This window comes from Pinus tabuliformis, chromosome 2_1 (genome assembly GCF_031772625.1).
Source record: "Pinus tabuliformis cultivar Carrire ecotype Pingquan chromosome 2_1, CPIR1, whole genome shotgun sequence".
NCBI lineage: Eukaryota > Viridiplantae > Streptophyta > Pinopsida > Pinales > Pinaceae > Pinus > Pinus tabuliformis.
In genome coordinates this window covers 502,629,534-502,701,622 of record NC_142299.1, presented here as the reverse complement: position 1 = coordinate 502,701,622, position 72,089 = coordinate 502,629,534, and positions in this window count along the sequence as shown.

Sequence of the window (72,089 nt, the reverse complement as noted above, 5' to 3'; positions counted from 1 at the left end):
ACAGTGAACAAAGGCATAAGAACTCCAAATAATTTATACATACTCAAGGGAGGATAGCAACAATGCTATCTAAGAAAAAATGATAAACACTGGATATGGCACAAAAGATTGGGGCATCTAATTTTCCCTCAAATAAGGAAAGAATGCAAATATCAGGTTGTTCGCGATGTTCCCGACATGAGAATTCCAGACAATACAATATGCAAATCATGTCAGTTTGGTAAGAAAACCAAAACACATTTCCCTGAGAAGGAAGGATTAAGGAAATTGAACTTGTGCATACTGATTTATGTGGTCCATCAGGGAAAAATTCACCCTATGGAGAATAATACTTTATATTGTTCATTGACGACTTTTACAGGATGTGTTGGATAGGACTTCTGAAGCATAAAGACGAAGCTTTCAAAAAGTTCAAAGCTTTCAAAGCCTTGGTTGAAAATGAATCAGATCGCAAAATCAAATGCCTCAGGTTTGATGGAGGAGGAGAATTTACCTCGGATGAATTTTTTTACTTTTGTGAATAACATGGAATAAGAAGGGAATTCTCTACTGCAATGACTCCTCAGCAAAATGGAGTGGTAGAAAGGATGAGTAGAATGGTTCAACGGATGGCTCGTGCTATGCTTGATGAGTATGGAACTCGTGCAACTTTCTAGGGTGAAGCTACATTTGCTACTGTTACTATTCTCAACAAAACAAACGTCTGGGTAAACAACACTCAAGCTCCTCATGAACTTTGGTATGTTAAGACTCCTACTGTAAAATACTTCAAAGTTTTTGGAAGCAAATGTTACATCAAAAAGACTGATGAAAAGCTTGGGAAGTTTGAACCTAGAGTGGATGAAGACATTCTCCTTGGTTACTCTTCCCGAAGTAAAGGATATAAGTGTTACAATAAAAGACTTGGAAAATTTATTGAAAGTATTGATGTGGTGGTTGATGAAGCAGGCAACCATCCAATGGAGGTAAAATCTAAATATTTTGAAGATGATGAGGACTATCCTTCAAATTAGATTAATGATGAAGAGGAAACCTATGAGGCACCAAAAGAATAGATAAGGGTAGTGTTGGCATTATGATTCTGGTATGGCTCTATGTTACAGGTGTTGTACTTGATGACAACTCTCTTAAGTGGCAATGCTCTGTTCAGGCTCTCAAAATGTTGGAAAAGAAGAGGTACGCAGGTACACTGTACAAAAGCTGCGGACCCGCAGGAATATCATAGAATAAGTGTGTACATACCCGCAGGTTACTCGTTCATGAGGTGCGGACCCCCAGTTCACTCACTTCAAGGCAGAAAAGCGCTCTCACGTGGGGTTTCTTATGTTTGGCCCGTGGTATTTAGCCCGCCGTTCTTGATTCTATGGTTTTGGCCCGTGGTATAGGATCTAATTTAGCCCCGGTTTGAGTCCCTTGTATTGGTTATTAATGGTTTTGCCCCATGGTGTGAATAAGGGCTTGACTATAAATAGGGAAGGAGATCACTTGGCTAATGCATCTTTTGCAAATTGTATATCTTAAGATCTGAAATATTGGGTTATCGGTTTAAAAGCTTGATCTATATAAAAGTGAAGTTGAAAGTGAATCTATGAAGTGTGATCTCTCGGGCACATGATCAGATCTGGGCATCTGACTATCTGTGGCACACTGGTGGACTGCCAATTCGGCCCTAATCAGAGGTTCGCAGGTGATTAACAGTGCAAGTGCGTGGGTACGCACAGTACAAGAAGGCGCAGTGCATGGGTACGCAGAGCAGAAGAAGGCGCAGTGCGTGGGTACGCAGCGCAACAGAGGTTCAGGTGCGGAGGCACAGTGAAAGTACGCAACGCTACAGAAGTCGCAGGTGCGTAGATACGCGGCGCGATAGCATCTGAGAGTGCGTGGCCACAGTAGTAGTACGCGGCGCGATAGAAGCAGTGGCTGCATGGGCACAGTGAAGATACGCGGCGCATTTAAAGGAATGGTGCGTGGATACGCAGTGCAGTTCAAGGCTCTCTGCGGGGATACGCAGAGATGTAGAAGGTGAAGTGCGTAGCAACGCATGCCAGATAAAGAAAAATTTCTTATCTGTCTTAAGGCATTTATTTGACTGACTTTTCTCTGTTGATAAGGTGTTCTAGGTTTAGTTTACTATTACTATTGATCTGGTTACTGCAGTTGACTGGGTGACTTTCTTGTACTTGATGATCATTTGATGTTCATGGACCCAGTTTGAAAATTTATGAAAAGTGGTCCTTGAAAGAAAATAAGTAAGGGGTTGTAGCTCCCTTCCAGGAGAGACTGGAAAACTAGAGAGAGTTGTAGCTCTCTGCAGGTTGCAGCCTGCGTATTGGTAAAGGACTGCACCGGTACAAAATTATTTTAAAAGGAGTTTCTAATTTGAAAAGGATAGAGACATATTGCAGCAGGTGGTTTTCACCCACATTGGGTTTCCACCTTATATCTGGTGTTCTTTGGTGTGACTATTTGTTTTTCTTGTTCATGCTCATTATTTTATGGTACTGACATACAAAAATAATTCGAAGTATAAATAAGGAAGATTTGTTAAAAGAACTTGATAATACTGATTCACCCCCCCTCTCAGTATTATTTCCAACAATTGGGATCAGAGCAGGTCCTTCAGAGAAGCTTGATCGCTTGAAGGAAGATCATTCATCATGAGCAACTATGAGAGGGAAGCATAAATCAGGGCACCAATTTTTGATGGGACAAACTTCAATTATTGGAAGGTAAGAGTTACTGCCTATCTTCAATCTCTTGGTACAGAAGTTTGGGATATCATAGATATAGCCTACACTTTTCCTTTAGCTACTCCTACAGATTCGGCCGAAAAGAAGAAATATGAAACAAATGCTAAAGCAGTCAATACTCTGCTGGGATGCTTATCTCAAACAGAATTCGTGAAGGTTATGCAATATAAATCCGCAAAAGAAATATGGGACAAGATTGTCTTGAGCTACGAAGGAGATGAACAGGTAAAGCGTGCTAAACTTCAAACCCTTAGGATTCAGTATGAGAATCTGAGAATGTATAATGATGAAAGTGTGGCTAACTATTTCCTTCGGGTAGACGAGATTGTTAATTGCATGAAAAACTTGGGTGAAGAAATAAAAGAGGCTATTGTGGTTGAAAAAGTTCTAAGATCATTGTACCCCAAGTTTGAATCTAAAGTGTCTGCAATAGAAGAAAAGGAAAATCTACGAACTCTTACTATATCTCAGCTACACGGAATTCTAACTGCTTATGAAATGAGAAAGGGAGGTCCATCAGACAGAAGAGAAGATGCTTTCAAGGCTTTAGGCAAAGGAGACTACTATGAAGCAAGTCACGTGCCAGAAGAAGAAGAAGAATCAAATTTTGTCAGAAATCTTCAACGGGGTACTAGAAGGTTCAGAGGTAAGTTACCTTTTAAATGTTTTTCTTGTGGAAGAGTAGGTCATTATGCTGCGAAATGTCCTCATAAGGATAAGATTGATAAAGGAAAGGAACCTGCTAAATGGAACAAGAAACAGAATGCAAATAAGAAAAGCTACTACACTCATGAAGATAGTGATGGTCTATCAAATAGTGATGAAGATGAACGAGGTAATGACTATAAACTTTTAATGGCATTTGAAGATGATGATTACATGGATGCTATAGATGTGGATAGCTTTTATGAAGAAATTTCTAGACTCAAGACATGTATAGAAGAAAAGAATAGGATCATTGATGCCCTACAACTTCAAATTGATGAAAAAGAAAAATATCTTGAAAAGTTAGAAGGTGAAATTGTTGGTCTTAGAAAAGAGATTGAGAAAACAAAGGCTATTAATCTTAAGTTTGTCAAAGGATCTGAAACTCTGGATGAGATCATCAATGTACAGCGTTCTCCTCTAAACAAGACAGGTCTGGGTTATAATGGAGAAACTTCTCAAGCATCCACCTCAAGAAGTTATCTTGATGCAGCAAGAAGGAATGAGCAAAAGCACAATGGAGATCACCAGGTAAAGCAGGGACGAATTGCAAACAAAGACTATCAGGGGCAATCTGTCTTAAGGGTGAACAAAAGCTACAACCAGCCACAGGTAAAATCTTCTCAATTTGGTTCAAGAATGGATGACAATATAAATTACAATCATTTGGTCGGTAGATTTGATAACCGCAAAAGTTTCTTCAATGGACAATGTTTCTCTTGCCATAACATTGGTCACAAAGCAGCTCAATGTGTTGCATATAAAACAATCATGACTAGAGAAGCTCAAAAACAAAGAAGTATGATCGGGATTACAAAAAGGACCTATAACAACTTTTCAGCTCTTGAAAATGAAGTTGAATGTTATATTTGCAATAACTTTGGTCATGAAGATTCTGAATGCAGGAGCAGGTTTCAGCAGACAAAGGAACAAGCCTCAAGCACCAAAACATGGAGAATAAAGGAACCACAAACAGAAAGATGTGGGATAGCATTTTATGCAGAGGGACAGGAAAATCTATGGTACATTGACAGTGGATGTTCAAAGCATATGACAGGTGATAAAGAAAAACTTGAATCATATTTTGCTTTAGAAAAGGGAAAGAAAGTTTCTTTTGGAAATGATACTCCTGCAGCTATAAAAGGAAAAGGCATTGCTTAGTTAAAAGAAAAGGTCAAAGTTGGAAATGTTTTGTATGTTGATGGATTGAAGCATAATCTTCTGAGTGTCAGCCAGATGTGTGATCAAGGAACCAAGGTGATATTTAGATCAAATGGATGTCTTGTTCGTGATCTTGATACAGTTAAAACAGTGATCAAAGGTGAAAGAACTCCAAATAATCTATACATATTTGAAGAAGGACAACAACAATGCTATCTAAGCAAGGATGATGAACACTGGTTATGGCACCGAAGGTTGGGGCATCTAAGCTTTTCACAAATAAGGAAAGCATGCAAGTATCAGGCAGTTCGTGGTCTTCCATATATCAAAATTCCAGACAACACCATATGCAAATCGTGTTAGTTTGGAAAGCAAACTAGAACTAACTTTCTGGAGAAGGAAGGATCAGCTAGCATGCCTCTTGAGCTAGTACATACAGATGTATGTGGTCCATTCAGGAAAAGGACACCTCGAGGAGAAGAATACTTGATATTATTCATTGACGATTTCTCTAGGTTTTTCTGGTTAGGACTTATGAAGCACAAAGATGAAGCATTCGAAAAATTCAAATCCTTTAAAGCCTTGGTTGAAAATGAATCAGGATACAAAATTAAGTGCCTCAGATCCGACAGAGGTGGGGAGTTTACCTCAAATGAATTTTTCGATTTCTGTGAAGAACATGGGATAAGAAGAGAATTCTCTACAGCTGGAACTCCTCAACAAAATGGAGTGGTGGAAAGAATGAATAGAACAGTCCAACAAATGGCTCGTGCTATGCTTGATGAGTCCGAAACTCCCACAACTTTCTGGGGTGAAGCTGCATATGCTGCGGTTGTTATTCTCAACAAAACAAATGTCCGGGTGAAGAGCACTCAAACCCCTCATGAGCTCTGGTATGGTGAGACTCCTTCGGTAAAGCACTTCAAAATCTTTGGAAGCAAATGCTATATTAAGAATACTGATGAGCAACTTGGCAAACTTGAACCTAGAGCAGATGAAGGCATTCTTCTTGGTTATTCTCCACACAGCAAAGCATACAAGTGCTACAATAAAAGACTCAGAAGAATTGTTGACAGCATTGATGTAGTGGTTGATGAAAAGGGATACATTCCTAGGCAAGTAAATCATGAAGATATTGAAGAAGATGAATACTACCCTCAAAGACAGAATGATGAAGAAGAAGAACCTCAAGATGAACTAGAGGAGCAGATAAGGATAGAAGAGAAGACTCCATCCAGATATGTTCAGAAGAATCATCCAGAAACTCAGATTTTGGGGCAGAAAGAAGCAGGTGTACAAACAAGAAGAACAATTGCAGAAGCTTCAAGCTATTTGGAATTACTCTCTTCCACTGAACCACAAAATGTGAAAGAGGCATGCAAAGATGAATGTTGGGTCAAAGAAATGGATGAAGAACTTGAGCAGATCGAAAAGAACAACACTTGGGAGTTGGTTCCTAGACCAAAGGATAAGAATGTTATAGTGACAAAATGGGTCTTCAAAAATAAATTGAATGAAAATGGAGAAGTAATTAGAAACAAGGCCAGACTTGTTTGTAAAGGGTATGTGCAGCAAGAAGGAATAGATTTTGAAGAAACTTTTGCTCCTGTTGCAAGACTTGAGGCCATCCAAATGTTCCTTGCTCTCTCAAGCTTTCAAAACTTCAAAGTATTTCAAATGGACGTGAAATCAGCCTTTCTGAATGGAGACTTGGAAGAAGAAGTATACATTGAGCAGCCAGATGGTTTCATTCTTGGAAATGATCCAAATCTTGTATGCAGATTGAAAAAGGCTCTCTATGGTCTCAAACAACCTCCAAGGGCTTGGTACTATCGTTTGGACAAATATCTTCATCAACAAGGTTTTTCAAAAGGATCAGCAGATAGCAATCTTTATATAAAAGTTGAAAACGACAAATTGCTAATACTTGTTGTGTATGTAGATGACATTATCTTTGGCAGCAATGAAGAAGCTATGAGTCAAAGCTTTGCCTTGGTAATGCAGAAAGAATTCGAAATGTCCTTGCTGGGAGAACTGACATATTTCTTGGTTTGCAAATCCAACAAAAAGAAGGAGGGATCTTTTTGTCTCAAACCAAGTATCTCAAGCAGATTTTGAAGAAATATGGCATGGAAGATGCAAAACCAGTATGTACACCCATGGTCACAGGATGTAGCCTCAGTGCAAATGATGAATCAGCAGCAGTGCATCAACCAACCTACAGATCTATGATTGGAAGTCTACTTTATTTGACAGGTACCCGACCAGACATAATGGATGTAGTAGGAATAGTTGGAAGATTTCAGGCAAATCCAAAGGAAGCTCATCTTCAGGCAATAAAGAGAATCTTCAAATATCTTCAAGGAACTCAAAACTATGGCTTATGGTATCCTAGAGATACAGATCTCACACTTCATGCTTATACAGATGCAGATTGGGCTGGAAGCATGGATGACAGGAAGAGCACAAGTGGTGGTGCATTCTTTATGGGTTCCAGATTAGTATCTTGGTTCAGCAAGAAACAGAGTTCGATTGCCTTGTCTACAGCTAAAGCGGAATATGTTGCTGCTGCATCTTGCTGCACTCAACTCCTTTGGATGATGCAGACCTTGCAGGATTTTCAAATCACTTGCATACCACCCATCTCCATCTTATGTTATAATACAAGTGAAATCAGCATTTCAAAGAACCCAGTCATGCATTCAAAGACCAAGCACATACCGATCAAGTATCATTTTCTCTGGGAACAAGTACTTGAACAAAAGGTCAAGTTGGAGTATGTTCCTTCTAAGGAACAAGTTGCTGATATACTCACCAAACCATTGCCCAGGGAGACCATTGAATACCTCAGGCAAAAGCTGGGAGTTGTTGATGCATCATCTTGTTGTTGAATCTCTTCTGATGGTCGGTTGTATGCAAGGCTCATCTGGGGTATATGCGTACATGTGATGGGTTGCGGATTGGTCGAAGATCGAATGGCACAGGTTCAAGGGGAGCATATAATGCATTGTTGGCATTATGGAGGAAGTACAGAAGGAGATCATGGATGTTGTTCTGAATATTGCTGCAATATGTCTCTATCTCTTTCATGGTCATTTATGGTGTTTGGTGGATTATGGTTCTTCTTTGCAGATCTGGTTTATAGTTAGGGGAAGCATGTTCTTAGGGGGAGCATAACCCTTTGCCCTTGATGTCAAAGGGGGAGAATGACGTTGAAGATCTTGAGGTTGCCATCAAGTCCAAAGGGGGAGATTGTTGGCATTATGATTCTGGTATGGCTCTATGTTACAGGTGTTGTACTTGATGGCAACTCTCTTAAGTGGCAATGCTCTGTTCAGGCTCTCAAAATGTTGGAAAATAAGAGGTACGCAGGTACACCGTACAAAAGCTGCGGACCCGCAGGAATATCATAGAATAAGTGCGTACATACCCGCAGGTTACCCGTTCATGAGGTGCAGACCCCCAGTTCACTCACTTCAAGGCAGAAAAGCGCGCTCACGTGGGGTTTCTTATGTTTGGCCCGTGGTATTTAGCCCGTCGTTCTTGATTCTATGGTTTTGGCCCGTGGTATAGGATCTAATTTAGCCCCAGTTTGGGTCCCTTGTATTGGTTATTGATGGTTTTGCCCCATGGTGTGAATAAGGGCTTGACTATAAATAGGGAAGGAGATCACTTGGCTAATGCATCTTTTGCAAATTGTATATCTTAAGATTTGAAATATTGGGTTATCGGTTTAAAAGCTTGATCTATATAAAAGTGAAGTTGAAAGTGAATCTATGAAGTGTGATCTCTCGAGCGCATGATCAGATCTGGGCATCTGACTATCTGTGGCACACTGGTGGACTGCCAATTCGGCCCTAATCAGAGGTTCGTAGGTGATTAACAGTGCAAGTGCGTGGGTACGCATAGCAGAAGAAGGCGTAGTGCATGGGTACGCAGAGCAGAAGAAGGCATAGTGCTTGGGTATGCAGCGCAACAGAGGTTCAGGTGCGGTGGCACAGTGAAAGTACGCGGCGCTACAAAAGCCGCAGGTGCATAGATACACTGCGCGATAGCATTTGAGAGTGCGTGGCCACAGTAGTAGTACGCGGCGCGATAGAAGCAGTGGGTGCGTTGGCACAGTGAAGATACGCGGCGCGTTTAAAGGAACGGTGCGTGGATATGCAGTGCAGTTCAAGGCTCTCTGCGGGGATACGCAGAGATGCAGAAGGTGAAGTGCGTAGCAACGCATGCCAGATAAAGAAAAATTGTGTATCTGTCTTAAGGCATTTATTTGACTGACTTTTCTCTGTTGATAAGGTGTTCTGGGTTTAGTTTACTGTTACTATTGATCTGGTTACTGCAGTTGACTGGGTGACTTTCTTGTACTTGATGATCATTTGATGTTCATGGATCCAGTTTGAAAATTTATGAAAAGTGATCCTTGAAAGAAAAGAAGTAAGGGGTTGTAGCTCCCTTCCAGGAGAGACTGGAAAACTAGAGAGAGTTGTAGCTCTCTGCAGGTTGCAGCCTGCGTACTGGTAAAGGACTGCACCAGTACAAAATTATTGTAAAAGGAGTTTCTAATTTGAAAAGGATAGAGACATATTGCAGCAGGTGGTTTTCACCCACATTGGGTTTCCACCTTATATCTGGTTTTCTTTGGTGTGACTATCTGTTTTTCTTGTTCATGCTCATTATTTTATGGTACTGACATACAAAAATAATTCGAAGTATAAATAAGGAAGATTTATTAAAAGAACTTGATAATACTGATTCACCCCCCCTCTCAGTATTATTTCCAACAGGTAGAAGAAAAGAATCCATCTAGGTATGTCCAGAAGAATCATCCAGAGACTCAAATTCTGGGGCAGAAAGAGGCAGGTGTACAAACAAGAAGAAGTATTACAAAAGCTTCAAGCTATCTAGCATTGCTCTCCTCCGTCAAACCATGAAATGTAAATGAAACATGCAAAGATGAACGCTAGGTCCAGGCCATGAATGAAGAACTTGAACAGATTGAAAAGAATAACACTTGGGAATTGGTTCCTAGACCTAATGATAAAAATGTCATACAGACCAAATGGATATTCAAAAACAAGATGAATGAAAACGTAGATGTTATTAAAAACAAGGCCAGACTTGTTTTTAAAGGGTATGCTCAACAAGAAGGTATAGACTTTGAAGAAACTTTTGCACCGGTTCCTAGACTTGAAGCCATAAGAATGTTCCTTGCTCTTTCTAGCTTTCAGAAGTTCAAAGTATATCAAATGGATCTGAAATCTACCTTTCTCAATGGAGACTTAGAAGAAGAAGTGTATATTGAGAAAACAGATGGATTTATCCTTGGAAATGATCCAAAACTTGTATGCAGATTCATAAAGGCTCTCTATGGCCTTAAACAAGCTCCAAGGGCTTGGTCTTATCATTTGGACAAATACCTCCATCAACAAGGTTTTTCAAAAGGATCAATAGATAGCAATCTATATATAAAAATTGACAAAGATAAATTTCTAATACTTGTTGTGTATTTTGATGATATCATCTTTGGTAGCAATGAAGAAGCCATGAGTCAAAACTTTGCTTTGGTGATGTAGGAAGAATTTGAAATGTCCCTGCTTGGTGAGCTCACATAGTTTCTTGGATTACAAGTCCAACAAAACGAAGATGGTATCTTTCTATCTCGAACCAAGTACCTCAAGCAAATCCTGAAGAGATATGGCATGGAAGATTTGGGCAGGAAGCATGCATGATAGAAAAAGCACTAGTGGTGGTGCATTCTTTATGGGTTCCAGATTAGTATCTTGGTTTAGCAAGAAACAAATTTCAATTGCATTATCTACAGCTGAAGCAGAATATGTGGCTGTTGTGTCTTGCTGCACACAACTCCTTTGGATGATGCAAACATTGCAAGACATTCAAATCACTTATACTCCACCTATCTCCATTGTGTGTGATAACACAAGTGCAATAAATATTTCAAAGAATCCTGTCATGCATCGAAAGACCAAGCACATACCTATCAAATATCATTTTCTCCGGGAACAAGTGCTTGAACAACAGGTCAAATTGGAGTGTGTTCCCTCCAAGGAACAGGTTGTTGATATATTCACCAAACCATTGCCTAGGGAGACATTTGAATACCTTAGACAGAAGCTGGGAGTAGTTGATGCCTCATCTTACTGTTGACACTTATCTGTTTTAGAAGAATATTGGTCGTACGTGAGTTTCATGAAGTGTATATACGTACATACATTGGTTTTTGTGGATACAGTCGGGTATATGTTGGTTGAATATTATCAGTGGGCCAGACTCAGGATGAAAAGAGTCTGATGTGGGTTTGATCATCCAGAACAGGTTTAGGGGGAGCATATACTTATAATAATGCATTGTTGGAATTACCTTAGAAGATCTTGTTACAATTTCATAGTCGTTTTTGATTCAGGTGGAACAGGTGCAGAGGGAGATCATGGTTGCTAGTTTGGATGGTGATTGACAGATGCTACTGATGATAGTTACTAATGACTATCATAGTCTTGTCTAGATATTTGGTCTCTATGTCATGTATTTCTTCTATTATCAAGGTCATGTAACGACCTATTTTGTTTCCCCACTTTGCCTGGGATGGATGATGTAATATTCATGTTCTATCATGTATAAATTTTGGTATATCCCCACTTGGTTGGGTGGATGAGACAATATTGGTATATCCCCACTTCGTTGGGAGATGGATGTATGTATGAGTCTTTGGTGATAGGAAGGTCATTTATGATGTATAGAGTCATGTTCTTTCGTGAAGAACATATTTTTGCAGACCTTGCCTACAATCAGGGGGAGCATAACCCTTTGCCCTTGATGACAAAGGGGGAGAATGAATTTGAGTATGTTGGGGTTGCCATCAAGTCTAAAGGGGGAGATTGTTGGCATTATGACACAGGTTTGGCACTATGGCACAAGTTTTGTCCTTGATGGCAACTCACTCGGCAATTCTTTATTTGACAGTTCAGGCTCTTAGGCTCTCAGAAGAAAGGAAAAGGAGCTATATGCAGGTTCCTATTGCCCAAGCTATGTATAGAAGCAGATTCATAGAAAAAAGGCGTGTATGCATATACACGCACTTTCATGCATAGAAAAGCGTGTACAGTTGGAAAACTTGGTTTTTGGTCCTTGGTATTTGGACCTATGGTTTTGGACCATGGTATCTCGTCTGAAGTGTTGAACCTAGGTATTTGGACCCAGGTATTGGTTCTAAGTGGTTTTGAACCATGGTATTGAGTAAGGCCTAACACTATAAAAGGGGAAGGAGATCATTAGGCAAAGGCACTCATGGATTGAATATCTTATGAAGAGCAAGATCTAGAATACTGGTCATTGGGTTACAATGCATAGTTGGAATTGGATCAAGGAGGAACCTGAGCACTAGAAGAAGGATAAGTTCTATTGATGGGTCAAGATCTTAAGGCTTGAAGAGAAGTATCTTTATGTGATTTTGATCTCATATATTTGGCACATTACTTGATCTATAAATATGATGATCTGGGTATAATTGATGTCTGAATAGTTGAAAAGGCTAAATTATCTTTTACAGATCTGTATGCAGGTTCAACATAGCAAAGGCGTGTATGCAAGCTTGTTCGGTAATTCAGAACTGTGTATACATAGGTCTACCTTAATATAACAGTGTATGCACGCAGATTCTTCATATTGAAGTAGCTTATGTCTCATAAAATATGTTTTAGCTACTTCTATTTATTGTTGTTGTGTTCTGGGTTCAGGATTGGTTTCTGCCTACCGCTACTGTACTTCGGTTGCAGCATTCAGAGAAGTGAGTGTTTGATTTAGTTTTTGGTTGGTGGAAAGGATATAGGTTGATGCAGATATATTTAATGGTTGATTGATGTTATTGACGGATCCAGTCTGAAAATTTATGAAACATGGTCCCTGGAAGAAAAGAGAATGTCGTAGCTTTTTGTAGGTCAGAACGTACGTACTAGTACATCAGCTAGTACAAGAGAAAAAGGGGTTGTAGCTCACTTCCACGTGAAGCTGGAGAATGAGAGAAGGTGGTAGCCTTCTGCAGGTAGAAGCCTTCATACTAGTGTAAGACTGCACCGGTACAGAAATATTGTAAAAAGAAATTTCTTATTAAAAGAAGATAGAGACGAATTGTAGCAAGTGGTTTTCACCCACAATGGGTTTCCACCTTATATCTTGTGTTCATGTGTGTGATTATTTGTACTGTTTACTGCACTTGATTACTGTTTTATGGTTCTGATACAAAGATTAAGATCAACTAACTAAATTAGAATTCTGCAGGATATACGTGGTTTTCTCTAAACACAGTTGCATATATACGCAAGTTTAATTAACAGAAGTAGCATATATCAATTTGTTTATGGAAATGAAAAATGGTTAAACTGATAATACTGATTCACCCACCCCCCCCTCAGTATTATTTCCAACAGAAAATAGAATAAAGCTTGAGGCAAAATCAAAGAAATGTACCTTTATTGGATATGGTGTTAATGATTTTGGTTATCGCTTTTATGATTATGAAAAACACAAAATCATTAGGAGAAGATATGTTATATTCAATGAAAAGGTTTTGTATAAGGATCAGTTGCATGAAAAGAAACAGGAGAAGGAAAACAAAGAATACACAGTGCTTGACAATATCATAGGAAAAGTGATGGTGCCTAAAAATCATAACGATCAACAACCAGAACAACAACCACAACAACAACAAGCACTTCAAACACCTGAAAGTGGTGTTAGAAGATCTACTAGGAAAAGTAGACCCCATGAATGATACTCTCCTTCATTATATTATGTATTGTTGATTGATTTTGGTGAACCAGAATGTTATGAAGAAGCAGTGCAGGTAGAAACCAGGACGAACTGGGAGCAAGCCATGAAAGAAGAGATGGGCTCCTTAGCACATAACTAGACTTGGGAGTTAGTTAGGTTTCCTGTAGGTAAAACAACATTGCAGAATAAAAGTGTTTACAAGTTGAAGGAAGAAGATGGAGGTAGAAAAGGGTACAAAACTAGACTTGTGGTGAAAGGGTTTGCACAAAATGAAGGTATTGATTTTGATGAAATATTTTCCCCTGTTGTTAAAATGACTTCAATTAGAACTATTTTAAGTCTAGTAGCAGCTGAAGGTTTGCATCTTGAGAAGTTAGATGTAAAGATATCCTTTCTCCATGGGGATTTGGAGGAAGAGATATATATGCAGTAGCCACAAGGATATGTTGTAAAAGGGAAGGAAAAACTAGTGTGTAGGTTGAAGAAGAGCTTGTATGGCTTAAAACAGGTTCCAAGGCAGTGGTATCTAAAATTTGATAGGTTTATGTCTGAACAAGGTTATACTAGATGTCACTCTGATCATTATGTTTATATGAAAAAGCAAAATGATGGCAGCTATATTATATTGTTATTGTATGTAGATGACATGCTTGTTGCAGGGTCTAACATGCAGGAAATAAGTGTGCTCAAAAGAAAATTGGAAAATTAATTTTCAATGAAGGATTTGGGAGCTGCAAAACAAATTCTTGGTACGAGAATAACTAGAGACAGAAAAATCACAAATTAACATTGTCTCAGAATGAGTACATATAAAAGGTGTTGAAAAGGTTTAATATGCAGAATGCAAAACCAGTTAGTATACCTTTGGCTAGACATTTCAAATTAAGTAAGGAGGAGTGTCCCAAGATTCAGGAAGAAATGGCTAATATGTCTAAAGTTCCATATGCATCAACAGTTGGATGCTTAATCTATGCAATGGTCTGCATAAGGCCTGATATTGCACATGTAGTGGGAGTTGTAAGCTGGTACATGAACAATCCAGAAAAACAACATTGGATGGTGGTGAAGTGGATTCTAAAGTATTTGATAGGTACCAGAAATCAAGCATTATGCTTTGGTGGTTCAAACATTTCTCTATAGGGATATGTTGATGCAGATATGGCGGGTGATAGAGATAACAGGAGGAGCACAATAGGGTATGTGTTTACTGTAGGTGGAATAGTTGTAAGTTGGGTTTCAAAATTGCAAAGTGATGTTGCACTTTCAACAACAGAAGCAAAGTATGTTGTTGTTACAGAGGCTAGTAAAGAAATGATTTGGTTACAAAGGTTTCTTGATGAATTGGGTATGAAGCAAGAGTTGGGCACGATATACATTGACAACCACAGTGCCATACATCTTGCAAATAACTCTACATTTCATTCCAAGACTAAGCATATATAGCTCAAGTACCATTTCATACGGTCAACATTGGAAGATGGATAGTTGAAGCTGGAAAAGATACACACTAGCTAGAATGTTGCAGATATGTTAACAAAACTTGTAACCAGGGAGAAACTGAGAATCTGCTTAGTTTCAATTGGTCTTCAAGTATGATGAAAAAGATGAGAAATAGCTAGGTCCAAAGTGGAGCCATTGTCCAACAAATGAAGCAGTGGTGGAGTTGCTATAATCAGTCTCCAAGTGGGAGATTGATGGGTGTGGAGCCTGATTATCTTCTGTATTCAAAGGTATTGCAGAATTGGACACGAGTTCATAATGGGACGGAAATGCTGCCCATAAAATATTCACTGCACGGGGGATTTGGGGGGGGCGGCTGTGACCATTTGGGGAGCCCCCCCCCTCTAGTGGGGGGTTTCTGGGGCAGTGCCCCCGAAGCTAAGAATAGATGTAAAATTGCCTTGTAAAAGTATAGTAATTTCTAGGCAATCTCGGTCGTTCATTAGGTGGGATATGATGGTGGAAGTTATGTTTAATTTATGGTTTTTTGCCCTAGAAGGAAACCCCTCACTATATATGAGGGAATTGTATTGCGTTTATGTATATCTGTATTGTGAGTGAGGGAAAGAGAGAAGATTGAGAGGGAAGAGGGAGTTACAGTGGATCTACTGTAGGTTGTATCTCTTTCGTTTGCTGGATAATATAATAAAAGAAGAACTGGCTATTTCTCCATGGATGTAGCCCAAACTGGGTGAACCACGTATATCTGTGTCTCTCTTGTTTTATGTGTTTTTTGTTTTTATATTTCTGCAATAGTTTATGTTTTCCATTGCTTCGTAATATATATTTTTCTAACAAGATTGAGAATGATAGGGAAACATGGCTTGAGAGGGTCAACATACATCTTAAAGGGTTGATTGAGAAGGCCAACATGTATAAGAATATGCTTCGCCACATGGCCTACCATTACATGACCCGTAACAAAATCTGTAACACGAGGATCAGGAAGCTTAAAGCTAGGTTGAGGAAGGCCTTAAAGAGCAAAAAGGAGAAATATAAGTTGACGATATTAGCTGAAGCCTCACTATCCCATAAAAGCAGCTGATGGTGGTGTCCCATGCCAAAATTGGGCGAGTTTTGATGATTTTTTTTGCATTTTTCAGATTTTGCAAATTTCAACATAGAAAACTAGCCCAGAAGCGTAGCGCCACCGGCGCTGCGCTTTTTCCTAGAGCATCTGATGGAGGAAACATTTATATATTTGGATTCATCATGATGAGAGCATCCATCCTAGAAAGTTTCAGAATTTTTGGAGAAAAACTGGCCCACCAAAAGGTCCAAAAACTATCAAAAAATGACCTTTCTGCCTCTTTTTGGACACACATAAGCTGCCTTGGAATATTTCAGTTTTGAGGGGGGAAATGACCTCCAAATGAAAAAATTCAAGATGTTCTAAAAACTAGTCTAGAATACCTTTCCAATGAGCTATCGTGGGATCAATTTGGCTAAGGGTAAGGCCTCTAAAAGTGGGTGGAAAGTGGCACTACACTTTTGGCGAGTTTGCCAGAAAAATCAAATTTCGCCCGTCTTCTTTGTAAATTCACTTTCTCTCTCTTCATGGATGATTTTGATGATTTTAGTAATCACTTTTCATGTAAATGTAATAGTGAAATGATCTTAGGGGGTATATTCATTAGTTAGAGATGCTTTTTGGGCTAATGAATCATTTTCCATGCTTATAGAGGCAAGATGTTCCACTGCCTATATTCATGGTCCCCATTTGGAAATGGTTGTAACAACCCCTCTTCTCTTGTTTTCAACCCCTGACGGCTAGTATAGGTGGTTTGATTTCTATATTATTCATTTTTCTGTCATTAGCAAAGGTTGGACTCACTTGGATGCTCTAAGCTACATTGTACACCATTATCAGCAATTTGGCAAGGAAATAAACAAGATTTGCAGCTATTTTTATGGGATACTTGTGCTATGGTGTTTCTACATAGTTTCTTCTTCTATTATCAATTTTTCACATGTTTGATGTATGCCACAATCTAATTCATTGCTTCTAGCTGAATGATATCAAGGTAGATAGGTAGAATTCATTGTTTACAGTGCTCTGCCTTGGGAAGCCATTCATTTTTCTATGTTTTCTACTGTTTGAGAAGGATACATGATATTTACATGCCCTCCTTAGCTCTTCACCAGTCTTATACCTCCCATATCACTCAATTTCAAGTGTAAAATCCTATACCTATCCTACCCCATAGAACACCCTGCATCCTAACTTAATTTCCCAGACCCAAAACTGCCTGGCTCCATTTGACCCAACAGAAAACCCAACAAAATCAATAAAAAACTCTAGAGATACTATACCTAGCCTAAAATTCATATTGATCTAGTCATCTTGACTGAGATTCATAAGGAGAGAGCCCTCTCCCGACTTGGTAGGGCTAGCTACCAGAATAAGCTTGGTTTGTGGTTACCCTAGAATTGCTTCAATTCAAACTGAGGTCAATCTAGGCTCTAACACCCCTTATTGTATTAGTGCAACCCCCTTATGATATTGTTGTTCCAATGTAGTCCCCATATTTTTATAATTGTTCCACATAGAAGATCACTATTGTTATTATTGTGCCCTTACATTATTATTATTATGTTGGCTCTGATTATATTATGACCCCTTAGACTCCTATATATAAAAATGAGGTCTTATCATTTGTATCATCCAATAATTATTCAGTTGTGTAATGTAAAGGATTTCCCCCCTCGAAGAGGCTGATTTCTAAGGCATTGATCTATGTTTTATATCATTTTGTGAGCTGGTTTCATAACATTTGGTATCAGAGCTTTAGATTCTAGGGTTTTGCTTCTCCAAACAGGTGATCGTGGAATTTTCGCTATAACTTTTTTTCTCCAACATTTTAGAAGCTAAAAAATAAACCCATTTTATCTGAAGTCATATCTTGTCTCGCTATATTTTCGAAGATATGATTTGAGGAAGTTAGGGTTTTTGTAAGCTCCAAAATTCCATCTCAAACAATTCATCATGGAATTTTTGCTCTAATTTGTTTTCTACAACGTTTTAGATTATGAAATTAAAAATCATTTGAGAAGAAATTGTGGTAAAGCTTGGGCCTGAATTTTAGATCCTATTTCACTATATTTTAAGAGATATGGTCCGAGACATTTAGGGTTTTTGTAGGCTCCCAAATTACACCCCAAACAGGTGACCTCGGGAAAATCGTCATAACTCTCTCTCTAAGCATCTGATTTAAATCTCATAATATGTCACAAAAAGTAGACAAATTGTAGTTTTTAGGTATAATTTTCAGAACCTAAGGTCGAAATAGTGACACGTGGTAGGTCTTAGAAGTTCACTCTATTGAACTAGTCTATAATTAGGTCGTTGCAGGTGATTGGACAGAACTCTTTCTTTGGGAATCCAATTGTGATTCGACTTGCGGGGTTAGAAAGAGGACTCAGAGGGATATCACAGACCAAAATTTCAGAAGTTAAAGATCCGAAATTACAGAGTTACAACTATTTCAATATCGAGCTCCTAAAAACAAGAGAAAGCGATATGAGGAAATTTGATACCAAGGATCAGGTAAATTTGATCCTATAGATGGAGCAATATTTTGATCTACATGAAGTGAAACTGTTACAAAAGGTACTAATTGCATCTTTTTATTTAGAACTGAATCAATTTTTATGGTATGAAGGGCTTTGTTCTCGTAAACCACTTGTCACGTGGTCAATTTTCACGGAGGAAATGATAGCACATTATGATAATACAAAGAGAAACACCTTCTTTAGCCAATTGATAAATCCCAAAAAAAAGGGTTCAATGGCAGAGCACATTGAGGACTTTCAAAAATTGAATATAATGGTAAATGATATTCTAGAAAAGAAAAGGATTGATGTCTTCATAACGACTTTAAAGGATAACATTCAACATGAGGTTTGTCTTGGGGAACCTGATTCGTTGGAGAAGGCACTCAAGTTAGCAAGAAAAATTGAAAGAGGAATTATGGAAACAAGGAATACCACCACTCACAACTATAAATATGGAAGTGTTTTTGCTCCTAGCCTTCGACAACCTACAAGTTTTTCACCACAACAATTGGCAGAAAAAAAAAAAGAAAATGGGCTTTGTTACATTTGTGATAGCAAATAAACTAAAGGTCATAAGTGTGTTGAGAAGAATTTATTTTAAATAGATTGTGAAGAGGAGGGAGAAAAGGATCAAGAAACATCAAAAGAAGACTATATACACTAGGAACAAACCCCAGAGAAAGAAGAAATGAATATGACCATATCTTGTAGAGCATTGGCAAGAATTACCACTCCTCAAACTCTCAAGGTAGAAGGACATATCAAGAAGAAAAAGGTTCAAGATGTGAGTTTGTCTTTGGGAACCTGATTCATTGGAGAAGGCACTCAGGTTGGCAAGAAAAATTGAAAGAGGAATTATGGAAACGAGGAATACCACCACTCACAACTATAAATATGGAAGTGTTTTTTCTCCTAGCCTTTGACAACCTACAAGGTTTACAACACAACAATTGGAAGAAAAAAAATAAAAAGGGCTTTATTACATTTGTGATAGCAAATACACTAAAGGTCATAAGTGTGCTGAGAAGAATTTATTTTAAATACATTGTGAAGAGGAGGAAGAAAAGGATCAAGAAACATCAAAAGAAGAGGATATACACTAGGAACCAACCCCAGAGAAAGGAGAAATGAATATGACCATATCTTGTAAAGCATTGGCAAGAATTACCACTCCTCAAACTCTCAAGATAGAAGGACATATCAAGAAGAAAATGGTTCAAGAAGTGAAAGATCACATCAATAAAGAAGAAATGAATCCGACCATATTTTGTATTGCATAGGTCAGAATTACTACTCTTCAAACTATCAAGATAGAAGGACATATCAAGAAGAAAAAGGTAATAGTGTTGATTGATTTGGGCAGTACCCATAATTTTATTCATTATAAGATAGCCAAGGAATTGAATTGCTTCTTATATCCAGCACGAGAGTGTCAAGTGATGGTTGCAAGTGGAGGAACCATAAATTGGTATGGAAAGTGGCATAATATCAAGCTATCCATGGGAGAATATGTATTAAATAGCCCAATGCTTTCCATTCCAATGGGTGGTGTTGATGTTGTACTATGATTCCAATGGCTACAATCTTTGGGTACAATAACTTTTAATTTTCAAGAACTTTTCCTGAAATTTTATTTGGAAGGAAAGGAAGTTGAATTAAGGGGTATCATAGGGATACCGTGAAAGATAATCAGCTATAATGGAATGAAAAAGCTTCTAATGTAAGAAAAATGAGGCGTAATTACGCAATTATGTTCGCTAGAGGTTCCCACATCGAAATCATCTATTTCTTCGTATCTCCAAAAATTCCTAGACAATAATTCCAAGGTATTTGAGACTCCAAAATGCCTCCCACCTATTTGTGATCATTATCATTCTATTCATTTGATTCTAGGAAGTGTACCTCTAAACATCTGGACTTACAAATATCCCTATGCCCAAAAGAGTGAAATTGAATGTATGGTTGCATAAATGCTAAAGGCTTGTAAAATTCAACCTAGTCAAAGTTCTGTCTCTGCTCTAGTAGTTTTGATGCACAAGAAGGATGGTTCATGGTGCATGTTTCTAGATTCTAGGGAGCTCAACAAACTCACTATTAAAGATAAAGTTCCCATTCCTATCATTGATGAATTATTGGATGAATTGCATGGATTAATTTACTTCCCCAAGTTGGATCTTTGTTCAGGATATCATCAAATAATAATGAAGAATGAAGACATTCTAAAAACAACATTATTGAAGAAGGATGCATTTTCATGGACTCCACAAGCAATGAAGGCCTTTGAACATCTTAAAGAGGAAATGTGCCAAGCACCGGTCTTAGCTACACCAGGCTTCACAAAAACCATTATTGTGGAATATGATGCATCAGGAAATGGAATTGGTGATGTTTTTACGTAATAAGAAAGACCCATTTCTTTCGAAAGTCATCCAATAAAATGAAAGATTTACATAAAGCTATTTATGAGAAGGAAACGTTGGCAACACTACATGCACTTAAGAAATGGCGACCTTACATAATGAGAAGATCCGAGTTCAAACAATATTGTTAGAACTTGATGAGGAAGGAAAAACCACATTGGAACCTAGTGTCATCACAGAAACGAGAGCCCAAAAGCTACGAAATCAATCAATTTCAGAGTATCTCATCAAGTGGAAGAACTGACTTGCTGAAGATTCCACATGGGAGGACAATATTTTTATACATAAGCATCAAGGACTACTCAAGAATTGGGGACAACAATTTTTGAAGGAGAGGGGCATGTTAGGTCCCTATACTACTAGTGTAACCCCTTATTGTATTAGTGCAACCCCCTTATTATATTTTTGTTCCCATGTGGTCCCCATATTGTTATTATTGTGCCCCATAGAAGCCCACTATTGTTGTTATTGTTCCCTTACATTATTATTGTTATGTCAGCTCTAATTATAGTATGACCCCTTAGACTCCTATATATAGAAAGTAGGTCTTGTCATTTGCATCATCCAAGAATTATTCATTTGTGTAATGTAAAGGAGGTTTCCCCCTCGAAGAGGCTGATTTCTAAGGCATTGATCTATCTTTTCTATCTTTTTATGAGCTGGTTTCATAAAATAGCGCTAGTCAAAATTAGAAGCCAAGGCTAAGAACCCAAGCATTCCTCCCACTGTTTGGAAAACTATAATGTGGATAAATCCTCAACTAGATGAATTTTATCATGTCCAGTCTCACCCCAACTCCTCACATCCTCATTCCATGTGTTATTATGTGGGTGTCTCACTATGACCCAAATTTATCCTCCCTCTTTCTAAGTTGCATAGAAGAACATGTGTTTTAACAACACCACACATCGTATTATGGCCACCCTCCTCACACACTTCGTGTCATTGATTTTTTCACCACAATCTCCTCTCATCTTCCCAAGTGAGTGTGGGATTAATGTCACACAAGCTACAATTACACTTGTCAAGGGTGAAGTTCCACATCCCTTGGCCCAATGGCCAAGTGGGGTGATAGTAACCCATCCCCACCAAGTCTTGAAAGTCACCCCATCTAGGGAATTTTAATATTAATTATTATTATTCAAGATTTTTTTTTTTTTAAATCTTGGGTTATTAATATATGTTTATTGGATAATTTTTATAATAAAGTTAATAACAATGTTCCTTCAATTAACATTTAACTTTAATTTCATACATGAAACCAAATATTTTCTCCACTTGGAAAAATCAATACTTCTATACTGGAAAAAAAAAACATATAACCAAATAATAAATATAATTCATAATAAAAGAAAATAGTTCACAATTTTAACTTATGATAGATACGATGACATGTTTGTATTAACCAAATAGATAAATTAAATCATTAATCTCATGAAACTATAATGTGAATAAATACTAAAAATAAAGAACTAGTATAGTTTAACTAATACAAATCCATTTTAAATTTAAATTTATTATGCATTAAGAGGGATCAAACCCCTCATGTTATAAACATTTTCTTATAATTTAAAAAAAAAAATATTACACCTAAGTAATAGAGAGAGAATTCTATGATAAGCACTCATCCAATTAAGCTAATATAGCTCCATCTTAACTTCAAATTTATTATGGCGAGAGGCGCTCTCCAACGTAGTATGGAAGAGATATTGTAATGTATGCAACACATTTGACTTGGTCAAATTACCATAAGGTTTTTTGGGTAGTTCAGCTAAACTTGACTCAGTCAAGTTACCAATGATATCAAATATTTAAATATCACAATTAATTGATTTTAAATTTACATTTTATTGATATAAATTAAACCAAACTAGATCCATATTAACTCCATGTCTCTCAAGTGCTGAGTGGAATCAAATTTCTCAAGGTGCAAACCTTTCCTCATGTTTTGCATTCAAAAAATAATTTTGCAACTCGAGAGGTTTGTTCTCTCTTTGTGGTTGATATATCTAGAGTTAAGGTGGATCTACTTTGGATATGCACTTAAAGGGATCAAACCTTTCGTGGTCTATATACATTTACTTAAGCTTTAAAAACAATATCACCTCGGGAGATTTGATCCCTATTTATATGTGATACATCTGGTGTTAATATGGATTTATGTTAGTTTTTTTATGTGTGTGTATGTGTACGTAGACTCTATGTTGAACACAAAAGGAATTACACCCCCCCCCAAAACATTGAGTAACAAATATTTCAAATGTTTTAAGTATAAGAAGTCTAATCATTTCATGTTTTTTATTTTTTCATCAAAATATAATGATATAATTTTTGGTGAGATTATGATTTCCTATTCTTTAAAATAAATATTTGAATGCATGAATGGATTTAGTTCTCTAAAAAACACATGTGCCCTAAAAAATCCATTCAATAGTATGGTTAAAATTGGTTGGAGAATATGCATGAAAAGGGACAAACATTGAATAGTTAGACTATATATCTATATATATATATATATATATATATATATATATATATATATATATAATTTATTTTTTTTAAGTCAAGACTATTTTTTTTTAAATCATGGCTTAATACCACATTAAGAACTCAAGGAATGATACATGTCCCTCATATTATGATGTAAAAAGAACCTATATATTGAATACAAACTTTTTTATTTTAATTATTATTATTATTATTATTATATAACACAAAGTTGCTCTAAAAATATTTTATTTATGATAGACACGAAGGTATTTCATTTATGTTCAAATTGGTTTTTTTTGTTAGTAGGTATTTTGAAGGAATAAACTCTAAATTGGTTAGATAGATAATCCTTAGAGATTGGTAAATTGTAAATATTTGAAAAAGAGGAGAAATATGAAGAGTTATGAAAATAGGGAGAGTTATCCAACTTTTGAACATGAAACCAAAAGTCACAAAAATTTGTATATATTAGCATTTTGAGTTAATGGAAGGAAATCAAGTGTACAATTATTCCTCTCTCTAGTAGTGGTATTGGAATAGTGCCAACTCCATGATTATTTTCTAGAAACACTGTATGCCATTATGATCTCTAGTTTCGAGTACCCTTGAGCCTATCTTATATGTGCTCTGTATATTCTATGGTTGTAACGCTCACGCACATTTATTTCCTTTCTCTAGCTACTATTGTGCTCTTGTTTCCTTATTCTCTATACCAAATAAACCATACTTTGTTGAATCTTTGTGAGTTCTCTCTCTTCCATGTTTAGATTCAGTAATATATGCCGATTCTTTGGTAAGTAATGCCCTTCTCTATGCCATTTTTTGTGTCAAAGAAACCCTTACAATCTCTCTCATCCATGAACACTTATTCCTCCTTTCTCTTCCAACAATACAATGTAGGATTAATTCCTCATCATGGATGGTACTAAAAGTTTATTTGTGCCACTTCTTATTGATCATAACATATGTATCAAGCTCAAAAATTATATTGTTGGTGTTGTGGCTACAAACCTTTCCATTGGAGTTGATTTGATAATATTTATTAGCAGCATGACAAAATATACTAGGGATAGTCTCATTATAAGGTTATATAGCCTCTTCTACAACAATGTTTCATTGCAACATTTCCACAACAACATTTTGTATGTGCTAAAAGTAGTCTTGTATTGTAGTGTGCTCCATATCAATAAAAAATTTGTATGATTTAAATCACCCATGACTAACTCAATTTTCCTTGTTTATTTCCTTTTTAGTTTTCATCAATTATCATCAGAGGTATATTTTATAGGTTTCAGTTTATTTGTACATTGAAATAGTGTCACATAGTACTACCATTATACACTATAATGAAGCTTATAATGCTAAAAGATTCCTTAAATTGAAAATTTTATTTTCATTTATTTTCAAAGGATTTGTTTTCATTACTTTATCATTCATGACCAAGGGTGCACCATTATTATTGTAGTTTTTTTTTCCACTTATTCAAATTTCTTCATATACCATTATTGAAAATGCATTCTCTCATATCGATTGGTTGTAAGGTGTTAACTAGAAAGGAAAACTACCAATATTTGTAACACCATTCCCACCCCTTTCCACTTCTCTAGGATCTAGGAGGTGTTACTTTATGATTTAACCCAGCCTCCAAGGTCTATAGTAAATATGGGGTTACAAAAATCCTCTTTTTCAATCTTTGTTGAAACCCAAAATATTTCTATGAACACATTTAGATTGACAATATCTTTCTAGTGTAATGAATTTTACCTCAATCTGACCCCCATATTTAAATATATTCCCATTTGAGGTTTAATCAATTATATTGTGCCACATCAACAAGATCCACATGGCCCTACTAGGTCATCTTTAGCAGTCTCACCTCAATCCCAAGCCCCTATGTGTCATCCACATAGCCTTTGTTATGTTCAAGTGAAACTTGCCATGTAAACCTAGGCTTGTGGGCCCCATTAAGTCTAACCCATTTGTGTTATGTAACGATTTAATGTTATATTTGGTTCCATGCCAATCCAAGATGTCAAATATTTATCCATTTTTGAGACATCCCTATACCTCTATATTTCTTCATTACATCAAGAGAGATTCATCTCAATGGACATCTAGACTCCACAAGGGCATGCACTACGTGCGAACCCTCGATCCCATATTTATCGGTTCTCATTTGTGCTTAATAAAATCTATTCCTAGTATTATTTAGAACTCTTCACATGTGCGCAAAATAAATTATATATGAATTTCTTAGAGCCCAAATACATTTCCAACTTCTGGAGAAAACAAATTTGGCCTTGCACATATGAACCGCCATTGTCAGGCCGACGCTGGATTCTCGGATTATAAATTATGCCTATCCCAAAATATGATGATATTGGTGGCTATTGGTGGCCACCTTCCTATGCTACCTATAGCTTGAGCTAGTTTAATCAGTTTCCTTGATTATAATACAATTTATTATTTTTATTAGTTTTATGGGTCATGAACTTCCAGAGCTGTTTTGACCCCCTAAACAATATTTTTTTGAGGTTTGTACTAGGCCCATGGCCATATGAAAGGTCTTGTCATCAGTATTGTAGTACTTGAAGATATATTTCTAACAAGGTATCATATGTGACAAATGAAGATCACATGACCAAGTTACAACCTCGTGAAGTGGACTATCCAACAAACCCCAACCGGGCCCATAAACTCTTGTCGTTCCATCTCCTAGGGTTAGGGTTTTAGAGGTTTAGGGTTTCCTTATGTTTTTCAATAATAAATATTCCCTTGATCCTCATTGTGACATAATTCAAAGGCATGTAGATGCCACATCTCTTCTTAGAGATAAGCTACCATTACTTGAGCTAGTCTATTTCCATTCTGCATGTAACAATTTTTCAGTACTTTGTTATTAAGGAATCAAAGTTATGATTTTGATGTATCTTTGTGCTTTTGTTCATATTTATATTTCATTCCATTCCTTTATTGCTGAGGGACAAAGTCCCCTAGATTTTTGGGTCAACATCCTAGCAGAGCGAGGGTTATCTAGAGTAAAAAACAAGCATTCCACACAACCATGATACTTAAATAAGAAAACTATGCGAAGAGAGGTGCAGTTGGGGTTCCTTCGTTTGGGTATATCTAGCCAAGGTCCAAACCCTATTGGAGTTCCTTTTGATCCTTAGACCTACAAAACAACTAATTCAAAGAAGCATAACAATATATGGATGAAGCATCATATAGAAATCAACTTCATAACATATTGAAATGTAGTTAGTTATATAATTGAAATAACTATTCATTTGCAAACCATAACAATAACATCATAAGCATGAAGAATATTGATTTTGGGAACAAGACAAATGTTTCTTTATTGCAGATAACTAAAACAAAGCAAGGAACTATATCACCTGAATCTTCCTCTCGTGGCTCCAAGGGGAACCCTCCTCTGGGTCTGTCCAATCCTAAGTATTCAAAAGGCTCCTTCCATGACTCATATAAAGATATCTCAACTAGTGAAATAACATCAAAGCTCAAGGAAACAAGGGTTTCCTGTAATGGGGGAAGTGTTGGAAGCACAAGGATCTTCAGACCTAATCAGGGATAATCTCAACAGAGTAATTTTCTCTCTATTCTCTTCTCCCTTAGGCCTTCCCATTGAAGCCTTTTTATACTTATCCCAAAGTAATTTTTTAGTTGGGAATTCGTTGGGAATAGTTGGGACACATGCACTAATAGGTAATCAACAAGTAAAACCCATGATCTCCGCCCAAAATTAAGGAGATTTAATTTTTGTAAGTGCTTTAAGACATATACGCGGGTTGGGTATACACAGACCCACGTACACACACATTTAGCTTAGGGCAATGTCGCGTATAGGGAATAAAACATAGTTTTTTAAGTATTTGGACCAAGTCTGGAAGGAGGGGTTGCCCTAGGCCATAAGTGCAGCATCACAAATATCAAGAGCGAGATTTGGAGCTATAACAGATGCCCCCTAATATATGAGGTTAGAAGGTGTACATGATGGCCGAAATGTATTAGGTACATGGAAAGGAAACCTGTCAAAAACTGAGAAAGACTTCACCAAATTTTAGCTTGCCAAGCCACAAAAGGAGATTAGAAAGAAGCACTATCTGAGGCGGGCATACCCATGCTCAGAGAAGGTAAAGAATTTCCGTGTATCAAGTACAAGCAGATCCACTAAGTATATAAGTATAGAAGACTCGAAATACATAATGGATCATCTAATCACAATCAAACAAGTACATGTCTAAATATCACATATATGAATGTCAATGATGCTGAAAGTTGAAATTGATCACTGATATCAAAGACTGATCCCAAAAGTACCAAATGAACATGATGGAATAAGATGGTACTACACTGCAAAGTTGGGTGCCAACATATAGAATGTCACCATGAATGACTGCAACATATGAGGTGGAGTGGTATCAACTAGCAACAATAGGAGCAACTGTAAAGTGAACCAATGAGTGCTGATGAAATCCGAGGTCTTCACCGGCTGTCGTGGTACATTTCTACGCAATGGAATAAATTATTTGAAGTCGACCATGTGAGAAATCATTTGATTACTGGTCATTGATGTATACCATTAACAAATGTAAGAATACTCACCGATAATGATAATGAGAGTCAAGGTACCCAGTACAAACTAACAAGTGCGAATAGATGAGCTGAATTTGAACACTTGTAAGAATCTATCAATCAGGAGACAATGATGGTTTCCCATTGTCAATAGCGAGGGATCTGCCACTCATGACTGCAAACCCCAAGGTACTGCCAAATGGAATCTATACCTTTGCCCTGGAGCAATGAGTCATAGTCGGTGGGGAAAGATCCACTAGAAGGAAGGCATTAAGGCATCTTTCATCAATCTAGCATGAGTGTAACCCGTAGGCCAATAATGTGGAAGGAATTAGACGAAAACGATGTATTAACCTGACTGAATCATGTTTCCAGCATACACAAGATGTGGCTAGCACATGACATAAACCCTCTAAACCAACCAATAATGAAAGCTAACATAGAGGTGAGATATCCACCAATAGGGTCAAAAGGAAACCAAGGTACTTCATGAATCCCAATGTGTGATAATGTAAGCTGATGTTGAACACAAGGGAAACCACTTAGTCAAAGAGCCATGATACTGGTCGATGTTGAGCACAAGGTGACCTATCAATAATGAAAGTAGGGCTAGGATGTGACTCTAGGCCTGTCCTTAGAGAAAGATGTCATCAGCCAGTAAGAAGTCAATGGAGACCTTCTCAAACCAGCACAAGTAAAGGACTGATATAAATGATGTGATGATAGACAAGACACTGACAACTAGGGATGGCCGACTGAAAAATGAGTCAAGAGACACCGAAGAGAAGCTGACTCAAGCTAACTTCCCTTTAACAAAAGCACTACTCAATGATGACTATGTGGTAGCATATGATGACTCTGTATAAGTTCGTCATGCAGGAGACACGAACGAACTCTCCATATGATTGGAAGAGATAACCAATTGGAGGAGAACTGACTCAATAACATGGTTAAGGCGTACCTAAGTCAAACTAACACCGCTCAAATGGAGGAAACTTTGTTTTGAGTGCTTTGTTCAAGGGCAACACGACTGACTCTAGCTGCCAGTAATAAATGGAAATATTGTCCCTTTCCCAGTCTTTTTTGGAATATATAATTTTTTTGTCTTTTCTTTAAGCTGGAAAAAGAATAAAAGAATGCTATAGTACAGTGGAAAGAACGAGTGCTAATGAAATAGATGATCTAGTTCTTGGGATTGAAACAATCCTATGCTCAATGTAGAGAGGCAAAAAACTAGTTGAAGTCACTCAAAGGTATGTTCCTTCCATGGGTTATAAGATGTCAAGTTGCAGAAGCTAAGGGATTGCAAGTTTGATTTTGCATATGACATGGTCAAAAAGTGGCTTAATCACGAGTCCAAGTGAAGCTAGCTCAAGGCCAAAAGGTGCAAATGGTCAAAATGCAATGCAGTAGTATAACTCAACACGAAGGAGCCTCTAGGGTATAAGGCCAAAATGAAGCGAAGAAGCAAAGAGGAATGAGTCTTCATCGCATAAGTCATGGTGGGACTATAGAGGAATCCTGAGCCTATTCAAATTGAAGCAGCATGGGCAACAAATGTCAGTGAGGTGCTAACTACAATGCCCATGAAAAGGATGGCTCTACCATCGTGCCATGGTTTGAAAGAATCGACGAGTGAAGATGGTTTATGAACCATAACACGATGGGATCGACCCTATGGCAAGTGTATCAAAAAATGGAGGCTAGTATTCATAATGCAATGGAAAAATGGCTTCCCTAACATATATTCTAGTGAGAAAATGATACCTGCCATGATGGGCCTGTAGTCATGGAACCATCTCGAAACTGTAGAAAAAGCATCCAAAATGTCCTGAAAAACGAACCATTCTTGACATTCCAAGATCCTAAGTTAAAAGTTACATGAGACAAAACAAAATCAAGTTTTGAAAAAATTTGACATTTTCAAAGCTTTTAAAATAGTTTTTTGACTCACCATTGTTACTGTTTGAGTTGAGAGCACAAGGAGTGGAGAAAAATAAGCAAGCTTTTCCATTCGCCGAATTCAACTGTTCAAATCTTCCCAAAATCACCAGGTAACCCTTAAACTTATCTTACATTCATTTGTGATTGGTTTTAAAAATTTTAATTCAAGTTTCACTGTTGAATTTATGTCAAAAAAAATTTCACGGCATATACGCGGGTTGGCTATATGCAACCTACGTATACGCAAGCCTTAGACGCGACTGTGTATGAAACAGACCCGCGTACACTCCGTTAAAACTTCAAAACAAAAACCTAATGGTCCAAACTTGTTTTTTCTTTAAGATGTCAGTCACTTGGAGGGAAAGAGATCACGCCATAGTGGATGATGAGGTTATTAAAGATCCACAGGCCTTGGATGCCTCAAGAGGATGTGGTTTGGTAAAGTTCTTCAAAATGCCAAATATGAAGGCAAACACTCGCTTGCTCAAAATGCTAATTCACTACTGGAGCATCCAAGATGACTCATTCATGATTACTAAAATTCCACTGAAGATAGAGATTGAGGATATCTATTTCATCGCAGGCCTTTCCCGGAGGGGAGAGGTAGTACATTCTACGGGACGATCATGAGGTAGCCTCTCTATCAAGGACTATGTGCATATATATTTCCCGGGCCATCAAGAAAAGATTTGAAGCCAAATTCCAATCAAGAACATGGAGAGTTTATCATTGAGGATCATCTTGTTCACTATAGCCAGAGTGAATGGATTAGCTTCCTTACACCAGGCTTCATGGCTTGCCATGAGCTTGGTGGTAGACTGTCTCACCATAGTATTTGATTGGTGTACTCCTCTTATCACCAACTTGAAGAGCCAACTATCATCTATCAAAAAGGGCCAGACCAAAATTTTTGGGTATGGGACTATTCTATTCTCCTTCGTTTTTGAGAGGGTCCCAACTCTACGCCCTAAAGTACCAGTTCCGATCAATAGCCCGTGAGATCCATGGATGGGCAGGTGGGCTAATTTGATGAAACGATTATTCAGCGAGGACATACCATGGACAACTTTCAATGATGATTTCTTCTCTTGGTGGGAGCATCAGATCATCGCAGTAGATGATTACCCTTATGCCAGCTTGGAGTTCTGGGGAGATCCAGATCTAGCATTACCACCAGCCGCTACATGGGGCAATATAGGTAACAAATGTTTTTGACTTTATGGTTTTTATGATTTTTCAAATATAAAAATGAACTTGAAAAATATTTCTTTGATGGGATTCAAATGACTAATATAATGATGACATTCCAGATACTGGGCCAATATGACCAGATGGATTCCCACGACATGGACGTCGCGGCCGAGGTGCCGAAGAGGCGGCTGCCAATACAGAGCGACTCCTACACATAGTTTAGTGAAACTTGGTGAGATTAACTCACCGAGTACCGATGGAGGCTGTAGAGGATCTCCTTATAGACATGCAACATCATGTGGTTGGCATGCCAGGACACTGGGTTCAGACTCTTAGGCATGTGGCCAAAGCAGTAGTCACATAGTTAGCCGCTCATCCTGAGCCGGGGCATTAGATGTACTGGACATGATTATGGGCATTTGAGTCCCAATTTTTGTATATTATTTTGGACAGACTTATGTACATTCGGGATGTTTTATGATATATCTATATATATATATATAGATATACAGTTTCAACTTTTTGATGCTTGATTTTATTGTGATGAATGAATGATGTGCCAGTCTAAAGCTTGATTAGTGATAGAATCTGCTAACCAATTATGGGATCTAGGAATGTGCAAATAATTAATGTAAGTAAATGATCTTTAAAAATAACCTCACCCTTGAATATTTGTGATATAAACATGGATCTCTTACTTTATAAATGTTATTCAATTGTGACACTATCAGTTGTGAATCAAGATAGACTACCAACGAATCAATTCCCTAAGAAATGGATTTGGATAGTAAATTAATGACGACATTATACTCAGCCATATTATTCGATACAGGACTAATGCATACTCCCCTTGACACCATCAACTGACCAGTTGGATAGTAAATCACACAAGCTGTGGAAGCGAGGTTCTGAGTGTGCCGACTAGCACCATCGGTGAATCTAAAATAGACCAAGTCATCCATCAAAACCTTCCACAACAGATCAAAAAGTGTTGATATCAAAAAATCCCAATGAGATATATACAAAAATAAAAAATATACAAAGAAGCCATTGCCTAGCTGCTACTTAAGAAAAGTACTTCTTAAGGTAGAGTCGATCAGGGGGCTCCGCCAACTTGCTTCTAGTGATGTTTATAGGTACAGTCATTGAACCAATCAATATATTACCTTTGGTAGAAAATTGTGTTGGGGCCAAAGGAATCGTACAAACATCGCTACTAGACAAATTGGGGGACCTAGACTCGACTTCATGCAAAGGAGGATAGAGATATGAACGATGATGTAAATCTTCCAAAGGTCAATCTACAACCATCATTACTTCAAATATCGCTTCATCGGATGGAAAAACAATATCCAAGCAATACAACACAGAAGTGGAATTAAGGGTTCGAGTATGAGCAACATCACCATCTAACTCTTTCTCTGAGGGAGGAATAGGATGATTGTCTGCAGAGTTATTGATAGATTCACATCTAGGCTTTGCTGCAGACCTATAAGATTCTATTCCACCCACCTTCCCTTCATCTGATGTGGTCGCAGATAAAGGAAAGGTCCCAGGATCTGAAAAATAGTGAGTTCGAACAAACTCTTTCTGTAAATGCTCCTTGGAGGATGAAATTGTATCTATTCTAGCTATAGGAGGGGGAAGATCAAAAGTACCCATAAATCAAGAGTACATCCCGACTCCTAGATTCTCAGTAGGCGGACAGGGGTTATCCACTAAGGGAACAGTAGAGTTCGAAGTTGCTCGAGGATCGACTAGAGAATAATCCAATTGATAAACCTTAACAATTTCCCCCCCATGAGGAAATCAGATGACACAATACAGAGTTGAAACAACAGCATCCATTTCGTATATCCAGTTCCTTCCTAAGAGAAGATTGTAATATAAGTTAGCATCGATGACTTCTACTTCATCTTAATGACCTTTCCTTCAACACATATAGGAAAGTCCGGGATAATCCCATGTAGCTTATGAGAATTCACGTCAAATGCTATCAGGAGGGTAGGTGAAGGAACAGTCGAAATCAATCCAATGGCCTTCCAAAATGACATCAACATGACACACGTGGAAGCTCCTTCATCAATAATGGTTTGAAAAATGTTAATTTTCCAGTAAGTAGATTTTATTTGAAAAGCCATATGATGAGGGAGTCACATTTTGACATTAAGCATGTTGAAAGTGAGCACTAAAGAATTATTTGGATCCACTTCCCCTATCACAAAAATCAAAGCACTTCATTGAGTTGGACATGATTGGAGAACCTCTAAAGCAGACGTATCTCATGGACTCTGAGCTAGATCCTCAATAATGGAGTAATTCTGGGTGGCCCTAGCATTAGGATTGATAGTCATGCATTTAGCAGAACCTTTTGGTATCCGAGGTATAGTCTCGACAGAGGGTCACTCAATATGAAGGTTGGTAGTTCTGGGAGTAGATTTGTCCTTGGATGTTTTAGTTTCACTATAATAACGTGACCAAGTGGGCACATGGATGTTAGAACCCATCATGAAAATATTTGATGATTTATCCCCTTCCTAGTTGCTCCCTACAGAGGTACCAGGATTTGAATTCGCGCCATCAAGCATCTGCTGCCCTTGGGGAAAAGGGTTGGTTAACATAGCTTGAGAGCTAGAAGTCCCTTCCTGCCCTAACAAACGTTGAGCATCTTGAATTTATGGGCAAAGATGAGTTAAATGGTCTCCATTGCATAGCTTTCATGGAAACTTGACTTTCTTTCTAAACTCATTTCTACCCCCACCGGCATTATTGCTAGGTTTATTTGCATCAGCCTTCCCATCTTGACTCCTTTTCTTACCTCGTCCTTTCTTCTTCCCATTGGAATTTTGATTTCCATTAGGGTTAGATTATTGGATGGTGTTAACGGAAGAGGGTTGAGAAGGCGAAGGGTTAGACGATGTGACCTGATTGGTAGGAGCAGTTTGTAAAGATAACTGTTGCAATTGGCTCAACAGGTTCACCGCATTGGTGTCTATTGATCCAACGATACCTGTTAGAAAATTATATATTACAAAGCAATGGAACACATAAAATATTGCAGAAATATAAACAAATAAAATGCATAAAACAAGAGAGACACAAATATACGTGGTTCACCCAGTTTGGGCTACGTCCACAGAGAAATAGCTAGTACTTCTTTTATTATATTATCCAGCAAAATGAAGAGATACAACCTACAACAGATCTGCTGTAACTCCCTCTTCGCTCTCAATCTCCTCTCTTTTTCTCACTCAGGATATAGATATACATAGATGCAACACAATTCCCTCGTATATAGTGAGGGGTTACCTTCTAGGGTAAAAAACCCTAAATTAAACATAACTTCTACTGTCAGATCATCTGCCTAATGAACGGCCCAGATTGACTAGAAATTACTAGACTTTTACAAGGCAATTTTACAACTGTTTTTAGCTTTGGGGACGCTGCCCTCGAACCTCCGTCGCTGCCCTCGAACCTCCGTCGGGGGACCGCTGGCTCCCGGAGCCCCCAACCGGGGGGGATTAGCCCCCCTGAACCACCCTGCATGGAGGGGTGTACAATATTCCTGGGGTATACATCTGGCTAAGACCTCTGAATACAAAAGATGGTCAAGCTTCACACCCAACCTTAGTCCTAGGAGCATCAGGCAAGATTTTCTGGAGAATCCCAGACTGAGAGTAAATCAATTCTAACTACTACGCCTGAAAAATAGCTTACTCTTCAGAATAGACTCCGAATAGAGAGACTTACTTAGAGATCTCAGGTTGTAAGGATTTCAAAAACCATTCGAGACGATATTCAGGAGGAATTTCAGCTTTAATAAGCCTCTTTCTCTATCTCCACTCTTGAATATGATCAAAAATGTGAGTTGTCATATCCTGACAGAAATTGGCCAGAGGTTCAGTTACGGCATCATAAGGGACGGGTAACTGGAAATCATTTAGGAAAATGTTAGCCAAATCGGTAAACAATGTAAAGTTGCCCCCTGGAAACTCTATATACCACTTGGTCGCATTGCCAGTTAAGGTGTATTGAAAAAGTCTCAACCCAATCGAGTCATTGATGAGGGAGTTTGATGAGCACCACAAATGGAATGTGGTTACATGGTCACCCGGGTCTTGACCACCCTTCCCCTCGAACATTGGAATGTCTGAAGGGAGTTTGGTTGGGACCGGAGGCTAGGCCGGATATTATCTGACTGGATCATTTGTTAATTTCATGAGATCTGGAAAATTCAAAGTTGCTAGAAAAGGAAGCCTAGGAGGAACTTGGGGATTCCACCCAGATTGGGTGGAGTTCCCAAAGTTATAAAAAAATTGGACTGGATTTTAGAAGGCACCAGGCTGCCCAAAGTAATTAGCAGAACCCGCTGAACCAAAACGTGGCCCTTGTGGTCCAGCAAAACTCGGAGTTTGACCAACTCCATCCGAAACATCTCCATAACCAACGAAGCTCCCTCCTAAAGCATTATAGGGAGTTGATAACTCCTAATAAGGATTCCAAGCAGAAGTTAAGGGAGGAATACTTTGAAACAAACTAACTATGGAGTACAGCCTATTCCCTTGTTGTCCAAAAAATAGATTCCAAGTTCCTATGCCAATAAATACAAGATTAGTCCAACCTTGAAACGGATTACTTCCTTGACCTATAGAGGAGAAAGGAATAGATCCTATCATTCGGTTCGAATGTGGTATGTGACCACTTCTAAAAGGAAAACCCTAAATGAAGTCGATCCACCCATCATGGATGTGGAGGCACTAAATGGAACTGATGGAATACCCTATGAATGGGTGCCAAACAGGAAAAATCCGGAACTAGATGCATTGGTTTGGGAATTTCCAATTGTAGAAGGAATGGAGGTAGACCCAACTAAGGATGTGCTAGAAAAAGACCCAAACAAAGATGTATAGGGGATGGAAATAGTTCCTCCCCCTTGTAATAATGTTGCAGTCTGCATGGTTGTAGCACTTGTGGTAGAAGCCATGCTTCCAGTGGTGGTCACCATATGTAAGTGCGTAATATGACCTGGAATTGATGGTATATGCATCAGAGTCCTAACGTATTGTAATACACTTGGATGATTAGAAGGTAGAGGAGAATTCGAAGCTGCTAACGACTCTGGGAGTTCTTGTACCTCAATGTTATCTTCCAATTGCAAGAGAATTTGAAAAAGAACTGGGGTGTTCCTCTCTAGTTCTGCGGAAGTACGAGGCCTATCCTGAACACTAATGCCCTCGGGGGGGAGGACCAATCCCCGATGTGTCGACTGCCATGGGATGAAACGCATTGGTAGTATTACCTTTGTGCCTTCTAGGAGAAGGCTCTAAACTTGGTGGTGAAAGACCATGAAGTCTTCGAGACCGTCTAGGTGATTGGTTAGCCACTTTGAATTTTTTATTAAGAGCTAATTAAATACTCAAGAAAAAATGAAAGCTAGGGCAACTAAGAGCACAGAGCACACACTAAAAGTCTCTAAAAGATATCAGCTAATCAAATAACTTTCAAGTATTTTCGCTTCGAGTGATGATGACCAGACACAAAAAGACAGGAAAGTGAAGTAAGGGGCCTTCTGAAGATAGTTTGGGATATTGACGGCCCAGTCCTACCAGCGAAGGTAATAGAGGAAGTTACGTTGACCTCCTAACAATAGCCTGTGCTGGTGCAAGCCCCCAAGCTTCGCAAGGGTTCCCTCCAGAAGTACTGTTGAGAGTAATACAACGTCGACCTCAGGTGCCACTAGATTCCCCTCTGCAACCACCTGTGTAGATCCCTAGGAGAAGCAACTAAGTTTACAAACTTGTGTCAGAAGCCAGGTGGAACAGTCTTGAGGTAAGATCCGACAAGTAGGAGAGGGGGTATCTCTCTTCCTTATCTTCAAAAACCCTCGTGTGTAACTCCTAGATTCAGAGCTTTCCTGGTCTCCCTAACGCTATTGGATTTTCACTCGTTATTCAGACTTCTATGTTTGACAGTTTAAAGTGGCCTTGGAGATTTTTCTCTTCACACACCTAATCCAAGGCCCTAGAATATCCTAAAACTTGTTGGTGTGTCTAAATGGACAATATAAAAAAGTTATAGTATATTTTAATTAGTGCTTGTTTTTAGATGGGCTGTTCTTAAGTCAAGGGATAAACAACAATGAAACTTGTTGTGTTTTTTCGACACAAAAGAAATTAATAAAAACCAAACTATATACAAATGCACTTGTTTCATTCTTTGATGAAAGACATTTCTACCAGGTTCCAAGGAACTTCTAAGAAAGCAATAAATTTCTCTTTTCTTTTCTTTTAACAAGCTTCACACTCACAACAACTAACAAAAAACTATGGATTCCCTAAAAGATGCACAAACTATCCCAATGCAATGAGTATATGCCGATGCAAAAAACTTAAGACTACTCTAAAGCAAAGAATGAAAGTAACTTGTTTATCGCTTCTAAATAGCCACTTAAGATGTTTAGATAGAATATAAGTTGCTAATGCTCATTTTCGTCCAAACACTAAAAGCAAATCTCAAGCTAAACAAAATGCACTTTCACTCGCAAAAAGAAACCAAATCAAAACAATGAAAAAGAAAGCAAAAACCAAGTTTTCAAGAATTTTTCTTCAAAAGCAAATACAAAAAACAACTTTTCAAAAGTGCTCTAAATATTATTGAAAACTTTGAGATCGAAAAATAGGCAACAAAAACACTTTGCAAGTTATCAACTGAAAATGGGTGACAACTCAACAAAATAAGTGTTTCAAGATGCTCTTCACGACCAAAAAGAAGCAAGAAAAAGCTTTGTGGCAATGATCAAAAGACTAAGAAAGACAACTTTCAAAATCGTCACTCAACAACTTTCAAAAAGTGAGAAAAGAAAATGGCCACAAGATGCAGTTTTGACACAAAGCAAGAAGATCACAAAGATAAAATTTGTCACAAAGATTGAAACCAATCTTTCTACTCTGGAATACCAGAATAGCCAATATTCCCAGAAAGAAATCTTGTGTGCTCAAACACAAATGATGACACTTGCAACAAAACAAAAACAAGATAAAAAATTTCTACAATAAGAGAGAATTCGAAACTGAAAACTTGCTACAAAACCACAGACTGGCAACTAAACTTGACTGCTCAGGAAGCACTCAGACCAGCAATTAAATTTTCTGAACAAGAAAGATTTGCAAAAATCTTGGAAAATTAGGTTATATGTGACTGTGTCAATGCACAAATATGTGTAGACGTGATTCATCCCAAAGAAACCTTCGTATACGCTGGTTCCTATGGGGAAACTTGCGTACATACGCTTCTGTAACCTAACAAAATTGTGTTTACAATAGTTCACAAGAAAAAGAAAAAAATGGGTCTGAAGAAACTGCTCAGACTTAAAGTCTGAGTTCTTATAAGAACAGACAACTCAGTTACAACAAGAAAATCAAAGGCTGAGCCCTAATTTTCTTAAATTAACCCAAACTAGGAACAACAATACTGTTGTCACCAGTGGAGTCACCAATTCTGTTGAGGGACAAAGTAACCTAGGGTTTTGGGTCAACACCCTAGCAGAGCAGGGGTTATCTACAGTAAAAAACAAGCATTCCACATAGCCATGATACTTAAATAAGAAAACTACGCAAAGAGAGGTGCACCTGGGGGTCCTTCGTTCAGGTAGATCCAGCCAGGGCCCAATCCCTCTTGGAGTTCCTTTCAATCCTTAGACCTGCAAAACAACCAATTCAAAGCAGCATAGTAATATATGGACCAAGTATCATATAGAAATCAACTTCATAACATATTGAAAGGTAGTTAGTTATATAATTGAAATAACTATTCATATACAAACCATAACAATAACATCATAAGTATGAAGAAGAATGATTTCGGGAACAAGACAAATGTTTCTTTATTGTAGATAACTAAAACAAAGCAAGGAATGATATCACATGAATCTTCCTCTCACTGGCTCCAAGCGGAACCGTCCTCCGGGTCCATCCAATCCCATGTCTTCAAAAGGCTCCTTCCATGACTCATACAAAGATATCTCAACTAGTGAAATAAAATCAAAGCTCAAGGAAACAAAGGTTTCCTGTAATGGGGGAAGTGCTGGAAGCACAAGGATCTTCAGACCTGATTAGGGATAATCTCAGTAGAGTAATTTTCTCTATGTTCTCTCCTCCCTTAGGCCTTCCCATTGAAGCCTTTTTATACTTCTCCCAAAGTAGTTTTTTATTTGGGAATTCATTGGGAACAGTTGGGCCATAGGCACTAATAGGTAATCAATAGGTAAACCCCATCATCTCCACCCAAAATTAAGGAGAATTAAGTTTTTAAGTGTTTTAAGACATATACGCAGGTTGGGTATACACAGACCTGCATACACATGTGTTTAGCTCAAGGAAATGTCGTGTATAGGGAATAAAACGCTGTTTTTTAAGTATTTGAACCAGGTCTGGGAGGAGTGGTTGCCCCAGGCCATAAGTGCAGCATCACAAATATCAATATTGAGATTTTGAGCTATAACATTTATAAATTTGGATCATACGATTCAAGCTAAATCTAGATCATTTCAGATTTGTGCATGCCTCATCCTTCCAGATTCTTGAATCACCAAATGTATTGAAGAAAGAGATTGGGAATTCATCCCTCCTGTATTTAGATATAAGAGGCATTTGGAAAATAAAACAATATCCAGCCTTGATACAAATTCCATTAAGGGGACCATCTAGCCCTAGATAAACTCTAGGTTTCTGCTAAGAATTGCAGATAGGGAAATGTGAGGGAATTCTACTATAAGTTCCCAAGGAAACAATGTTTTTGCAAAAACATTAAGTTTCTAAGCCAATGGAAAAATCCTAAGAATAGATGGTCATAGATATTATTCCATATGCACATCAGTTCAAGGCACTAACAAAATTTATCTGAATATGGATTTTAAGAAAATGAAAGAAGTGGCTCCAAAATATAGATTTCATGTGGAGACTATAGACAAAGCTCCATTTAGAGAATATTAAGATCTCACAACAATATAAAAGTGAACATAAACTAAAGAGTCAATGCATCACTCTTAAAACAAGTGACCATCAACCCAAGATAAATCCTCATTTAACATATAGCACATAGGTTACCTTCTCATCACATGAGATAATACATAGTCCTAATCATGACAATGAATAATTAAATTCATAAATAGGCTAGATAACTAGAAGGATAGATAGTAACAAGTTCATAGAAATGCCACATACAACCAGACATATTCGTATAAGTAGCCATGTATTCCATGAAGATAATAACCATCACATAATCTCATAATTTGAAAAAAACATAAAGACATATAATGCAACACATTCACCATGAACATACAATAAATCAACAACCTTCCATGAGTAGTGTTGAACCATAATTTTACTAATAAATCGTTAGAAAATTTCATCGTCTATGGTTCATTCAAGCATAGGTTTCTATACTTATCTAGATGATGTGAAATGGATAGCAACTGAAGGAGGGAATTAAACTATCCAACCAACAATTGGCCAACTACACTACCATATTTCTTGCAACTGACCACCCCTGAGTAGAATTCGTAGTTTGAGGAGATACTTTCTTAAGGGAAATTCACATCAAGGTTTAGTCAAACAATCAAGAGAAGGATTCCACTATCTAGGTGGTTTATCTATTTCTCTTTAATAGTAACCACCACAATGTCTCCCTTCCTCTGCATGATCAATCACAAGGAGTCACCCAAGTATTATATGGGTTACTACTTAGTTCTAGGAGATTGAATACATTACATAGGTTGTTTTTCAATTGGATTTTTCAGGCAAGCACTACAAGAGATTATATCCCATTATCCAACTGGTTTATCAATATACTTAGCAACCACTAAGTGGTTTAATAGTTTCCTCAACAAGCATTTAGTGGTTTAAAAACTCTTTTCATCAAAAACCATAATGGCCCAACTCAACTTTCTAATGGTTTAATAACCTTCAAGAAAACACTTAAGTGGTTTATCAACCAATTCAACAAGCACTAAGTGATTTATCAACCCACTCAGCAAGCACTAAGTGTTTTATGAACTAATTTAGCAAGAACTTAGTGGTTTATTAGCTTATTAAGAAAGAACTAAGTTGTTCAACTCTCGATTGAGCCTCCCACTGGCTAATCAAACATAGGCACATGATCCAAACCTAAACAAAACCATAGGGAATGTCTTCTGAACCATATAGCACTATCTCAAGGATGGTCTTCTCTTGCAATTGTTAAATTTTTTTTCCTCTTCTACGATCTCTTTCATGTTGCGCCTCATTTTTTCTCCTCTATTTCTTCTTCACGGTCTCCTATATTGCAAACTTACTTATTCAACGTGTTTTTCCCTTTTGTTCTTCTATCATTTTCTTGTGGTTTGACTTTTCATTCTTGTCTAGACATTTTCTTTCTCTCCATCACATCCCATGAGCAGTGGAAAATATGTGTACCATCCTCCATTCAGGCTTCCCATGTCAAACTTTATTTCATGTTGGTGCAATCTCTTAAATTCATCAAGGCAATAGGTGATAGAAGTAAATGAGGTGGGTGTGCCCTAGTTTTAACACATCACAAGCAACCTTTCCTCCTTAGGAATTTGAATTCATGTCCTCTCCTTTAGCTCAATCATTAATTGAATTTTCACATAAATTACATAACACTTTCACATAGTGGCATTTACATGAGCTGCAACAAAAAGGTTTGTTACAGTTCCCACCCCCTTAAAGGAACATTTGCCTCAGTGCTCTTCAGGTGGAAAAAAAAATTACAAGAGTGAGCTTTATATTTGCAACTCTTGCATTCATTTATACAATGGAAAAAATGGTAAAGTACCATCATTCAATCATCCATTTCCCAAGTGGCTTCATTTGGTACAAAGTACTTCTATTGCACCTTTACCTACTCTATTCTTGGTTTTTAAGTGTGATATCTCTCCAATCTAGAATGGACAGTGGTTGTGGTGAGAATTCTCCCTTGGATTCCACCTGTATCACATACCAACCAAAAAAATGATTATTTCATGTACATATTAAGAAAAGAAATGTGAAAAAAGATCATGTGCTTTCACTGTGGGTGGTAAGGCCAATCTATAAGGCACTGACCCCACTCATTCCAAAATCTAAAATTGTCCACAAAATGTTGGTGCCAACATAGCATAAGATCGTATTCGAAGTGAAATCTTTCTTAGTCTAATTCAGAGATGTAAATTCCCTCCCACTTGGAATCCCTTAGGCATTCACTGCTAATCTGCATAACTCTTTTTCCTATCTTGGGTTTCCTTCCATATATTCCTAATATTAATTATCTCCTACTCCATTTCCTTTGACATATTAGGTTCAAGAACCAACTTTTTCACTAGGTCATCCTATTTGATGGGAGTTCTACAACTTATACTATATAAAGCATCAAATGGGCTCATCTTTAGTGACTCTTCATACCCATTGATTTAGGAAAATTAAAATAAGGGTAGGAATTCTTCCCACCTCATTGGATGATGCATGACATGCATCCTCAATATGTCTTAGAGAAATTTGTTCACTCTCTTAGTTTTTTATTCAATCTAAGGATGATACATTTTGCTAAATGCTAGTTGAGGTCCAAAATCGATAAAAAATTCCTTCCAAAATTTTGAAGCGAAATTAACATCCTGATATGAAATTACCTTCTTAGGTATGTCATACAACCAAAATATCTCCTTTATGAAGATCATAATTATGTAAACTTCCTTTTGGGGTGGACTTGGTAGGTATGAAGTGAGCTCGTTTGCTCAATTTATCCACTACCACCATTATATCATCATGATGCCTAAATGATTTTGGTAATCCCTTGATGGAGTCCATTGATATGATTTCCCACTTCCACTCAAGGATTGGAATTGTTTGCAACAATCCTAATGGGTGTTTGCATTCCACTTTAACCTGTTGACATTCTAAACATTTGTAAATGTAATCAACAACTTCCTTTTCCATGTTGGACCAATAATATATTTTCTTCGTAGTTCTTACTAGTTCTTAATGACCAAGATGACTCGAGTATGATATTTTATAGAATTCATCCAATATGAGCTTCTGCAAGTTTCCCATACAAGGTACATACCACCTAACCTTGAATTTTAACATTTCATCTTTAGTGAGTGAGTGATTCTTTCTCAAGATCCTTCTTGCTAATGTTGCAAGTGTTCCTTTACATGATGATAATTATGATCATGAAGCAATTCCTCCTTGATTTCAACTTGACAAGTGCTTATGAATACCAAATGAGCCACTTGTAAACTTCTAATAAGTGCATTTGTGACATTGTTCTCTTTTCCCTTTATATTCTTGGTTTTAAATTAAAAATCGCTAATCAAAGATAACCGTCTAGCTTGCTTGGAATTTAACTTGGGTTGGTCAAACAAGTACCTCAACCCTCCATGATTTCTCATCAACAAAAATTTATTTCCAAGAAATTAATGTCTACACATTTTTAGCGCATGCACAATCATTGCAAATTCCAATCCATGAGTGACCTTATTCCTTTCATGCTCATTTGATTTTCTCAATTCATAAAATATCACATATTCCTTAGTGCATTAGAACTCCACTGAGCCCTTCCTTTCAAGCATCTAATTAAACTACAAATTCATTTTTTGGATTAGTCATTCTCATGATAGGTGCATGTGTGAGAAAATGCTTAAGTTGTTCAAATGTAGCTGCACACTCTAACGTCCATTAGAATTTAACTCCTTTCCTCTATAGGGTTATGATTGGATTCACAATCTTTAAAAAATATCAAATGAACCTTTGGTAATATCCAGCTAATCCCATGAAATATCTAAATTTCGTAACATTTTGGGGATGTGTTCCACTTCATGATGGCATTCATCTTCTTGAGATCCACTACCACAACTTTCTTGGAAACAATATATCCCAATTATTGAACTTTTGATTTAAATAAATCACATTTTCTAAGCTTTCCATAAAGCTTGTGCTCTCTCAACAATTGCAATATTGCTTTCGAATTCTCTTCTTTCTCTTCTATGGGTTTTGAGTAAACTAAGATGTCATGTATAATGACTAATACAAAATTTTCCAAATATGGACTAAGGAAATTGTTCATCAGACACATAAATGTGGCAAGAGTATTAGTAAGCCCAAATGACACCACCACAATTCGTAGTGTCCATATATGGTCTTGATGGTTGTCTTTTCGATGTCCTCATCCTTAATATGAACCTAATGGAAGCCATACCTTAAATATATCTTTGAGAATAGTGCAACCCTTCTCATTTGATCAAACAAGTCACCAATACTTGTTATTCATTATGGCTATATATAACTGCTTACAGTCAATGCATAGTCATAGTGTGTCATCCTTCTCTCTCACAAATAACACTAGGATTCTATTGCTTCTATGAAAATGGCCCTCCAAAAATTTTTCCTAATCCAATTTCAGAGCCTACTTTAAATTTCATTTCAAGCCCCTTATTATTGTCATGTTGTTTTATTTGTTATTTGTATGTTTTCACCTAGTGTCGTATCCTCCTAAGTCAATGTTTCCCAAGTTTCATAACCTAACCATTAGAAGCACTTAAGTTATCTAGTTCATAGTTAGGTGAACTTGTGACTTGACTTAGAAACTTTATTTTTTGTCATTATTGGGATGGGGTCCCCTAGGTCAATTTTGGGGCAAAAGCCCAAGATTTAATGTAAAAAGTTGTAAACTCTTCACAAATTGTGGTCACGGAGCGCGTAGCTAGTTAAGAGTCAAAAAGGGTTTTTACCCTCCTTTATGTAAGCTTGAGTTGGTTTTTGAAATCTACCCATGGTTCGCAGACCATGGGATTATATAAATAGGTGTGTCTTAGAGAGTCTAAGGTAGATCTATGCCTTGTCTATGGGTACGAATGAAGAAATCTAGTGCAGAGAAGTAAGTCTTAGAGGGGAAAAAAGCCTTTGCAGCTGACTGCGTAGAGGCCTAGAGTAGTGTCTGCAGCTAAGTGCGTAGACCCCTACAGCTGAGTGTGCAGTGAAGTATTGAGTCTGTAAACCTTTACTGAAGATCAATAAAGAGGACTGTTGTGGAAATTCCTATGTTTTATCCCTTTACTTCTGTCATGTATGAATGCGATATATGATGTGATGAATAATGTCTTTATTAGACACTAATGTATTGATGCACAAATTTACTTGATTCATCTTATTATTTGGATTTAATTAATGTTAAGTGATTACGTGAAGATCATAACACTTTCTGTTAAATTTATCGAACACTTACGTAGATCTGAGTAAATACTGACTTAAGGGTAATCTATGGTGCGCGAAAGTAGCTAATTTTCCTATTCAAGATCCGGAAAAGCCAATCGTAGACCTTCAGAGAGGTATAAAGGTTGATTAAGGTAAGTTACAATTCTGAGCCTTAAGGGCTTAGAGATCTGCACGAAGGCAGATCTAGGAAAGAAAAGGGACATCACACTGATCTTTGGGTGTGGAAACTTTGATCTAGCACCCCCCCATACTGTGTTGGGTGAAACTTCAGTCCACGCACCGTGGATTGATGCCAAAAGGGGCAGTGGTGTAGGGATTTTTTTGGTGCAACTAACTATGAACCTAGGTCAGGATCCCCTAAGCCAACAAATGGTTCCGTTGCTCGGACTAGGATCTGCATAAAGAGATGTGTGAAGTCACATCACTCGAATCTGACCAAGAAGGAGATTGAGAAGTGTTTGGATATAAATATCCATGAATTCGCAGTGCAGGAAAAAAAGAATCTGCACTTGACAAAAGAACAGTGGTTGGACAGATATTTGTACATAGAGCTACATGAAATTTTCTTCTGCACCTTCCTGATTGAACTGTACGAGTCGATAGCGAAATTGGAAAATGACCAAGGAAGGTGGAGGCTTGATGGTCCAATAGTGGGGACTCTGGATCTAGTGCGGAGTTTTGAAGCCTCTGAAGATAAGATCGCGCACACTGTTGACCATTGGCTTGATCGGGTTATAGGAGGATTTGTTAAAGAATTCACAGTTGACACCTCAATCAGTTACAACGAAGTATAGTGACACTTCTTTAAAGGACCGCTAGGTAAGTATCTAAGATATTTGAATACTTGGATTAAGATGTTGTTATGAGAGAAATGGGTTATGACACTGCCTTGATGTTTGGAGCTATGCGAAGTGGGAAGCTCTTTAAAGAGGGGAAGAACATTCCTTGAATATAGCCCGCTGATTGGACCTCCTGTGGGTGACGATGAGGTAACAGCACAAGATTCACCATAGAGTGTTGTCTAGTTGATAAGACAGGGTTTTTAGCAGATACCTTCCATGCCACCTCCACCTTCACCCCCACAACATACATCGTCACCCACACCACCACCACCACCACCACCGTTCAACATGTTGAATGCCATGAAGTTGACAGTTTTCAAGGGCTTAGGAAGTGAGGATCCAGATCAGTTTTGGTTTGTTGGGAAGGCTATGCGAACACCATAATAGATTACAACTGATAATATAAAGAAGGCGTAGTTGGTTACCGCTCTGTAAGATCAAGTGCTAACATGGTACGTTAAGTGTTGCACTGATAATCCACTGGTGTCATTAGTTTAGGTTTAAACCCTGTACATAAATTACCTTCATATGAATTCTAAAACACATAAAATAAACAATGCGAGAGCATAACACATGAAACACATATACATAGAGATTTTTCCCTGGATCCAAAAACGGGGACTACCGGCTTGATTTTTCATTATGTTCCTTTCAATGTTATAATACATATTTATACATGCCGAAGAATCCAATACTATGGACTGAAAAACCATCGCATCCAAAACCATGGACCGAAAACCATCACGTCCAAAAAACATGTGCGAAAATCATGCACAAAACCATAGGTGGGTCTGCCCAACCTAACATAGGTTCCAAAACCAAAATTTTCTGGGGCACTGCCCTAGACCCCTTAGAGTGGGGTTACATGCACCCTTCAAACCCCCTATGACCCCCCGGCTAAACAATTACCACAACGAAGGGGGGGGGCTCTGCCCCCTTCTAAACCCATGGTTACCTATGTGTGATTGTCATGGAAAGAATATAACACAACCCAACATTCTCCCACTTGTTGTTTTCTTTCCACAGGGGGCCACAAGAGAGCTTAGTCATTTATCTAGCCCTACAACACCCATTATTTCTCTACACCAAGAGAACTTCTCAGAGCTCACAGATTTTTTCAATGCATCTGTAGTATTCTTCAATGTGTCCAACTTTACCAGCAACACCTTTTGTCTTCTATCACATCCCTCACAAAGTGATACTGAACATCAATGTGCTTTGTCTTTGAATGATATGCAGGGTTCTTTGCCAAGAAAATTGCACTTTGGCTGTCACAGTCTATCCTTATAGCTCCCTGTACTAACACCATACTTGAACACAATCTCTGCAACCAAACTGCTTCCTTGCTTGCATGAGTGGTTGCCATGTATTCTGCCTCCGTAGTTGATAGTGCCACTACAGATTGTTTCTTACTCATCTAATTGACTGCAGCTCCAAATAGGCTAAACACATACCCACTTGTAGATCTTCTCTGATCCAGATCTCCAACCTAGTCTGCATCAACAAAGCCACGAATATCCAACACTCTATCCAATCTTGGCCTTCCTTGGTAGCACAAATGATAATCACTAGTGCCACACAAATACCTAAAAACCCGCTTCACTGTTATCCAATACTCCTTTCTTGGTTTTGTCATAAACCTGCTCAATACTCCCACAGCATGTGAAATGTCTGGTCTAATACAGACCATTGCATACATCAGGCTACCGAGTGCACTTGCATATGGAACACGGGACATGTCCTCTTCCTCTTCTTATATCTTGGGACACTGTTCAGCAGATAAATTTACACCTACAAGAATAGGAACCTTCGCTGGTTTACTATCCTGCATATTAAATCTCTCGAATATTGTTTCGACATACTTCCTCTGGTTTAGCCAGAGCTTCCTCTTTGCTCGATCTCTTTTAATTTCCATGCCCAAAATATAGTTTTCAGCACCAATATCTTTCATGTCAAATTTGGAGGACAATTGGGTCTTCAAATCCTAGATTATTTCTTTGTCATTTCTAACCAACAACATATCATCCACCTACAATACAAAATAAATAAAACAGTCACCAATTAGTTTAAAATACACACAGTGATCTGCTTTTCTTCTGGTGAAGCCAAGTCCCTGTATAAATGTATCAAATTTCTAATACCACATCCTTGGTGACTTTTTTAACCCACACAGAGACTTCTTTAAATTACATACTAGTTCTTTCTTACCTTTCACCGCAAAGCCTTTAGGTTGCTTCATGTAGATTTCCTCTTCCAGATCCCCATGAACAAATGTTGTCTTCACATCCATCTATTCTACCTCAAAATCAAAAGTAGCAGCAATAGATAAAAGTAATCTAATAGAAGTTATCTTGGAAATAGGAGAAAATATATCACCAAAATCAATTCCCGACACCTGGGAATAACCTTTTGCTACCAACCAAGCTTTGTATTTCTCCACCTTTCCTTCTGTATTATCTTCTTCTTGAACTGTACCCATTTGCTGCCAATGGGTTTCCTTCCAGCCGGCAACTCCACCAAATCCCAAGCCTCATTTTTGTGCAATGATGCCATTTCATCAACCATGGCCTCTTTCTAGAGTTTTCCATCCTTTGAATCTACTGCTTCCTTCACAGTTTTGGGATCATCATCAGTAATAGATAAATCAAAATTTGAACAGAAAGCATATGGACTATACCTTTCTGGATGCCTTCTTTCTCAAACTAATCTTCTCACACCCAGAGTTTGTGGCTCTTCATCTTTTGATTCCTTCTCCGTTGTAGAGTCCGATTCTTCCTCCTTTAGCTCAAACTCTATCTTCTCAGGTTCCTTTGGTTGGACTTCATGTTTAATAACATCTTTCACCTCTCTGAACACCACATCTCGGTTGTACACAACCTTCATTGTTACTGGGTTCCAAATCTTATAACCCTTTAAGCCATCCTTATACCCAATAAAGGTGCACTTCTCATATTTACTATCCAACTTGGTTCGTTTCTCCTTTGGAACATGTACATATGCATCGCATCCAAATAGCCTTAGATGTAAAAGAGAGGGTTTCTTACCAGTCCATACCTCTTGTGGAGTTTTATCCTCCAACACTGATCAAGGTGATTTGTCGACCAGGTAATATGATGTCTCCACCGCCTCTGCCCAGAATTCCTATCATAACCCGGCACCACTGAACATGCTTCTTGCCCTTTCCATCAACATCTTCTTCATTCTTTCTGAAACTCCATTTTGATGAGGTGTATATGGAGCGGTCTTCTACTATGCTATACCACACTTCTTACAGAACTCTTCAAATTCCTTACTACAAAACTCTCCACTGTTATCTGTCCTCAGCACCTTTATCTTCTTCTCTATTTGGTTTTCCACCAAGGCCTTGAATTCTTTAAACCTGTCAAAGACTTCAAATTTCTTCTTAAGTAAATATATCCATGTATTGCTTGAGAAGTCATCTATAAATGATACACAGTACATAGAATTACCCAGTGATGGAACCTTCACAGGTCCAAACACATCACTATGCACAAGCTCTAATATATGTTTTTCCCTTTTGCCACCAGAGAGGAAACGCACCCGATTCTGCTTCCCATATACACAATTTTCACAGAAATTAAAATCCAAAGAGCTATTACTCATACCTTCTACCATACCTTTACCATGAAGTATTCGAAGGCCCTTCTATCCAATATGTCCAAGCCTTTGATGCCACATCATGGTCTTCTCTCCAGAGACCACTAAATTTTCTACTCCACTTTTAGGAACCACAGAACTGTTGCACTGATAAACAACCGTGCTACCTTGAAGCTTGTATAGAGTTCCAATCCGAACTCCCCGCATCAATCCCAATGCTTCGCGAACCATCTTGTAGGTATCCTTCTTGAACACTGTTTTTACACCTGCATCATCCAACTTGCTTACAGAAATCCGATTTCTGGCCAATGCAGGAATATGAAAAACACCAGGAAGTGTTTTAGCCCTTCCACCTTGCAATTTCAACCTTACTTTTCCATGAGCAATGATTCTAGCCTTCCTATCATCCCCTAAGAAGACATCAACACCATCGTATTTTTCATACTCACAAAACGACTCTCTATGGAGAGTGAAATGAAAGGATGCACCTGAGTCAATCAACCATGCCTCATGATCTACATGTGAACTTGAAGAAGCCAAGTACACATCCCCACCTTCATCTGAGGTGGTTTTCGCCTCTACAGAAGGAGCATCAACAGATCCCTTTCCTTTATTATTAGCTTTAGATTTACAGTGCCTTTTGTACTGTCATTCCTTTCCACCTTTCCAGCACACCACCTTTACATGTTTTCATAGAGATTTAGATCTCCCTCTAGATTTAGATCTCCCACTTGATGACTTATTTTTGTTTCTATTCTGGGACCGTCCTTATACAGACAAGGCATCACCATTCTGGCTCTCCATATTTTTCCGTCTCATCTCCTCTGTCAACAAGGATGAGACTATTTCATCAAATTGCAAGGAAGTTTCATTGCTACCTATTGCAATAACCAAACTATCCCACAAATATAGTAGAGAACACAACAAACTGATGCACTTATCTTCATCTGAAATTTTAATATCAATATATGCTAACTGACTTACCACAGTATTAAATGCATTCAGATGCTCTGTCACTGAGTCTCCATCTTTCATCCTCAGGTTATACGGCTTTTTCTGCAGGAACATTTTATTCACCAAAGACTTAGATTGGTACAAAGTCCCTAACTTTTCCCACAAAGCCTTCGATGTAGCTTCCCCTGATACATTCAACAATACTGAATCTGAGACACACAATCGTATTGTGCTCTTTTCCTTCCCATCCAACTTCTTCCATTCTTCATCAGACACTCCCGTTGTTTTAGTACCCAAATCTACCGCAATCCACCGATCCTTATCCACCAATAGATTCTCCATCTTGAGTTTCCACAACTCAAAACTCTGACCAATAAATTTCTTGATCTCTATCTTTGCACTACTCGCCATCTTCTTTCATCACTAGAATCGATCTTGCGGATCTCTCACATAACAAGGTTTACCACAGGCCCGAGCGAAACCCCTCAACAATAAAGGCATCCCCTTGAAGCCAAAACAGCTCAGATACCAAATGTAGGTTTTAACCCCGTACAGAAATTACCTGCATATGAATTCTAAAACACATAAAATAAACAATGCGAGAGCGTAACACATAAAACACATATACACAGAGATTTTTCCCTGGATCCCATAACCAAGACTACTAGCTTGATTTTTCATTACATTCCTTTCAATGCTATAATACATATTTATACATGTCGAAGCATCCAATACCATGGACCGAAAAACCATTGCGTCCAAAACCATGGACCGAAAACCATCGCGTCCAAAAAACATGTGCGAAAAGCATGCAAAAAACCATAGGTAGGTCTGCCCAACCTAACATAGGTTCCAAAACCAAATTTTTCGGGTTGTTGCCTCGGACCCCATAGAGTGGGGTTACCTTCACCCCTCAAACCCCCTGTTACCCCCCACTATGCAATCAGTGCAATGAAGGGGGGGTCTCTGCCCACCCCTCTAAACCCCCGGTTAACAATGTGGGCTAGTCGTGGAAAGAATATAATACAACCCAACAATCAGCAGATACTCAGACTGCTTTGAATAAGGAATTCGGTAAGCCTAATTCTGCATCACAATCGGTAATTGGATTTAAGGAAATCACGATGAGGCCCAATGAAACACCCTGGGAGCTAGATAAAAGGTTGAATTGAGGGATTCACGAAGCTAATATTAATCTCACAAATAGTTAGCACCACAATTGTTTTATATTCGTGCTCCTACCCCACCTAAGGATTGATTTATCGCAACAAAGGATAGGAACTCAGGCGGAAGCTTTGGAAATCATGATGAGATTTAACGAGACACTTATTCAGGATGCGGCTTTGGGAGTCCAACAAATTCACTCATAGTTGAAGAACCTCTGTTGGAATTGTAGAGCTTGAAAAAGAAAACAAGGCCAAGACAAAGGTTCACGAAGAAGTCTAGTGCCTCAAGTGTAAGAGCGAGGGGCATGATAAGGATCATTTCCCTGTCTTTGAAAATTATATATCGGGGAGGTGGGGGGGGGGGATTCCCCTGAAGCAGGATGCTCCAACAAGACCAAGTATAGGGCTCGTGCTATAGTGCGCTATTTTTTAGGTGGTTGGAAATCATGTAATAGATAATTGTCATTTGCTACAAAAAAATTATGTAGACACCACAACAATTGTTCTGCGATTTCTGCAAATTGGTGGGCCATGATGAGTGCCACTACTGTAAATATGAAATAATGATGGAGAGGATGCCTATGTATCAAATGAAAGAAGAAACTGGGCCTCTTGATCAGGGCACTGGGGGAGCGCACAGAGGATATCAGGGACGTGGACGAGGCCAAGGAGGAGGAGAACCTGGTAGAGGTCGTGGACATGGAATTTGATATAATTGTGGAACACCAGGGCACTACGGATGGGAGTGTATGAGTCAGACACACCTGTCATATCAATATTGCACTCAGTTTGACCATACTATATAAGAAAGCCTTGTGTTCATAGCTAAGATGTAAGAGAAGAAGGTGCAACCTCAACATCCTACCTAGAGCTTACAAATGATGAGGGTTGAGCCCCATGAGGAAGATCCAAATGTGAATATCATGCTGCGAAGTAGAATAACGACCGGTGATGATAAAGGAAAATAACCTGAAGAAAGAGGGTGGGTCCACAAGGCCCCAGAAAAGGAGGTTGGGTTTGATCTCAAGTGAACAAAGGAAACATTTATGGAGGCGAAGAAAAGCTTTTCTAAGGCCTCTACCTCAGGAAGTCAGGAAAAACTGCCAGAAATCAGCGCACCTACATAGGTTGACCCCTATGTGCTTACCACCTTCCTAGAGACTTGTATGAAACTACTGTGTGATAGCAAGGCTATGAAAGGGCTACAAGAATTGATAAACAAGTGTTATACTAAGGAAAACACTCCTGAAGGACACCACGTAGTCAGAAATATTGGAAAACATAAGATGAGAACAGGGCGTGAGATGAGGCTCACCGCATAAATAGGAGACTATGAGATGGACCAGGTTATTCTGGATCTAGGATCTAATGCGAATGTTTTTCCTAAACAGACATGGGAAAGAATGGGGAGACCTGCATTGTAGTGGTCTCCGATTCAATTGAGGATGGAAAACCAATAGAATATTATCCCTATGGGATGATTGCATGGAGTGACTGTAGATATAGAAGGTGTGAGCGCATTGGCCAGTTTTGAAGTGATAGAGATTGTTGATGACAAAAATCCATATCCCACGCTCCTGGGAATTGATTGGGCTATCGACATGAATGGGGTCATCAATTTGAAGAAGCAGACAATGTTGTTTGAAAGGAAATCTCTCTGCATTGTAGTACCATTGGACACTGCAGAAGGACCATACTATACTAAACTGGTCCATGACTATGAGGAAGGTAATGATGATTTGGATCAGATGTAAAAAATAAGAATAAAAGACCAAGACTATATTAATCCAATAGCTGATAGAGGGATTGCATGGACCGCGAAAGCTCCTGTACCTCAGACTCAGATGAAGAATTTGAGCATTGGAAGAATAGGCTACATGATGGTGACTGATGAGCCTCATAAATGGGTAATTATATGGGCTCATTTTACCTCCTAACCTAGTCAAATCAACCATTCTCTTAGCTTATTCTACGATTTTCTAATTATATTCAGGCATATAGGGTGAGTGAGTTAGTTATTATGCCATGCGGTCTAACATGTATTTAATGCAGATTATTGACGGATTTCGAGGTCAAAGTCAAGGATCTAGCGGTCAAACTATAGTAATAAATCGAAGTAGAAAAAGGAGAGGACTTATAGGAGGGAATCCCCCTAATTTATTGCTCCTCACTTCAAATTCCCCTTCATTTAGCTTGGAGTACAAGCAGCCGAATCATGCGCCAGAAGGCAGCCGAGAAAGTGGAAGATGATTGATAGTTATCTCAAGTTTTGGGAGCCAAGCCTCCCTGATTTTAAGGAAGATGTTGGTAGCTTTAGATGTATAATTAGAGATGCCTAGGGCCTGACTAGGGTCGACCTTTTTTTCTTGTGTAAACTCTGGTCAAATTTCGTGCTTACTATTTTATGACAGTTTTATGTAATCTTGTTATTTTTTGATAATGGAGATGGAATCCTTTTTGAGCTAGCACTGAGTTAGCTCAATGGGCTGAAGCTATTGGGTTAGGGTAGAATCCAAGTAGCCAAGCTTCTATTTTTTTTATTTTTATGCTTTACTTCAGTTTATAGATTAGTTTGTTGTTAGATGTATTTCTCTTATAATTAATAATATGTTGCTTTTGATGATTTAGTAGCTTTCTTCCATTTGTTCTTTCTATAGCAGGTTAACCAGTGATCAAAGAATATTCAAAAGGATAACAACAATTCCTTGGCCTCTCTTCCTCCCTCTGGGACCATGATTTGAGGCAAAGACTCCCTTGTTGCCCCAAAAGACAATTTTTCCTCATTCCTAGGACTTTTAGTGTTTGCAGCTCTCTACTAGGTTGATAGTCTAGTTTTTCTTTGCTTTAGATATTCTTTATCATTCTCACTTCCTAATTTGCAATATTCATTTTTCATGCTTTCCTTTCTTACAACATTTCCCATCATTTCCTTCTATACATCATAGTTTAGGCCATTTTAATGCAAAACTTTGTTTTTTGTAGGATGCACTCATTTCATTGGTTGCTTGATTTTCTTGGTTGAGTGTTAGTTTCTATGCAGAATATCTCTTCCAACAGTAGGCCAAATTACCAGCAATCACACCCTCCATCTGATCTATGCCCTATAGGTCTCCCAAACCTCACCTCAATTCTGCCCTAGTTTCCTTCATTTCTCATAGAACTCCTTCCTCTCCTTGAGCAAACCCAACCATCTTTCTCTCTCCTAGTGATTCATGGTAGACCTTAGGAACCCTAACACCTCATTCCAACCTTATCCACCATTTCCATGCACTCTCACACCCTCAAAATAGTGAAAATTTCTCTCGGCCTCCTCCTGTAGGCCTTATGTAGTTTCCCTGTTTTCTTCCTATAGTTTTCCTATGTCCTCCTGTAGTTTTTCCTCTAGCCTTTCTTTTGAAGTCTGGGTGTGGGAAAAGCCTCCAGAAGGCCACCTAAGACCTCTTAGGACCTATATACACCATCCTACATCCTCCCAATCTCTAAAACTACCCTCTAATGCCACCTGTTCACTGCCACACTCACACACAATAAATTAGATGCATGTTATATTCACATAAAAACACATAAAAATCCAAAAATATGTTTTTTTCTTATTTACTTCTATAAATAGCATGGTTAGATGTTGTTTACTTCATTTAGTAGCTAATGGAATTTCTTTCATGGTCTTCATAGTGTTTTTGGAAAAAGTAGAATTAGCTTGTTAATTAGGGTTTACTATGTTTTGCTTTACATTCCAGTCTTTCTCCCTTCTCCAGTTAGAATAGCATCTGTAGAGTAATCTTTCTTTCCTTTCATCACACATAGAGCATCTTCTGAAATCTATAGAATTTGGCTTGAGCTCCTAGTGATCTCGTTCCGACTGACCAAGTGACAACCTATAGTGAGAACTAGTACTTGTGCATATAGCACCGACGCTTCCAAGTTTGTTATGTACTACTGGGTTGATAAAAGTAAAGTTGGTAGCCCAGTAGTTGAAGCATTCTTGCTGTAATACTGGCGCTCACCACTTTTTTGGCGCTGTTGCTGGAGAAGCATCAGAGTATTCTGTAACTACTACTTTCTTCTATTTCCTATTGCAACATTCTGCTAATAGTTTACTTAAGCAAAAGTAGACTAGTCATCTCTTTTCTTTCAGTTCTGCATTTCCTTGCTTTCCTTTTTCAATTCTGCAAATTTCCATTCAACAAGTTCATTTTACCTAGTTGCAATTTTTTTTGTTCAATCACAATTTTAGCTTCTGTAGGTACTTTCAGTGTGGGTAAAAAAAAACAAAAAACCAACCAAAAATATTTCCTTTCATGCTTCGTAGGAGTAGAGATAACTTAGGAAATTTTTTTCCCAACACCCCCACTGCTTCACACAGTCAACATTCTTTCTTCTTCGGTGGCTACAATCAAGAATAACTGTTAGGTGAACATAGAGACATATTTGAAGAACCTATAGGGGAAGAAGAAGAAGAAAACATTCCTCTAGAGCCAATGGTTGAAAATAGAAATGCTAGGGGAAATGGAGAGAGAATAGAGGGTACCTTCCCCATTCAGGAGACCAATTGGGACACCAAAATGAAGAATATAAGTCCTTCAGCCCTACCTCACTTCCATGGTCTGACTACAGAAGATCCTGACACCTTCTTATTTGAGTTTGCTGTCATTTGTTGAACTTATGACTATGCAGAAGACGAGCAAAGGTTGAAATTGTTCCCTTCTACTCTCAAGGACGCAACACTGCGTTGGTTCATGGGATTACCTGGAAATAACATCACAACTTCGGCTTAGGTGTAGCAAGCCTTTAACAACAAGCATTGAGACTATTGTAGGGCAAAATATACTAAATAAGAAATCTTCCAAATGACCATAGGAAGTGATAAGTCCCTAGAAGACTATGAAAAGAGGTTCCAACTTACTTACAAAAGGGCCAGGTGTACACTTGACCTTGAGTCTCTGAAGTTGGTCTTACTCGGGGGAATTTGGGAAGACCTTTTAGACACCCTACATCTACTGGCCGGGGAGACATCTACCAACTATCCTATGAGGACATAAGTATTATTTTTAGAAACCATTCTAGAGAAGCCAGAAAGAAATGTAGGGGGAGTCAATCCATAGCCAGTACCTCTTCTTCCAATTCATCCATTAAAGGTGAAATTGGAGACATGCTGGAAGACTTCAAGAGTGAGATGCTGCAGACTCCTTCCATGCAAATGGATACCATACATATCAAAAGAAAACAAGAGGAAGCAGAGAGGGCTTTGGCCATTTTTTTCCCTAGATGCGCCAGGAGGCATCCTAGGAATGAATGCCCATTGAAATCTATTGGGTTTTGTTCATTATGTGAAGAAGATCAATTTACAGATAAGTGCCCTTCCTTTCCTGGACTTAAAGTTGTATACTAAGGGGCCGAAGGAGTCACTGAACAGATCTATTACATAAACCAAAGGAGGCCACAAGTACCTAGACCATACCAGTAGGGGATGCAAGGGACATCTCAGGCATACTACAACCCCAACCAAGTCACCTCTATACCTTCTTGGGGGCCCCCTACTCATCCTTCCTAGTCCACGCCTCCTCCTTGGTCCTTCACACCTCAATATCATGCCCAACCAACCACCCATTCATTTCAATCCTATGCTCAACCGCAACCTCAGTGGAATGCATCTCATCAGGGGTGAGGCCCCAATACAACTCTCTTCTCGCTCTTCTGCCTCCACCACCTACTCAACCACAACCATTACCTTCTGCTCCACCAAGACAACCCCAAACTCCTGTCGAGCCAAATCCAAACTCGAACAACAAACAGGCTCAACAAGTGTATAGTGGGGAACCATCACGCCCAACTTATGATGTGGAGATTCAAGAAATTAACTTGCGATCCGAGAAATTTCTCCTAGATAGCCAGCCTCCACCCAAGGAGGTTGAGGAAGATAAAGAGGAAAGCAAACCTAAAGCAAGTCCACCCTTTCCTAAGAGATAATCCATGACAATCTAGCCTAGCTCAGAAGAGACTGAACTCCTAGGATGAAAGTTTTATGTGTCATACCACTTCTCCAATCCATAAAAGATGTGCCTAGCTAAAATAGGTTGATCAAAGAGAAGTGCTTTAGGCATCTAGGAAGGCACAATAGAGATGCCCCAATCATCAATGTCATAGGACAACTATCTAACCTGATGTTGGGGTAGATAATGTGTCCAAAATATCTGGAACCTAGAAGCCCAGTAGTTGATGTCCACATCAATGGAACAATGGTCCCACGTACCTTGATTGATCTAGGAGCTGCCATTAATGTGATGACAAATGACACAATGCTCAAACTTAACCTCCAAGGCTCCTTGAGGAAGACCAAAACAGTTTTGCAGCTAGCAGACTGTTCCACAATGACCCCTGAGGGGATTGTGGTAGATTTGATGGTCTCCATTGTTTCTTGGGAGTACCCTACTCATTTCTTAGTTCTCCAACCAAAGGAAAATCTCACTGGGTATCCTCTCATTCTGGGAAGACCCTGGTTGGTTACAGTCGATGCCTATATTAGCTGCCGAGATAGGAATATGACCATAAAGAACGGGCACATGTACAAGCAGTTAATCTTATATCCTCCTGCCCAACCTTTGTTAGAACATTATCTACCTCTCTAGTTGGAGGAGGAGGATGAGGATGAAGTTTATTCTACACCACTTTGTACATTAGAAATCACCATGGGGGAAAACCACAAGATGAGGATGATATGATTGAAAATTCGATTCAGAATGCACCTCCCAATTTATCACCATTAGAAGATATAGTAAGAAAAACCCAAAACAACCCCTCAAATGATCTCTATGTGGCCAACCCCACTTCTCTCCTTGTTAAAAATATAGAGTTTGGCCCAGAAGGAACATTGAAAATCAATCCATTGCTATCTACTTCCCATGAGAAGGAGCTATGTATCATATTGAGAAAACATCTAGATGCCTTCGCCTGGAGTTATAAGGAAATGAAGGGAGTGCACCCTTAAGTATGTACTCATCATATATACATCAAGGAATATTGCAAGCCAGTCAGGCAGCCTCAAAGGAGGATGAACCCAACACTTAAAGATATTGTTAAGGAAGAACTGCAGAAATTGCTTGATGCAGGATTCATCTATACCATCTTTGACAGTGAATGGGTCTCTCCTTTGGTGCTAGTGCCAAAGAAAAATGGTAAGTGGAGAATCTGTGTTGACTATCGGGAATTGAACAAAGCCACTAAAAAGGACCATTTTCCTTTACCTTTCATAGATTAAGCATTAGACAGTCTGCCAGGGAAATTTTTTTTCTCCCTCCTAGATGGGTTTAGCGGGTACAATTAGATTCAAATCAGCCCGGAACACCAAGATAAGACCACTTTCACTTGTCCTTGAGGTACCTTTGCATATTGGGTCCTTCCTTTTGCTTTGTACAATGCTCTAGCCACTTTACAAAGAGAGGTATTGAGTATATTTTTTGAACTGGTTCATGATGCAATAGAAATGTACATGGATGATTTTACTCCTTGTGGCTCTGACTTTCAGGAAGCTTTATCTAACCTAGGAAAAGTTCTAGATAAGTTGATGAGCCTCATAAATGGGTAATTATATGTGCTCATTTTACCTCATAACCTAGTCAAGTCAACCATTATTTTAGCTTATTGTATGATTTTTTGATTATATTTATGGTTATAGAGTGAGTTGAGTTAGTTATGACACCATGTGGTCTAACATGTATTTTGTGCAGATTATTGATGGATTTCGAGGTCAAAGTCAAGGATCCAGTGGTCAAATAGCAGCAATAACTAAAATTAGACAAAGGAGAGGACTTATATGAGGGAATCCCCCTCATTTATTACTCCTTGCTTCAAATTCCCCTTCATTTTGCTCGGAGTTCAAGCAGTCGAATCATGCCCTAGAAGGCAGCCGAGCAAGTGGAGGATGACTAATAGTTATCTCAAGTTTTGGAAGCCAAGGCTCCCTGATTTTAAGGAAGCTATTGGTAGCTTCAGTTGTATAAGTAGAGAGGCCTAGGGCCTCACTAGGGTCGGATTTCTTCTTATGTAAACTTTGCTCAAGTTTTGAGCTTATTATTTTGTGACAGTTTCATGTAAACTTGTTATTTCTTGATAATGAAGATGGAATCCTTTTTGAGCTAGCACTGAGTTAGCTCAGAGGGCTGAATCTCTTGGTTTAGGGCCCAATCCAAGCAGCCAAGCTTCTCTTTACTTGTGTTTGTATGCTTACCTCAGTTTGTAGATTAATTTGTTGTTAGATGTATTTCTTTTCTGGTTAAGAATAGGTTGCTTTTGACGATTTAGTAGTTTGCTTCCATTTGTTCTTTCTGTAGTAGGTTAAACAACGATAAAAAAAGATTCAAAAGGCTATCAATAGTTCCTTGGCTTCTCTTCCTCCCTATGGGACCATGATTTGAGGCAAAGACCCTCTTTCTGCCCTAAAAACACAAATTTTACTCATTCATAGGACTTCTAGTGTTTGCAACTTTTTAGTAAGTTAATAGTCTAGTTTTTCTTTGCTTCAGATATTCCTTATCATGTTCACTTCCTGATTTGCAATATTTCTCTTTCATGTTTTCCGTGTTTATAGCATTTCTTATCACTTCCTTTCATATGTCATAGTTTAGATCATTTTAATGCAAAACTTTGTTTTTCCTAAATGCACTCATTTTATTGTTTGCTTGATCTTCTTAGTTAACTGTCAGTTCCTTTGTAACAGATCTCTTCCAGTAGTAGGCTAGCTTATTAGAAATCACATCCTCCATCTGATCCATGCCCTATAGGTCTTCCCAAACCTCACCTCAATTCTGCCTTAGTTTCCTACATTTTTCATAGAACTTCTTCCTCTCTCCTTGAGAAAACCCAATCATCTTTCTCTCTCTTGGTGGTTCATGGTAGACCATAGGCACCCTAACACCTCCTTCCAACCTTCATCCACCTTTTCCACCCACTCTCACACCCTCAAAATAGCAGAAATTTCTCTCGGCCTCCTCCTGTAGGCCTCCTGTAGTTTCCCTGTTTTCCTCTTGTAGTTTCCCTGTGTCCTCCTGTAGTTTTTCCTGTAGGCTTTCTTTTGAAGGCCGAGTATGGAAAAAACCCCCATAAGGCCACCTAAGACCTCCTAGGACCCATATATACCATCTTCCATCCTCCCAAGATCCAAAACCACCCTTCAATTCCACCTATTCACTGCTACACTCACATACAATAAATTAGATAAATGTCAAATTCGCATAAAAACACATAAAAATCCAAAAATATGTTTCTTGCTTATTTAATTCTAGAAATAGCATGGTTAGATGTTGTTTTCTTTCTTGAGTAGGTAATGGCATTTCTTTCATGATTTTCATAGTGTTTTTGGCAGAAGTAGAATTAGCTTGTTAATTAGGGTTTACTAGGTCTTGCTTTACATTCTAGGCTTTTTTCCTTTCTGCAATTAGAATAGCTTCTGTAGAGTAATATTTCTTTCTTTCATCACATATAGAGCTTCTTCTGAGATGTATAGAAGTTGATTTGAGCTCCTAGTGATCTTGCGCCGGCTAACCAAGTGACAACCTATAGTGAGAACTAGTACTTGTGCATACAGCACCAACGCTTCCAAGTTTGTTACGAACTACCGGGTTGATAAAGGTAAAGTTGGTAGCCTAAGAGTTGCAGCATTCTTGCTACAATACTAGTGCTCATGTTATGAAACCAGTTGAAGAGAGAGATAGAAAAGATAGATCAATGCCTCAAAATCCAGCCTCTTCGAGGGGGCAACCTCCATTACATTACATAAATGAACAATTCTTGGATGATTCAAATGACAAAGCCTCCTTTCTATATATAGGAGTCTAAGGAGTCACAATATAACCCAGCCAACCTAACAATAATAATATAAATCCACAAAAATAACAATAGAGGGATTCTATGTGGCACAGTAATAAACATATGGGGACAATAGGGGCACAAAAATATTAATAAGGGGTACAACTACAATAGTAATGGGGTAATCACTAGTATTATAGGGACCCAACATACCCCTATCGTTCAAAAAAGTGTTGTCCTCAACGTTTGAGTAGTTCTGGATGCTTCTGTATAAAATTCTCATCCTCCCATGTGGAATCTTCAGCATATAAGTTCTTCCACTTGATAAGATACTATGAAATTGATCGATTTCATAGTTGTCGAGTTCTTTTTTCTGTGACTGCTTCTGGTTCCAATATAATTTTTCCTTCCTCGTCAAGTTCTGGCAATATTGTTTGAACTGGGAGCTTATCGCCTATAACCTTCTTTAAACATGAAACATGGAAAACTGGGTGCAATCGAGAAGATGCAGGAAGCTCCAATTTGTATGCCATAGTACCAATCTTTTGCAACACCTTGTACAGACCATAATACTTTGGTGATAATTTATTATCCTTCTTAGCTTGCTTGAGGGACATTTGCTTATATGGTTTTAGCCGTAGGAATACCCAATCACCTACATCAAAACTTCTTTCACTACGTGTTGATCTACCTGTTGTTTCATTCTATTCTGTGCCAACACGAGGTTATCCTTTAAGAGTTTGAGGACTTGTTGTTGATGTTCGATGTGATGTTCCACTGCTTGAACCTTAGAATTTTCTCTTAAATATGATGTGATGGATGGTGGCTGATACCCATAAATTTCCATAAATGGGGTCATTTTTGTTGTTGTATGGAAGGAAGTGTTATACCACCATTCAGCCAGAGGCAACCATTTGACCCATTGTGTTTGTTTATCATATACAAAGCAACGAAGATATCCTTCCAAACATTTGTTTACTATCTCAGTTTGCCCATCAAATTGAGGATGATAAGATGAGCTATGAGCTGACTGAGTACCAAAACAAGAAAATAATTTTGTCCAAAAATTTCCAGTGAAAATGGGACCTCTGTCACTTAGAATAATCTTTGGGTTTCCATGTAGCTTTTGAATTGTTTCCATAAATGCAGTAGAAACTGTACTGGCTTTAAATGGATGTGATAATGCATAAAAGTGTGCATACTTGGTAAGTCTATCAACTACCACTGTGATGACACTCTTTCCCTCAGACTTGGGTAAACCTGTGCTAAAATCCAATGAAACCTCCTCCCAACATTGGCTTGGAATGGATAAAGGTTGTAATAGACCCGATGTCTTAATTGTTTCAACTTGATTTTTTTGGCAAACCAAACATTCCGATACAAATTTTTGAATATCTGATTTAAGGCCATCCCAAAAAAATTCCTTCTTAACCCTATGGTAAGTTTTTAAAAATCCAGAGTGCCCTCCTAAGGGAGAAGTGTGCAATTCCATAAGAATCTTTTGTTTTAGCTGGGAATTCTTACAGAGGTATAAGCGATATTTGTACCATAATGAATCATTTTTCCTGGTAAATGTATCCGATTTACTGGAATCTTGTTGTAACTTTCGAATAAGTTCCCACACTTCTTCATCATTCTTTTGTTCCTCCCTTGCTTCATTTATCCAATCTGGTTGGATAATAGAAATGGCACACAACAACGCTTCCACATCCTCATCCTTTCTTGAGAGTGCATCTGCCACCACATTTTGCTTCCCTTTTTTGTAGATGAATTCAAAGTCATAACCCAACATCTTTGTGACCCACTTTTGTTGCTCTTCAGAGGATAATATTTTTTCTAAAAAGTATTTAAGGCTATCATGATCTGTTTTTACCTTGAAGTGTCTTCCCATTAGGTAGGGTGTCACACGGAATCAGTCAAAAGTGCGGACACAACCGACCTTCCTAGAAGTCTAAGACATTCTAATGACAAAAAAAACAAACTGGAGCTATCCTTCTCTAAACATGCATTATAATATGAGAAATCAAGTGTTTCGTTCTTACCTTTGTCCAAACGCTGTTGTAGAAGTCCAAGCTTTGTTGATCTGAATGAGCTCCTCCTTTTCTCCAAAACCTGCAATCACCAACAGTCAAACAATTAAATAGCACCTGATTATAACATAAAACAAAGCATATTCAACATATAGACCAAGGAGTACATGAAATAACCCATAAACAACAAGTTATTGAGAAGAATGGACCAATTTGCATTAAAGGTAATCAAAAGGAACCATTACAACCTGACCCTTGGTGTTGTGCAAGCTCCTTCCAGGGTCCACAAGAGTCTTCCTCTACTTTGACAAAGCTCACCCACTTCCAAATAGAACAAGTAAATATGACAATCTCTCCTCACAAGCTTCTAAATGGGAGTCCTAATTCCTGCAGCATTTACCCTTAGAAATCTATAGCTTTCAACCTCTCCTCCTTCTGGCCCAATGCCTGTATTTATAGTACTCAAGAGGAGGTTAATCAGGTCCACCATCAATGGGATAATCCCCTCTTTGGGTGGGATAGCTCCCTTATTGATTGGATAAGTTCCTCTTTGATAGGAGTGCATGAACCATCTGGAGGCGCCCAATACACGTCGAACAACCTTCTAGAATGCTCTAGAAATGACCACAAGTAACTTTTTAAAGATGAAACTTGCGCATTCTAACCTTTACAGGGGGACGCACCTGTCCCTTTACATAAAGAGCGTCTTTGGACGCAGCTTTTGTGAACGTTGGGAGCGTCCCCGCAGGTAAGGTTGAGAGAACCTGCGTCCCCAGAGATAAATACATTTTTACAAGACTTTCTCTCTTTTTTGGAGTTTGACATGGAGAGCAGAGGCATAAGACTTGCCTAAGAGGGTAGCATGACTGTTGATAGAGCCATACTAACTATAAATAGTCATGGTGACATTTTTTAGTGTAACATAGGGTTGCCATTTCTTAAGTGCATGGAGTATTGCCAACATTTCCTTCTCATAAATAGCTTTTTGTAAAAAGTTTCCCTTGATTGGACGACTTTCAAAAGCAATGGGTCTTTCATCTTGCATTAAAACAGCACCAATTCCATTTCCTGAAGCATCACATTCCATAATAAAGGTTTTTGTGAAGTCGGGTGTAGCTAAGACATGTGCTTGGCACATTGCCTCTTTAAGATGTTCGAAGGCCTTTGTTGCTTCTGGAGTCCATGAAAATGCATCTTTCTTCAATAGTGTTGTTAGAGATGCTGCTATTCTCCCATAATTCTTAACAAACTTGCGATAATACCCTGTCAACCCGAGAAATCCTCGTAGATGTTTTATGGATGTGGGGATTTTCCATTCCTTAATGGCTTTAATTTTGCTAGGGTCTACCTTAACTCCTTCATGAGATACAATATGACCCAGATATTCCACCTCTTGTACTCCAAAGAAACATTTGGATCTTTTTACATATAATTGTTTCTCCTCCAATAGTTGTATCACCCTGTCAACATGTTCAACATGATCCTTCCAAGACTTGTTGTAGATTAGTATATCATCAAAAAATACTAACACAAATTTTCTAAGGAATGGTTTGAAACTTGAATTCATCAAACCTTGAAATGTTGAGGGTGCATTGGTAAGGCCAAAAGGCATGACCAAAAATTCATAATGACCCTCATGAGTTCTAAATGTTGTTTTCGTAATGTCCTCAGGCTTCATTCTGATTTGATGATATCCTGAACGAAGATCCAACTTGGTGACGTAAATTGATCCATGTAATTCATCTAGTAATTCATCAATGACAGGAATGGGAAACTTATCTTTAATAGTGAGCTTGTTGAGCTCCTTATAATCCGGACACATGCGCCATGATCCATCCTTCTTGTGCACCAATACTACTGGAGCAGAGAAAGAATTTTGACTCGGTTGAATTATACCAACCTCTAGCATTTCTGCAACCATATGTTCAATTTCACTCTTTTGGGCATAGGGATATCTGTATGGCCTGATGTTTGGAGGAACACTTCCTCGAATCAGATGAATACCGTGATCATGTTCATGACTAGGTGGGAGACCTTTGGGAGTCTTAAATACCTTGGAATGATTGTCCAAGACTTTTTGGATATCTAGATAAATAGATGATTCCAATGTGGAAACATCTAACGAACATAATTGTGCAATTACACCTTTTCGTTCCTTTTTTAGAAGCTTTGTCATACCATTAGAGCTGATTATCTTTCCTGGTTTCCCAGCAATACCCCTTAATTCAACTTCCTTTCCTTCCACAGAAAATTTCATGAAAAGTTCTTAAAAATTAAAAGCTATTGTACCCAAGGATTGTAGCCATTGGAATCCTAATACAACATCAGCACCTCCCATTGGAATGGAAAGCATTGGGCTAGTCAATACATATTCTCCCATGGATAGCTTGATACTATGGCACTTTCCAAAGCAATTTATTGTTCCTCCATTTTCAACCATCACTTGACACTCTGGTGCTGGATATAAGAAGCAATTCAATTCTTTTGCTACCTTACAATGAATAAAATTGTGGGTACTTCCTGAATCAATCAACACTATTATCTTTTTCTTCTTGATTTGTCCTTCTATCTTGATGGTTTGAGGAGTGGTAATTCCCACCAATGCATTACAAGATATGGTCAGATTCATTTGTTCTTCATCTAGGCTTTGTTCCTGGAGTATATCCTCTTCTTTTGACCTTTCTTGCTCCTTTTCTTCTTCCTCTTCACAATCTATGTAGAATAATTTCTTCTCAGCACACTTATGACCTTTAGTGTATTTGCTATCACAACTATAACAAAGCCCTTTTGCTCTTTTTTCTTCCAATTGTTGTGGTGTCAAACTTATAGGTCGTGGAAGACTAGCGGCAACAACACTTCCGTCTTTATAGTTGTGAGTGGTATGCTTCCTGGTTTCCATAATTTTTCTTTCCATTTTTCTTGCTAACCTGAATGCCTTCTCTAATGAATCAGGTTCCCAAAGGCGAACATCATGTTGGATATTATCCTTTAGAGACCCTATGAACACATTAATCCTATGTTCCTTTGGAATATTTTTCACCCTTATGTTCAATTTTTGGAACTCCTCAATGTGCTCCATTATTGAACCCTTTTGTTTGAGACTTATCAATTGGCTAAAAAAAGTGTTGCTTTTTGTATCCTCATAATGTGCTATCAATTCTTCTGTAAAAATTTCCCAAGTGATAAATTGTTTACGAGAGCAAAGCCATTGATACCATACAAACTGATTTGGTTCCAAATATAAAGTTGCAATACATACCTTTTCTGTGTTTTGCACATTATTGAGATCGAAAAATTGCTCCATCTATAATATCCATGCTGCGGAATCCTTTCCATCAACCTTCCTCATATCGATTTTTGGAATATGTGCATCTTCGATCCAACATTAGAGTCTATGAAATCATGATTAACATTTCCTTTGTTTGCATCATGAGTTTCCTTTACTCCCCTTTCACCATTAGTAAGTATTTCTTGTAGAAAATTTGTCAAATCTAACTTCAAATCTATCTTCAAATCGTCAATCTTGGCTTCCACACCCTTTATCTTTGATTCCACACCATTTATCTTAGTTTCTATTAGCTTTTGTGAGAGTGAAATTTGTTGCACTTGGTCTTGTAATTTTGATATATCATGTAGCATTTGTTCCTCTTCTTCATGAGTCATGCTAGAGCTTTCAGATTGCTTACTAGGTGTTTGCATTTTCTTTTCTCGGGGCATTAGTTACCGATACTATTGCTCTACTATGCCCTTTGAATTCCTTCAAAATAATTTTTCAAACCAAGCTTAAGCAAAAATTTAAAAAATCTACACACATTTTTTCACTTTGTAGGAGCTCGATATTGCCTCTGATGTATCTATGTAATTTCAGATCATCCAGTTCTAAAATTGCAATCTATGGTAGCCCTCTGTGTCCTTTTTCCAGTGCCACCAGTCTGACCCTAATTGGATTCTCCAATGAAGAGTTATGTCAAATCTCCCACAGTGACCTGATTATAGACTAATTCAATAGAGCGAACTTGTACGACATTCCATGAGTAACTGTTTTGAACTTTGGCTCTAACAAATATATACAAGAAGCTAAAGTCTGTCCTCTTTCTATATCTTCTGATGAAATTTCAATCCGATGCTTAGAGAGAAAGTTGTGACGATTTTCCCCAGGTCACTTGTTTGGAATGTAATTCGAGAGTCTGCAAAAAGACCAACTTCCTCAGATCATATCTCCGCAAATATAGTGCTAAACACTATGAAATTTGGACCCAAGTTTCAACATGATTTCTTCTCAAACAGGTTTTTTTTTTAGCTTCTGAAACATCGCAGAAAAAAGTTATAGATAAAATGCCACGATGACCTATTTGGAGCAGCGAAAACCTAGAACCCAAAGCTCTGATTCCAAATGTTATGAAACCAGCTGAAGAGAGAGATAGAAAAGATATATCAACGCCTTAAAATTCAGCCTCTTTGAGGGGGAAACCTCCTTTACATTACATAAATGAACAATTCTTGGATGATTCAAATGACAAAACCTCCTTTCTATATATAGGAGTCTAAGGAGTCACAATATAACCCAACCGACCTAACAATAATAATATAAAGCCACAAAAATAACAATAGAGGAATTCTATGGGGCACAATAATATTAATAAGGGGTACAAATACAATAGTAATGGGGTAATCACTAGTATTATAGGGACCCAACATCTCACCACTTTTTGGCACAGTTGTTGGGGAAGCGTTAGAGTATTTTGTGATTACTGCTCTTTTCTATTTCCTATTGAAACATTTTGCTGATAGTTTATTTCCGCAAAAGTATACTAGTCATTTCCTTTCTTTCCATTCTGCATTTCCTTACTTTCCTTTTCAATTATGCAAATTTCCATTCAGCATGTTCATTTCAGCTAGTTGCAATTTGTTTTTTTCAAGAACAATTTCATTTTTCGCAGGTACTATCAGTGTGGGGAAAATAAAAAACCAACCAAAAAGATTTATTTTCATGCCTCGTAGGAATAGAGATAACTCAGGAAATTTTTTTCCCAACACCCCCATTGCTTCACACAGATAACCTTCTCTCTTCTTCGGTGGCTGTGATCAAGAAGAACCTTTAAGTGAACAGCCAGACATATTTGAAGAACCTATAGGGGAAGAAGAAGAAGAAAACATTCCTCTGGAGCCAATGGCTAAAAACAAAAATACTAGGGGAAATGGAGAAATAATAGAGGGTACCATTCCAATTTGGGAGACTAATGGGCACACCAAAAATATAAGTCCTTCAACCCTACCTCACTTCCATGGCCTGACTACAGAAGATCTTCACACCCTCTTGTTTGATTTTGACATCATTTGTCAAACTTATGACTATGAAGAAGACGAGAAAAAGTTGAAAATGTTCCCTTCTACTCTCAAGGACACATCATTGTGCTGGTTCATGGGGTTACTTGGCAATAGCATCACAACTTGGGCTCAGATGCAACAAATCTTTAGCAACAAGTATCGAGACTATTGTAGGTCAAAAGATACTAAAGAAGAAATCTTACGAATGGCCATGGGAAGTGATGAGTCCCTAGAAGACTACGAAGACAGGTTCCAGCTCAATTACAAAAGGGTCGGGTGTACACTTGACCCGGAGTCTCTAAAGTTGGTCTTGCTCAGGGGAATCCAGGGAGACCTTTTAGACACCCTCCATCTATTGGCTGGGGGAGAAATTTACAAACTATCCTATGAGGACATAAAGACTATTTTTAGAAACCATTCTAGAGTATCCAAAAAGAAAGATAGGGTGGGTCAACCCATAGCCATTACCTCTTCTTCCAATTCATCCACTAAATGGGAAATTGGAAGCATGCTGGAAGACTTCAAGAGTGAGATGCTGCAGACTCTTGCCATGCAAATGGATACCTTACATATCAAAAGAAAGCAATAGGAAGCAGAGAGGGCTTTGGCCATTTTTTGTCCTAGATGCACCAGGAGGGATCCTAGGAATGAATGACCATTAAACTCTATATAGATTTGTTCAGTCTGTGAAGAAAATCATTCTACAGATAAGTTCCCTTCCTTTCCTGGCCTTAAAGCTGTATACCAAGGGGATGAAGGAGCCATTGAACATATCTATTACATAAACCAAAGGAGGACACATGGACCTAGACCATACCAGTAGGGGATGTAAGGGACATCTCAGGCATACTACAACCCCAACTAAGTCACACCTTTTGGGGGCCCCCTACTCATCCTTCCTAGTCCACGCCCGCTCCTTGGTCCTTCACATCTCAATATCATGTCCAACCAGCCACTCATTCATTTCAACCCTATGCTCAGCCACAACCTCAATGGAATGCATCTCATCAGGGGTCGAGGCCCCAATACAACTCTCCTCCATCTCTTTTGCCTCCACCACCTGTCCAACCACAATTGTTACCTTCTGCTCCACCAAGGAAACCCCAAATATCTGCCCAGCCAAATCTAAACCGAGCAACAAACAGGCTCAGTAAGTATATAGTGGGGAACCATCATGCCCAACTTATGCTCTGGAGATTAAAAAAATCAACTTGCGATCTTGGAAAATTCCCCCAGATAGCCAGCCTCCACCTAGGGGGGTTGAGGAAGATAAAGAGGAAAGTGAACCTATAGCAAATCCACCCTTTCCTGAGAGACTATCCATGACAATCCAACCTATCCCAGAAGAGACTGAACTCTTGGGAGAATTGAAACACTTATGTGTGAAGATACCACTTCTCCAAGCCATAAAAGATGTGACTATCTCCAATAGGTTGATCAAAGATAAATGCTTTAGTTATCCAAGAAGGCACAACAGAGATGCCCCAACATCAATGTCATAGGACAACTGTCTGACTTGATGTTAGGGCAGATAATTTATCCAAAATATTTGGATCTTCGAAGCCTAGTAGTTTATGTCCACATCAATGGCACAATGGTCCCACATACCTTGATTGATCTGGGAGCTGCCATTAATGTGATGACAAGGGACACAATGCTCAAACTTAACCTCCATGGCTCCTTGAGTAAGACCACGACGGTGCTGCAACTAACAGACCGCTCCATCGTGACCCCTGAGGGGATTGTGGAAGATGTGATGGTCTCCATCGATTGTTGGGAGTACCCTGTTGATTTCTTAGTTCTCCATCCAAAGGAAAAGCTCACTCGCTATCCTCTCATTCTCAGAAGAACCTGGTTGGCTACAGCTAATGCCTACATGAGCTGTCGAGCTGGGAACATGACCATAAAGAATGGGCATATGTCCAAATAGTTAACCCTATATCCTCCTGCCCAACCCTTGCTAGAACATGACCTACCTCTCTGGTTGGAGGAGGACGATGAGGATGAAGCTTATTCTGCACCACTTTTTGCATTGGAAATCGCCATGGGAGGTAAACCACAAGATGAGGATGATATGATTGAAAATTTCATTTGGAATCGACCTCCTAGTGTCTCACCATTCGAAGACATAATAAGAGAAACCCAAAAAACCCCCTCAAATGATCTCTGTATGACCAACCCTACTTCTCTCTATGTCAAAAATATAGAGTTCAGCCCAAAAAGAACATTGAAAATCAATCCATCCCTATCTCCTTCCCAGGAAAAGGAGCTATGCAGCCTACCGAGAAAACATCTAGATGCCTTTTCTTGGAGTTATAAGGAGATGAAGGGAGTACACCCTTCAGTATGTACTCATCATATATATGCATTAAGGAAGATTGCAAGCTAGTCAAGCAGCCTCAAATGAGGATGAACCTAGCACTTAAAGATATTGCTATGGAATCACTGCAGAAATTGCTTGATGCAGGATTCATCTATCACATTTTTTACAGTGAATGGGTCTCTCCTTTGGTCCTGGTGCCAATGAAAAATGGTAAGTGGAGAATTTTTGTTGACTATCGGGAATTGAATAAAGCCACTAAAAAGAACTACTTTCCTTTACCTTTCATAGATCAAGTGTCAGACAGTCTTGCAGGGAAAAAGTTCTTCTCCTTCCTAGATGGGTTTAGCGAGTACAATTAGATTCAAATCAACCCAGAAGACCAAGATAAGACCATTTTCACTTGTCCATGGGGTACCTTTACACACCGGGTACTTCCTTTTTGTTTGTGCAACGCTCCAGTCACTTTCCAGAGAGTGGTATTGAGTATATTTTCTGAACTGGTTCATGATGTAGTAGAGATATACATGGATGATTTTACTCCTTATGGCTCTGACTTTCAGGAAGCTTTATCTAACATAGAAAAAGTTCTGGATAAGTGTATTGAGATGAACTTGTCCCTCAGTCTAGAAAGATGTGAATTATTGATGACTAAAGGGACCGTGCTAGGTCATGAAATAACTCA